Source organism: Poecilia mexicana, unplaced genomic scaffold (genome assembly GCF_051168715.1).
Source record: "Poecilia mexicana isolate PSO_F unplaced genomic scaffold, ASM5116871v1 scaffold_23, whole genome shotgun sequence".
Lineage (NCBI taxonomy): Eukaryota > Metazoa > Chordata > Actinopteri > Cyprinodontiformes > Poeciliidae > Poecilia > Poecilia mexicana.
Genome location: NW_028263392.1, coordinates 2,253,666 through 2,325,754, shown reverse-complemented (window position 1 = coordinate 2,325,754; position 72,089 = coordinate 2,253,666). Strand labels below are relative to the sequence as shown.

Here is a 72,089-nt window from a genome sequence, read left to right as displayed (position 1 = left end):
TGTGTGTTCGTCTATGCAGGCGTGAACTACTGATAAGACCTGACTGTGGGCCAGACTTATCTTTCCATGGGAGTGAATCTGATTTAACCCACAGCTATGAAGTGAACCTGGATGGGAAATTAACACTCTTTGATGAGGGTCAAAAATAAAAACTCTGGTCCACCTAAAACCCTAAGTCTTGTTTCAGTTGATGTGAACTCTGGTGTGAATGCCAAGTGACTTCCTCCAAAAGCAGGAAGTGGACCACAGCACAAGTCATTCTGAGTAAATACAGCCAAAACAAACGCTCAAGTTTTAGCGCTAGCAAGAGAAATGGCTTTAACCAACGACAAAAGACAACCACTAAAATCTGATGTCATTTCATTTTCATTCACATTCCGTGAAACAGGAAGTTGTGCTTAATGTCTTTTTCAGAGGTCGTTGTGTCGTTTCCTTCATTAGTTCTTGGTGCAGCGCCCCCACTGGCGAGGAGGGTACAGGTTTTTCAAATTGGTTTGTTTAACCCAGTGCAGTGAAAGGGAACTGTACCCTTTCACACTGCAAATATTGGAGATTTGGTCCCCAGTTGAACTGAGTCTACCAGACTATCCAGTGTGAAAACACCACAAACAAGTATGAGATCTGGACTATTTACAATCTGTAGTCCAAAATAGTAAATGATGCCTGGTGAGGCAGGAACTGTATCAATCTTCACTAACCTCGTGTTAGTAAACCCATTTCCTGTTGTGAATTTGGGTTAGGCAGTTATGGAACTGATCCAGTTCACTCAAGTCACTTGCCAAAAATAAAACTTGCTCCCACTGTTGGTCCTGACGGCGACAATGAGCTCCTTACAAACCAGTTATTAACAGGAAGCTTCTGATGAAACACTTGAGGGCTTCGATCCAAACTCCTGAGTGCTCTGCCTCCCCCCAAAAACCCGGCAAACTGCTAAGTGCGCCGACGGCCAGAGTGATCTGTCATTACACCCATCAGCTTCAGTTACTACTGCTTGGCTGCTGCATGAAACCTGTGTGTGAGTCTTGGCAAAGCATGTGGTCTCTCATCATGCTGGTGATGACAAACAAGCTGCCAAGGTTTAGCCCATTTCACTTAATAACTGAAGCTGCTACATTGAGCCGAAGTTTGGAAATAAATACTGTTTGCTTTTACAGATGTACAGACTTGTTTCGTGTGTGTGTGTGTGTGTGTTTGATAACCTTCTTGCTGACTTCTATTGCTCTGAGTCGTTCTTTTTCCTGCTGCTCCCATTCCAAGCGCCGGCGGGCCTGACGCACGCAGACATGGACGATCAGAAATGTCGACGTGGTGACAGTTGATGTCCTGATTGGTGGCTGTCGTTCCTCTTACCCTCGCCTCCTTTGTGTCTTTCCAGTTTTCCTCCAAAGCTCCCCGGTCGTCTGGGGAACCTCTGGTCGAGCTTCCTGACGCTCCCAGAAATGCGTAGTCCTCCTCTTTACACAAACCCCTCATTGACTAGAATCAGGCGGACAACTTGCTTCAGAATCAACCAACCAAATATCTCAAATTGTAACTTCAGTGATGCCGATGCCAGGTCTGGCATTAGCCAAAATAAAGTGAAATGTCTTCTGCAAGTTGGACCCCAGACCTTGTTCAAATGAAAGGAATTTGGTGTGAGATATTTTGTGCTGCATTTGTGCAGCAGAATTTTTTTTGTTTGTGCTTCTATCATTTAAAAAAAAAACATCAGTATGTGTGTCCAGAGGTCATCAAAGGTCAACCAGTCAGTCCACATTTACAAAAAAATCAAACAAAACGCAGAGCCAGTCAACTGTGCTACGTTTGGGATGCAACAAAATTTGTTTGTGCTGTTATAAGTTTTAAGATAAAAAAAAATAAAAAAATAAAAATTTTCAGAGGTCACGAGAGATCAAAATGACAGTGGCACAAAACAAACAAAAATGTTTGCTGCACAAACGCAGCACAAATGTTAGACATCAGTTTCGTTTGAAGGAGGTGGGGGAGCAAACTTCAGGTATTTCCTGATTGAACTACTTAATTCAACTGTGACTTTACACGAGCAGCAGGTCAGAATGTTTCAAAAGCAGAGAAGCCACTGTGAAATGCTGCACAGCCACTTGCTATATGAAGTTAATAACGCAGAAGTCAGTCAGTCTTCACATCATAACTAGTTGTTTTTTTTAATAATGGATTTTTATTTGATAGTATTAGTGGTGGAGCATGATTAGAATTTTTAATCAAGTGAATTGCAGCATAAGTAGTTAATTGCAATTTTTTACATCTTATTTTAAAGCTACATACCAACAAAATAAGCAACATCTTCCATTAAAAATTAATAGGAAAGCAATCTCTGCTATTATTGTGCATCCTTCAAAGGGAGGCCACGACAAGTAGCAAACACACTGCTGCACAGGCAGTACAGGATTAAAGCATAATTCATATAAATAAAAGTAGAACTTTACACACCTTAGACATGGGGATACTTTGGAATCGTTTCACGTGAGACATCGTTGCAGGAGATGGTCGTACAGCTCCCTGTTACGCAGACAATTGTGATTCTTAATCTATTTTAAGATGTGGAATTAATTCGAGCAAACCCTGAGCCCAAGGAAAAGATCATCCACTCACCTGTTTGACCAGATAAAGTGACAACCTCAAGGCTTCCTCTCTGATGTTGGGCTGTTGTGGATCCATCTGATCGACCTTATGGAGGTTTTTGACCAATGACCACACACTGCTTCCATTCCAGTCACTTCCACAGCACAGTGGCAAAAGTGACACTTGTTCACTAATAAAAACTCAAGCGGCTAAAAGAGAGCATGGGATCATTATGCTGGCATGTAGCAATATGCTAGCTACGCCTGAAGGCTAATAAGTAGAAGGTTTTGTTCTTCTCAGTTTTGTTTGCAACCCTTGCTGATTTGATCTTTTTAGTAATTTTTTTAAATTACTTTTTATAAAAAGGAATACAAATAATAAAAATTGCAGTGAATTGAGGAAAATAATGCTACATTGATCAGATTCATGTGTCTTTGTAAAAGAAATCACAAGTATATTTTCACTCATCACATCTTAACGGAGGTAACAGGATTTACAGCAGGTTGCTAACGGAGACCATCCGACCAATCAGATTCAAAGTGACAAGAATGGTGACAGCTTGAGAATTGTTTATGTGTAGTATTTCTATTTAATAATGACAAAATGGTTTTGTGGCTGTCTTGAGAAATGACAACATTCTGGTTACTAAGGAAATTTCCTCCCTACTTAGAGGAGACGCTGAGTCTACTTACCTGAAGCACTTACTGGGCGTCAGTTCAAATGAAAAGGTTCTGCTACATTCAGTACACTCACAAAGTAGTTCTTCAAGAAAAAAATCTGGAGGGGATAAAATCATAAAGGGCGAAAAAGCTGCACATCTGAAGATGAGCAACTATAATAAAAGTGTTACATTTTTGTAGATGGTCCATATTCAGGTAACACTGCAGTTGGGTCAATTGGAGGAGTCTGCCCAGCTAACACAGGATAGCATGAGTAGAAGATTAGATGAATGGAGTTAGCTTATGTCATGAAACTCAAAACATGCTGGATATTACTCCCTTGTTGCTTTTAGCTAAGGAGTGCTAAAGAGGCTTAATCATGTTCGGGCCCTGTCCATTTGGTAGGTCACATCCAGCCATGGTGGCTGAATCTGATCCAGTTAAAGTTAAAGAGAGAGCAGGGTCATAACTTTAATACTTTGTTGGCATAACCGCATGGACAGTTCTCTGACCTCAATCTCTCCTTGGCCTGTGCGTGTGTGTGTGTGATTTGTTAGCTAACGTGTTAGTCTGGGCTGATTGTTCCACGATCCTCAAGGTGACGTTACATTTTTAGATTAGGATTTGGACTTAATTTGTTGCTTAGTTTTTGTAAAACTAACAAACATTCAAATATTCAATGCTGCAATGTACTCCTCAAACTGAGTTATGATTAGCTTCAGACATGTTTAGCATGTTGGGTACTTTTACCGATGAACATGCCTCACTGTAAAAACCTTAAAGTAGCAAACCAAAGGTAAATATAGTCAAATACCTAAAGCATGATATAATTAATGTAAGCAATACAACCAGCAAAGAAGCAGATTAGGAAACATTTTCATTGTGCGTAGAGGCTAACAGTATGCTAACAATCTCAGTATGTTTTCATTTGAGAAATACAAGAGCCAAAGCTGAAAGTAAGTCCTTTAAATGTTCTAATAATTATAGGAATTTTGTTTCGTTTCATTTTTTTAAAATTACATAAGAGTTTAACTCTATGAAAAAGAGAGGAAGTTGTTACAATGAGTGATCTAAAAAAGGGAATAATTTGCTACATTCCAGCTAATGCAACATTAGCTAGCTGTTAGCCTGGTGTTCTTTGGATTGAGGTGTTTGGTTAAGGAGACTTTTATAATGCCTCTTGCCTTGAAGTTTGGCCCAATAGAAAGACTAAGAAATGCGAAATGATTATTTTCTTTAATGAAACAAAATCAGGCTACAACAACAGAAACAAAAACAAATCATCTAAAGAGGCTCTATGGCAGGAGTTACCTTTTGAAAACGTTTTTAAAATAAAAAACTTACAAAAAGTTATGCAAACAGAACTGAAAGTACCCTTATATTTATCTGTTCAGTATAAGCTATTTTTTTTAATGCAATTTGTATCATGTTTTTGTGCTGAAATCTGTAAGTAACATGTTACATAGCAGGAGTCCAGCACCTTGTAAAAGGTTGGCAACAAATTAAAAATCTTGCAAAGATTTAGCTGAGAAAAAGGATCAAAAATGTTATAACCACTGTGATTATTAAAGAAATCGATCAGCAATACCTTTTATACAACCATAAATGTCACTTTTTAGTTGTCACTTTTAACACTTACAAATACCTCAACAAACTTGGCTATTATGATACATTTGTACTCAACAGTACAAATTTATAGACATATTATAGTAAAAAATAAGTAATCTGAAATCTCACTCTGTACAGCTACGGAGGAATACAGAGAACCTGCAGAGTTTATCTGATGAACGTTTCATGAGAAACGCATAGATTCATGTACATGCCTGCAAAAATTCCTGCATTTATCTCCAGATGAGATGTGACTGTGCAAAAAAACAACAGCCAAACAGTAATCTATTACTGTTTGGCTGTTGTTGTTTTTTTCAATCTAAAAAAGGGTCATAAAACCAGTCTGGCAGAATTTCTTTCAATGTGCTTGTTGTAATATTGGCCCATTTCCTCAGGAAAATAAACCAGACAGTTCACTTTCAGGTCTTGGCTATAAAAACTTAGCTTATAAAAACTGTTATTTCAGTACTTAGGTACTGAAATAACAATAGTCTAGGCGTTTTGACACAGTAAGACACAATAAATGTATGAAATAAACACAAACAATTTCTCACCAAAATAAAGGAATTTTATTAACAAACAACCTTCCAGGTAAAATACTTTGATATACAAAGGAGCTGAACTAGTAACTCTCAACTAATCTACTAACTAAAGTGAAAAAATAATGGAAATTAATAAACTAACAAAAGTGAAACAGTAAAATTTTTTTATACAAATATAAAAATGATAAATGAGAATAGAACCAATAAAATGATGTAATGATGTCACTGTTTGGGGCAATCTGTCGTTGTTGATAAACCAGATTTTTTTTTAAAGAGGCAGTATTATGTAAAATCTACTTTTTTTCAGCTTTACATCATGTTGTAATGTTACTCCCTCTTCATCTAAAACACATGTTTGAAAAAAATCTTTCAATCTCCCATGGCAACCATTCAACTATGGTAAACGCCTGGGAGGACGTAGCCCCGCCTTTGAGACGGAGCTCCTCCTCTGTTTCCAAGTTTCCATTTCACAGACGTCCCATCCCATAACTCCCCCTTTCCAGAGACACTTCTCAGTTCAACGCTGGTAAAACGTTGCTAAAGGAGAAGCCATGTTGTGATGACTTCCCGAAGGCGGAGTTTCAGAAACGGTAGGAGTTTTTAAAGGGACAAGGCGTCAAGTTACAGTCTTTCATGCCATACTTGATATATGTCGCATTTTTATAACAACTGAAGTTAACATATTACTCAATTGTGCTATAAAATGTCACTATGTGACTGGAAAAAAGGTGAAATTTGCTGTAGGTTTACACCCAAATCTGTATGACATAGAAAAAGGTCAAGTAAGGTTTAGTGTAATTTAATGTGAGGCAGTGAAGATCTGGTTTCAACTGTAGATCCATCTACAAACATCAAATGTACCTTTAGTAAAGAGCTGAATATAATATTTTAACTTTAAAAGTGGAACTGGAAACCAAACTCGGAGGAAAAATAACAATGTGCCTTTGCGAAGCAAAACATAGTTAACGACATCTCTTTTGGTGAGACGAGCGTGAGGCCAGTGTTGTCTTTTTGAGGGAAAGATAGAGTCGACAATAAGGAAGAAAAGATAAACATTGAGTTTTATGACCAAACTGGGGCTTTGAGCAGCAAGAGCCAACGACGGACTATTTCTGGCTCCCAGGTCAAGGTTCTGCTTGAGCAGCGACTAAAATAACATTAAGTCAAATGCTTGTGGGAGCGCGGGTTCTGTTGAGCAGATCTCTCCTCGCCGAGGCCGAGGGCTCAAACGTGTCCCGCTGTCCTGCGCCGCGACCGCGCTGCGGCGTGACCAGTCCTGTCGGAGTTGACACGTAGAAAAATAATCCAAACGATTCTTAGATTTCAACGAGTTCTCTGCAAATCTTTTTAAAAACAAACACACGAAGCCCCAGCGTCCAGAGGTTAAATCATACAACACAGTTCAAGAGAATGGAGGGGAATATCCCTGTAAAAACAATTTGCAGCATGCAAAGTAGGTTTTCAGGGGAATTGGAGATGCTACATAAATCAGAGCTCTGGGAGTTAGTCATTGTAAATGCATAAGGGAATTCCCAGCATACTGTAAAGCTGCTGTGGAATCGGATTTATTGCAGTGCATTTCCGCTGCACGAGGCAGGTTTTGGTCATCATTTCTTATTTAATAATTACATTTGTTTGCTTTTCCTCACTTTTTGTAACATTCTCTCTGTGAGTTGACCGCATCGGTCTCTGACATCATCAGTAGGGCAGGTGTTTAAATGAGCTAATCAACCACAGTTTGTTCAGGCGATCTGCCCTGTGTTTGGGAAATGTTGTTTGGTGTTGAGTCCTGACACATTTGGGGAGTTGCTGTCTGTCAGTTGCTATGGCAATGAGTCTGAGTGTAGCGTAGCTGGCACAGAAAGCGAAGAAAAATAAAAATAAGTTTTTTTCTGCGTTCATTCCTCTTTGCTGTGGCGCTCTGCTCTCTTTACGTAGTTGTTCTACTCCCAGCGTTCTGCTCACGCACAAAGTAAACAGTATCATGCAACATGCCTAAAAAACCCTCTAAGCACTCACACTTATTTTTTTCAAGAGTTTGTCCTGTATTGTTTTTTTAGGACCATATCAAGCTTTAACCTTTTTTTGCTTTAGATCATTGTCCTTTTGCTCGTTGCTTGTGTGTAACCTGGTAAGCTAAAGCTAAAGCTGACATGCCGGCGTGGAAAACAAAAGCTGATGCTGTTTTAGCCTCCGGGGAACTTCAGTGTTGTGAAAGTGAAAACAAGTCAGAAACATTCAGTGGGAAAGACCTGCACACACACGCACACACACGCACACACACACGCATGTTTGTGTTGCTATCTTTGTGGGGACTTTCCATTGACTTCCATTCATTTCTACAGCCTAAACCTTACCTTTACCCTTTTCCTAACCCTAACCATCACATACCTAACCCTAACCAAAACTCAATTCATACCTTAGCCCTAACTCTGACCCCTGACCCAAAAACAGGGTTTCCCCTCGTGGGGACCAGGCTCCGGTCCCCACGAGGAGCGATTGGTCCCCACAACGTAGTATATGTCAGGAAAATTGTCCCCACAAGGTATTACAAACAAACGCACACACACACACACACACACACACACTGCTGCAGCAGCAGCAGAGCAAAAAAACAAAGCCAGCTTTAGCATCTGCTGGAATTCCCGTAAGTCAGCCGCCATAACAGCAAGAGTCTTAGTGCCAACATCCATCCTGTTCATTTCATACGGCGCAGCCACAAATCCAGACATCATCTGGGTATTAGGATTGAACAGGATTTGAGGATTGTCTTTAAAACCAATGGCTTCCAGCAGGAGAGAACTGCATCCATATTTGGCCAGGTTGAGAAGTCTTCAGATTGTCTTTTTTTAAAAATGTCTCAATGAATCATCATGAAGCCTAGCTTGGCCTCTGCAGACCTTTTAAAGTAAACTCCTTACATATTCTGGATGGATGGATGGATAGATAATCACACCTATCACTATCCACTGAAAATCAAGTGGTGGCAGCATCATACTGTGGGAAGCCTGGTTGAGCTACATTTAGAGAAAGATTTAGGGGTTGCACAAAATAATCCTAAAGAAAAAATCAATATGTCTGCGTTTGTTAGAACGACTTTTGTTTGGAATGGCCCAGTTAAAGTCCACACCGAAATCCACTTGAGAAGTGAAGCTGTGGCAACATAAAAAAATAATGTTCAAAACGTAGTTCATTTTGAGCTTTTTGTAAAGAAGAAGGGGCGATAATTTCAGCCCATGGCCCATTTTTCAGATCTTATAAAAAATTGAAATGAAAACCATCTGGAGTTTTCCGTTGCATTGATCACAACGTGAGATAAGAGTTTGCATAATGTATCAATAAAGTAAAGCTGAACTCGTATTAGTGATTTTTGTTTCCATGACCAGGTTGTGATCGCCGACTCAGCGTTCTGCATCAACGTTAATGACGTCACACTCTGAAGGACCTGGACCTGAACTTCATCTCAGACATGGTTCAACAGATGAGACAGAACTAATTCAACATGAAGCTGTGAACTTTGCTCAGATATATTAGAATGAATTCGCTGCTTGTTAAGGATGAGCCGGCGTGTCGCTGTCGCTGCAGAGACCCAGTGGGGGGTTTCGGGGGCAACGCTGCGTTCAGTGTCACATGTTCAGACTGCAGGGCAGCGACCGAACAGCTCAGCACACAGGAACATCTCTTTCCTCTTTTCTGTGACCCAAGTCTTTCTGCTGTCAGACTTTAATGTAGAACTCACTCACTTGCTGCGTTTCCAATACAAATGTAGAAAAAAAAAAACCTTGTCAAAATAACACAGTTTTGCATTTGTGGTGTTCCCATTCAATAAGAAATGCAATTAAAAGAAATCACACGTGGATGAGCGCCGTGCCGCCATCCTCCTACTGCTTCCTGTCGTCTTCTTGGCGCCAGGAGTCACATGCGGTTGTTGATCATGTGACTCGAATGACGTGAAAAAAAAGTGTTTCCATTGCAGTTTTGCAAAATAAACCAATTTCGATACAGCCTTGCTCTAGTGCCAAAACAAGTTTTCTCCAAAACTGCCGCATTTCTGTTAGACAAATTTATTTTTGAAATATCAAATTATGCAATTATATCATAATTTGACATAAATCACAATAAACGATTATGATATGCATGGGACTGAGTAAAAATCAATCCCATGCAAATGTAACATTTCATAGAAAGTTCAGAAAACAATGTTTCTCTTTAAATTATTCAACCTTTTTAGACTCAAGTTGTTTTAAGATTGTTGAAATCTGTTTTGGCCTGAGCCTCCATTATCATTGGATTTATGCTAAATGAGTGTTAGCTACTGCAGTTAAGATATTAGCTGCTGTTATTGGAAATGTTGTACATCACAACACGTTGTTTGAAAGATCTTTCAAATGATACCAAGATCATCTTCATTATTTAAAAATAATACACTTTTGGGATGTTATAAATGCTCAATTCTGGGTTACTTCCACTGCCTTAGTTGACAAGAAAAAAGAAAATTCAACACAAAAACTACCTACGAGACGAGTGGGTCTGAATGTATTCACAACTCTAGTCATCACAAACAGAGCAAAACCAAGAGATGGGGACCAATACGATACCACAGGATTACATAACAGTCCTAGGAAAACATCAGTCATGTTGGTAAGTTTCAGACTGAATGATAAGAAGGACCAAAACAGTCAATGCATTTGAAACAGCAAGACAAGCATAAAAAAGGGAAAAGAAAGGGATTTTGGAAATCACCCATCACATTTAATCGTCTCATCTCAGAGCCACAGGCCATAAATTCCTTCCAAATTATCTCTGAAAAGTTGGAGATATCTTCAGAACAAACAGGTTATTATAAGAGAAACAGAACTTTGCTTTTAATTCTGTCAGGCTCTCAGCATTTCAAATCTAACAGTCGAGCTCTATTCTAGCTAGGCCGACGTCTAATTCATGAAACGTTGACAAATCTCTTAAAGTCGTGTCCTTGTTGCAATCCAAACAGCTCTGACCTCTGACCTGCAACCTGAAGCTGATCAACAGGCTGCAGAATCATCTGAAAATTCCTAAATAGATTTTAGTGTCTTAGAGCTGAGAATTGTTGGCAGAACTCAGCAGAAATGGTCTGGAACCACAAAGCCTCGTTTTTCTGTACACCCCTTCAAATAGAGTTACCAAAAAAAACCACATGACCCTAAAAGCACTCACACAGACGGCCTTACCTCCTTTTTTAACCCTAAAACTTAATTGTTCTTTACTAAACTTGTGTAATTGCCACTATATAAGTTGATTTACCTATATGTATTAAAAAAAAAAACAAGCACCAACACAGGTGTCAATGAAGGAATGAGAGGAATAAACTCTTGAAGTCCAGCTAGTCCTCTTTACACCCACGTCTGCCAAGCCATGTTGCCAAATGCTGGAAGAATCCTATTTCCCGCTTTAATCCATTGTCTTTTCTTATTTGTCAAACATGCAACAGGGATGCGAGTTAAGAGCCTAAGACCCAGGTCAAGCAGCTTTACTACCACATCCAGTGGAGTAAGTAAAAAAAAAAAAAAGCCATGAAATTTGTTGGGAGCGTTTATGTTTTATGTCAGCAGGGAGTTCACAACCAGCGGGCTAATAAAAACTACGGATTTGTGAAGGTAGAGAGGAGTTACAAGAAAAACATTGATATATATATATACACATATAAACATTCTTGGCTACTTCAACCATGACTGTTTACTGTGATTCCCCGATAATGCTGATTGGACCTCCAAGTTGTCACGGAGATTAGACAAGTTGGCGTTGTTGGCAAATTTAGTTGCCACTGTGACACCTAATTGCGCCGCTTACAGGAATCAAAAAGAAAAGCGTTGGTACTTTTTCGTACCGTTCTGTACGTGTTTTTGGACAGAACTACCTTTGCGGTTGAGCGCACAGGAAGCCAGCCCAGTGGAGGTGTTGCTGATATGTTCTCCTCTGTAGCCTGACAAAGTGTTAAGATCCTCTTAGAGTGGAGATTACAGCCGCAAATCCCAGCTCTGCCTGTATGTGCCTCTCCTTAAGACAGCTTTACCCTTCTGCAAAATTCCTGGGTCATTAGAAGTAACACACTCTGCTGCTCCGTCCCAACCGATCCACTCCGTCGTTTCACGTTGTTTCCAGGTCAGACACCTCCACAAAGAGACTGCTGCTTGTTTTTAGCACAACACTTGCAAACAGTCCCTCAGTTTGAATTTTACAGGATTTATATTTGCTTTAATGCCTCTTAACCGTTTACGGGACAAACCACGATCTTCTTGTAGTGGATGACGAGGTCCAGGCAAAATTCCTGTTGAAAGCTTGACCTTTCGTCTGGGAAGTAATAAAACTCATTGAAATGGTTTGTTTCTTGCCCTGGACCTCACTTGTTACTGAACTTCCATCAGATTTTAATAGGGTCAAGTTTGGAACCATTCTAGAAGATTAAGGTTAACGTACATGATCAGGTTTGATGAGTGTTTGGAATCCCTGCTCTGATTGAGCAGCAAGTTCTCCCCGAGAATGAACTGATTCAACGTAAAGTTGAAGAATTTGGAGCTTGTCCTCCTTTGTCATTACTTCATTACAATCTTCCACAGTAGAGCAGTCTATCAGGTAGACCCTTCCTTTACGCTGCTTGACAGTAAAGGATTCTTATAGCCATTGTTCGGCACACCTAGCTGCATTAAAGTTTTCCAATGTTTTTCCAAAGAAATGAGCGCCAATATATTTGATCAGAAAGTGTGATGACTACAAAAACCGTGTGATTCGATTGAAACATTCATCCAAAGATATTTGCTCCTGAAAAGCTTCTGCACCCAGTTCTCGATTTTTCAGTTCACTGAAGTTCTTTGATGTATAGGAATCACATTCAAATATAGGATTGTGTAAATGCATCACTGAGAAGCCAATTATGCTAACCCTACTTGGACGTACAGTTCTGACTGCAACTGTACTATCCATGTTTCCATCAACGTATTTTTATGCGTAGTTTGAAGTATCGCATCAGAAGCGGTTGATGGAAATGGCAAAATTCAAAATAACTTCCTCAACTTCGCAAAAAGGTTTTTATTCTGAATTGAGGTGTTTTTTGTTTTGTTTTGTTTTGTTTTTTTTCCCCCTTTTTTAATAAAGAATTGATGCCCAGAGTGGGAGATGGACACTCCTGCTCACAGGTAGAGTTTTGTGCCTCTAGTAAGACATGAAACTGAAAATTTCAAAGTTCACACCTCCAGCACGGAGGGAAGAACGGTGGCCTAGAGTGACCGGTGAGAGGCGCTCCACGCTGGGATGGGTGTGGTGGAAAGCTCCCATTCACCATGCCTTACCAGGGGCATGAAACTCAGAGAAATTTCTAAGTTCAGCTCAGATATAAATTATCTGAGATGTTTGGTTGGTCCATGCTAGTTTGCAACCTCTCCATCTTGTTTGCTACAGCCACACGTAACGTCAACATCTGACGAAACGCTTTGCATCGTCAGGCTGATTCACTCCAAACCAGTCGATGGAAACACGCTGAATGTGCTTTTTTATTACATTTCACATTTATTTCACTTTTCTTGAAATACACTTTACGATTCCTTGGAGAAATACCTACGATCCTTTACATGTACTCATCATGTAACCTTAACCTCGTGAAACAAGCAGGTTCAGTACGGGTGAAACTAAATTCAGCATTGAACTGATGGAGAGTAGATCATATCTAGCCTATTAAGGGACCCGGTGAAACCAAACGAAGACGGTCACATTTCCGTTCAAAGCTCCAAGCACATTTTTCCTTCTGGTAAAAAGAGATCACCAGTGCTGAAGAGTGACTAATCTGGTGCTTGAGTTTAGATCAAAACTGCCTGCAGGAAACATGTGTTTCTAGTTCACACAGTTCAGTGTCATAATAGCAGAAGGCCCTGACCAAACGCTTACACTCACTCCCTTATGCACTAATAAAACTAAAGTAAGAGCTTGTGTTTGATATGGTGTGTGCAAACATTGTATGTTAAGGCACAGACTTTTACAGATCCTGGACTACAGATGTGGCAAAACATTTTAGCATTCACTATTCACAGTCTGCTGTAAAATTGTCCTCACATTCATTGTTTTGGTTATTTCACATGATTTGATTTATTCGAGCCATAATCTATTTAATAAAATAGGTTGAGTTAGTCAAGCTTTGAACATTTGGTGGAGGAATGAACACTTCTTTTTCCCCTCCCACATGGAACTCTTAATGACTAAAGTAAGAAGAAAAGTGATCAGCCGCAGCGCGCTGTTGGGATTTTATGTGACAGACCAACTCAAAACTGGTGCATAAATGTGATATGGAAGGAAAATTATCCATGATTTTCAGCTTTTGATAGAAATACAAATGTTGCGTGGCATGCATTTATATTCAGGTCCTCTGATTCCATATTTTGCAGACTAGCAGACTGTAGTTGCTTGTCTTTAGAAGTATATATTGTGTTTTTGCTCGCTCTCCCATGTGAAATGATTCAAGCTCAGACTGAATACAGAGCGTCTGGACATCAGTTTTTATGTCTTGCTACAAATTTTCAATACGACTTGGATTTCAAGAATTTTGTAAGACTTGAATCATTTTGTAAAAGCACTGTTTAAGGTTGCTGATTGGCTGAAAGTTGAACCTTTGTCCCATTATCACACCTTTTCTGCCAAATGGGGTTCCCAGAAACATAAAACAAAAGATACAAAGACAAACTTTACACCTCATAAAAGACAGCTGATGTTGTTGGATTAAATATGAAAACATAACACAGCCTCAGAGAATAATAAGTACTGTGTCACCAAGCAACATCAATGGCTTTCCTTAAAGATGACATGTTTTTCTTCTATTTTGATATAACTATATATTTTAGACTTAGACGCACTAGTTAAAAGTTCAAAGACCATAGATTCCAATCTACTGTCTCTGAATTGAAAAGTAAGACCAAAAAGAAAACCACAAATCTACATCGGTTAGCGTAAAGCCCTGTTTACACAACAACGATCCAATGAAAATGTATATTAACTCGTTTAAATGACCATGTTTCAAGTACAATCTTTACTATGTAAACAACACAACAGCAAACGTGGAAATGGTGTAATTCCCTTGCACGCCACTAGCTGGTGCTATATTTTTTGAAACTCAAACCTTTCTATCTGAAAACCGCTAAAAAAGGTCAAAATGGCAGAGAATAAAGTTTGTCTATGGACAGACAACGAAGTTCAACTATTGCTCAGAGTGACTTTGAATGTCTAAAACCACAAAATTTCAAGAATATGTTGACCGGGAATTATGTCTGTCAAAGTACACGAATATATATAAAGATTACTTGGAGCGGGAAAGGACGTGTGGTGCTAATTTTCTTTGAGCTGTGCGAGGAAACCAGCTACTTAGTGCCCTGAATTTGGCTGATTTTGACCCCATCACCGAGGAAACCACCCCTTTGAACTAACACAGTTCACTCCCCTTAAAATGTGCGTGCGTCATTTTGTAATTGTCCACATTCTCTCACAGTACATATTATCCTGTAACTATCCTTAAGTTTGCCATGGAAACGTGGATAGAGTTTGTGTCTTGTGCTAACTTGTTGCCAAGGAAGTTGTTAAAGTGAACTTTAAGACTCAGGTGTTTGGTGACAACCTTATTCCAAATGTCACAAGCGGAGATAAGGTGTTGATGGATTTATAGCACTATTAAATTGATCCATAACAATGGTTTATTTAAAGCTTATTTGTACTGGCATTGTTACAATAAGATGCAGAAAGTTGCATTGTTTCTGCCGTTGTCTCACTAGGCAACGCGTTAAACTCTTGCCAGTTCTCAGATTTTAAATGTCTGAACCAACCACCATTAACGACACAATTACCGACAAGGTCTTGGAAACATTATATATTTGGCCAGTTTTGTGAGGAGAACAACAAAAGCTCACAATAATAAGATAACAACATGTTTAGAAAGCGTTAAAAATCTTTTGTCTAAATACAGTACCAGTAAAAACATTGTGCTTAATCGTACTCATACAGAACAAATGGGTTTCTCTTGAAGGATTAAAGAAAAACAAAAATTTTTCCTTAGAAGAAAGTTTTTATCTGTTATTGTCAAACTTGTCAACAGAAACCTTTGTTCAAATGTCTAAAAAGTCCTAAATCTTGACAAACAGACTAGTTTTAAAGAAACGCAGTCTGAACTGTGAAATATTGCTTTGCCTCTTAGAAACCACAGGGTGAAGAAACAAACATGCTTCATTACGCATATCTTTGAGGAATTTGATAATGACTGATTCATATCGTTGTCAATCGTGTTGCTTCGGCTGCATGACTGAAACAAGACCTTGTGCTTTTCTCCCTGCTCTTGAGCTATTTTCACTGCAGACATGAGACGTTTTGATTACGTTTTTCCAGACATAATTGGTCTAGTCATTATAGAACTTACAGAAACGTATTTCCAATACCTTGTCTTGTTTCTAGCTACAAACCCCTTACTAAAAACATTGTGGCTCATTTATTGTACCTTTGAAATGATCCCAATTCCAACATTCTAATGTTCCTTCTTGTGTTAATGACTGTCCGTAATAGAAAACTAAGCGATAACTATCATTGAGTTGTTAAATCAATGCTACGATCAGGTTGCACCCTCAGGGACCACCTTCCAGTAATTTCTACAAACATTATTGGACTAGGCTTTTACGTTTTTGCACCTAATTAGAGCCGTACTCTTCAATGTGAATCAAAAGCTGACATCGTCGGAACCCTGTACTGCAAAAATACAAAAATGTATCAAGTAATTTTGGTCTAGTTTCTAGTGCAAATGTCTTCATGCACTTCAAATAAGACAAAACTAACTAATAAGAAACTTTTAGCAAGATTTCAGAGCTTGTTTTAAGTAAAAAAAAAAAAAAAAAAACCTTAACATTGATAAAAAGGAAATTTTAGTTCCACTAGCAGATTTTCTTACACTTATGGGAAAAAATATTTTGCTCTAAGTGCAATAATCTGCCAATGGAATGAGTACTTTGTGTTCCACTGCAACCTTCTGTATCTTATTGTAACAATACCAGTACAAATACATTTTAAACAAACTTTTGTTATGGATTAGTTTAAAAGTACTATAAATCCATCTCCACTTGTAACAGTTGGCATAAGGTGGTCGCCATCAATATCTGCACTAGAAATTAGACCAAAAACACTTGGTAAGATTTTTTTGCAGTAAAAGCATCATGAGCTCACATAGTTGTCAGCATGATTAATTGTAGCATTACCCAGTTTGACAAATCAACTTTTCCCCTGATTGATAGAGCGCCGTATTAATCAACACTAATGTGTTTTGTTGAGATTTAATATAGCAAATTAACACATAATTGAGAACTGGAAGGAAAATAATGCATGAGTAACGCCAGCTTCCACTGATAGAGGAGGGTGGATCAATACAAAAATATCAATGATATCGTTGCCAAGTCTACCACTAATACCAAACCTTTTGGACTTTTGAAGCTCATAAATGTCCTGCTAGAAAATCTCAGACCAATCTCAGTTTTTTGGCAGAAATTTACTCTTCCTTTATTTTCTGTTATAATGGCTCTAATACGCCATAATCTTTGACAGCAAAACGAAGAGTCTCACTGGCTGAGCATGTGAGACTTTAATTTGGTCTTAAAATGAGCTGATTGTGCTTCTGTGTTACAATTTAATACACAGGATTGAACACATGCCTGTGTTTACTATGAAATTACCTGAAGGTAAGTAACCACATAAACTCTTTTGGTCTGTGAACTCTAAGATGTGGGATTTAATCCTAACAATGTAAACAAGGTGAGAAAAGAATCTTCCAGTGTGCTTCTGAAGGGAATCCCCTCAGTGCTTGTCTGTCTTCTGCTGCAGAACTCTGTGTAACTTTGTGGTTTCGAATTCACAGTTTTTATGCCCTGGATTGAGCTGGTGGCTGAGAACATCACAGCAGATGATTCACACTATTTTTATTCTCATAAGTTCTCTAAATAAACCCTCATGTGTTACTTCCAGCCAGGCTTGAATCAAACCTCCAAACAAAGAAATAAATATTTCAATCATAACTCCAAATGCAGTTATGTTAGATAAATTAATAATTATATGTCCTGATGAGTGTCATTTGTCAGATTAAAAGTAACGTTTGAAATGAACCTTTACGCAGGCAGGTATTAAAGGTCCTGTGTGTCATTATGTGAAGTCCAGCAGCTGACATCAGCACGTTCAGCACAAAAACTTTTTTTTAAATGTGATTTTTTTTTAGCATATATATTTGAGAGGATAGAGAAGAATTCTCTCAACATGCAAAAAATATAAAAAAAAATCCCAGTGATCTTTCTAGTCTTTATGTGGACCCTTGTCAGTTATCGTTCATTAGACTAAGTATTGTTCAGGATAGTACCTAACCTTTACTTTAAAATAAAAACTCAATCCCACTAAAAAATGTTCAACTGTTAAACGGTGTCATGTCACAAAGAGACAGCTAGTCAGATGGCACAATTAGCTAATTTTAACAAATTAATATTAACTGAAAAAAAAATGTTAATACCCAGGAGATAGAAAACTACCGAATTTTTCAATTTTTCTCAACCAAACCACGGCCATGTTTTCTACAGAATTTACACTGGCATCCAAAATGGCAGAACCATCTTAAATTATTTCTCTCTTTTGGGTAAGCTAGCCTGTTAGCTAACACAGGTAATCTTACAGAGTCCTTTCAGTTTTTGTTTTATGTTCAAGTAGCTAAATTTTTTTAGGTAGGTAGTTCCTAACTCTTACTCTTTTTATTAAAAAAAAATTGTAACTCACATAAAATGATCAGGTGTTAAACGGGCTCACTGCCAACTGCCCCTGAAACGATGTTGTTCAAAATGGACAAACCTGCGAAGTCGCATTTGGGGAAACATAACACGAGTCACTTCGACCAACCATGAAAACTGTGAAATCAAAACAGATTCGGAAGGTAAGCTGTGAAAAGAAGAATAAAGACATTTATTATCCTCTTACATATGTTATCTAATCTTTGGCACTGTAACAATTTGAAATGGGTCTTATTATTATTTTAAATATAAAATTTCCAACTTTGGGATATATGGGCCTTTTATTCAAAGGATGAAACAAATGAAACCACAAGAAGCAAAACTTGACCGCTGGTCGACATCACGGCGAAGACACTGAAAAGATTTCTTGATGCACATCTTGCATTTTGGTTGTCTAGCAACCTCTGATTGTGTCGCTGGCGGGTCGGCGGGATGGGACAGGTCCCTGCTGATGGGTCACCTAACTACGGACTCGTTGCCAAAACGTTTATGGCAACCGTTGCTGCCACGTCCTGCTACTCACACTTCAGTGAAGGCACTTACGAAGTCTCGCTGTGAAGCACCTCTGCAGCCCCTAGCTTCGCATTATAGTCTTAAAGTCAGGTTTAAGCTTCGCTTCTTTTTTTCCTCATTTTCATTTTAAGGAATCTTCTGTCAATAAATAACACAAATATATTCATACATCATATAAAGATAGATAACCATGTATTCACTACATGCATTTCATATAATTTAAATAATTTATATGTACAGTTCTCCGTTGCGCAGTCCTCGCCCTCTCGAGTTGAGTTCTTTCGTTACAGCTTGCAGCACATTGGTTTGAAATCGCATTCAAATCGACCCGGGACTTCTTCAGATGTGTTGTTTGGAGCAGAACGTCGTGGTCCGCTACCACCGCACCTAATCCTGTGGTGCGGTTTGCTGTGGAAGTAAAATCCCAGAAAAAGAAAAGTGGAACTCCACTGGTTCTGGTTCTGAGAAACTGGAATTTTACGTCTTGCGTTTTCTCCTCGACAACGCGCAGACGCAGGAAGTGTTGATGCGTATCCACCTCCAGCCCACCATGCCGCTGTGGTCCTGCGTCAGCGCGCGAACAAACGTCTGCGTCGTCTTGCACTGAGAGCTCCAGTTTTTTTCGTCGATTCCCCTGCACTGCCTTTCTTTGGCTCTGGACGGCTGGTCTTCGCCCCGACAGTTCGTCTCGTAGAAAAACTGCTTGACCTCCCGCTTGTCGAAGGTTTTAACTTTGGCCATGACCGTCACGTTGATTCCTCGTAGATCCATGGCGCTGGTTTTGTCCATCACCCACTTGCTCTCGCTGTCGCAGACAGAATACTCCCCGCGGTAACTCCGGTGTTCGGCCTGCCGCTTCTTCCGTGTTTTGTTTCCCACCGCCGCTCCCTCCGGCCCGCCGCTCACAAAGTCGTCCGCCAGGTACAGGGGAGGCGGCTGGAGCGGCGGCCGGTCGCTCAGCACCACCCGCGGTGAAATGTATCTCTTGTGGTTCCGCAGAAGGTCAGAGTTCACCAGCGTCACCTGCTGCTCCACTGCGCCTTCGCTGCTCCCGCCGCTGCGGCCGCCCGCGCCCCACGGCTCGCCGTCTTCCTGCTCCTTGAACGGTAAGCTTGGCCCCGAAACAGGGAGGATGGGATTGTGGTGCTTGGCATCCCTGCCTCTCCCCTGCTGCCGGTGGCTCCCCGAGGTCCGCTCCCTCGTCAGGTCGGCCTGCAGCAGCTGAATTATGAGGGAGTTCAACGGGTCGGGGCTCGGCGGGTGCTGCTGCTGTCCCTTGTGGCTGCTGTTTATGCTAGATGCTTGAATACCATACAGGTACACAAGGGCCATCACATACAGCAGGATGGACATCACTAGATTCACCTGCAAAATCTGTGAAGACATAAAAAGAGAAGAGATATGAGGTTTGTACCCTTAATATGTCCAAATTGGATTTTCTTTCATTTACAGAGGTACAGTGCCTTGCAGGAGTGTTTGTATCATTTTACAGCTTTACAACTAGCCTGGCCATTGCCTTCCTGTGCTATTGGCTTGATTAAAATCACGCTTCGCAGACAGTCTTGGCTTTCTCCCATTCACTTGAATTCACCTGGTAGAATTTCTACCGAGCCAATTGTTGAACAGAATCTAGTTATTGGTCTAGTTTCTGCTAGACGAGACAAAACTAATTTACAAGTAACTTTTAACCAAGAAATAGGAGGTTGTTTTAAGTTAATAATTACTTAATATTGATGAAAAAGAACTAGGTCTACTGGCAAATTATTTCACTTAAAACATTTATCCCATGTTGGTTGAATTGTTATACCATTGCATGTAATCAAAGTGAGAACCTTTCTTTCCAGTACAGAAATTTGCACTATTTTGTGTTCATCTTTTAAATACTACGAGAAAACATGGAGGGTATGATTACTTTTGTAAGACAGACCTTTTGAAGAAAACGCATCATTTATTTAGCAATGGGTCTGACTTCCTTATTTGACTGTTTTCCAATACGTAGTATTAAATCTAGATCATGAAAAATGGGGCCCAAGAATACCTTTTATGTCATCAAACCGACTTTGTGCGTTTTCATTTTCAAAGCGAGAGAATAACATGAAACGAAAGATTTGCGTGGTTTAATAATTCTCAACATAAGAGGTGATTTCAGCTTCAAAAGCATTTAAAACGGCTGATTTTTAACACAAATCTAAAACACTCGCAGCACGAGGACGTGCCTTCGCCTAAGCATACATGCTTGGGAATTAACATGCGGCGACTTGTGTAACATACCTCACTTCCACGAAACATCCTCAACTGAAAAACATTTTGCCCGCTAGCTCTCTAAAAGAGGTTGTTGACATTGTCTGTTCCAGCATCTTAACCAGTTTAAGTAGCCTCATCTGTCGCTGTTGTTTCCCACAGAACCACGCTTTCAATTCAGCACATTGTTCACAACGGGCAGAACCAGAACAATATACACTGCTACAAGTCAAGTGTCCCTGTTTTTTTTTTTTTTTTATTCCTCTAAGTTAAAGTTTGAGCTGCTTTTGTCAGTTAAATCTTAGTTATCTTCAGCGATGTCGTCAGGTAATTGTTCATTGTTTTTTTTTTTTTGTTTTGCTTTCTTTTATTACTTAATCTCTATAGCTGGAAGGCTGTTTACATGCGTTCTGGTTCTGAGAAAGTTGAGTTTTAGATTTTTGAATTCTAGGAAAGGTGTTGGAAAAGACATGTCTGATTTTTTTTTAATTATTATTATTTCACAACCGCTTTAACCCTGGTTCAAAACGTAAAAAAAAAAAAAAATCTAATGAAACGGAACTGCATTAGCATCTGGAATCATGAGCTCTGAAGTTATTAATCTCCATTAAGACTGGCAAAAAGCTAAAACAAGTGGCGTCCAAGCTTTCTGCCTCAAGGGCCAGAAATGTAAATACATAAAACTTAAAACAAGCTAAATAAACCTCTTTCTTAAAAACAGGAATCTGTAAATACTGTCAAATTAAAAACAGAGTCTTTCATCTCTAGAAAAAACAAGACATTCTTCATTGTTGGGTCCTGTCCAGGTTTTTTAGAAAAACATCCACTAATAAAAAACCTAGTTAACAAAACATCAACACTATGTTCTGTCGACGTTTTCCATTAAAAAAAAATTGTAATTAGTTTGTATCTTTTCCCGTAATATTTTTATTCCGAAGTATACAAACCAAATTTATGCCACACCAAATCTTTTTAACCTGTGGGGAGTACATGAGAAAACCGGTGCAGGTAGAGGAACCTTTTTCACAGAAAGGCTTAGATGTGTCCCGTAAACACAGCTATGTATTGACTAAATTAATTCCTTAATATTGAACCATTCATTTGATTTAGGTGTGTTGGAAAGACCAACACCTGTAGTACACCAGGACTTCAGGAACCCTGGTTCCCAAAACGGTCAACAGACATCTACCATGGAATTTGAACATTTTTTCATTCTAAATTTGGTCTTAAACTCTTAATGCTGCATTGTAGCAAAACATTGGTACATTGGACAGTTTTGTGCTTTAAACTCTTTGGGGATGGATTTAGCAGAAGGCCCCTTCCTGCTCCAGCGTGACTCTGTGCCAGAGCACAAAGCACGACACCTGAAGACACGGGTGAGCATGTATGCTGTTGAAGAACCGACTGGCCTTCAAAGAATTCTGACGTCAAACCAACAAAGCATGTTTGGAATGGATTAGAGCAGACACTGCAGACAAACGTCAGCGTTCGCCCACAGAAATTGTTCCCACGAGAGCAGAAGCTTCTATAGCCACGAATGGGATGTCACTCAACACTTTCAATGTCTAATCTTCAACCTCATTATAAATGTATGTCTACAACAAGGCTGCACGTAGACTTAACATTAGCTGGTGTCTAAAACCATTGAAATCAAATTATTTGGTCAATGGGTTGCAATAGAAAAAGGCATGATAATTGCAGAGGTAGCCAAAATGTTGCCTTGTTCCAGTGTTTGTTACTTTCATGAGGAAATGTGGCAAAGACATGATTTATATAATCATAAGAGGCAAACAGGAACAAGACGAATCACTTAAAGGCCTGGTTAACTGTCAGGAGGTCCCTCACATTTCACCGTCAAGTGATTTCAGAAAGCCTTGTTTACAAGATAAAAGCCGTGTACGCCACACTTAATTGGATAATTGTTCTGGGGAAAATGTATTTTTCATGTGATATTCAGATGGTACCGAGACCTGAAAATAGTCCCAGAACTGGGTGTATCCGGAACACAGGCCTTTGAAATGCCATCAACCGGCCTAACTACAGATGACTGATTAATTTACTGTGAACCATGATGCTAATTTGATTTGTAAGGAAGCACAGACCTTATTGAAGATTATTCCATGGTGTCTCTCCAGCTAAAGCACTGCTTTGATGAAAAGTAAATAGAGCAAAAGCTATATCCTGAGTTCAACGTGCCACAGCTGAAAAAGAGACGTTTTTATCTGACTTCTCTTGTTAGACGAGCCATAAAACGTCCCAAAAAAGGTCAGAAGTTTCACCGTGAAAAATAGCATACTTTTTTCCTTAATTAATAGTTTTCCAGTTTGACAGTTTAACCTGCCTGAGTTACGGTTCTCTGCAGCTCCATCAGTTACCACATTACACAGGTGGACTCTAAGTTTAGAGACTGAGCGATCTGAAGGGACTTGTGTTTCTTAGGTTGACTCTTAGCAAAGGGCGGTGAAATGTTACGGTGGCCCAGAAGGGTCAGCAAAATGCAAAACCCACAACACCACGGTAAAAAAGCCACAATGAAGTTATGCTAAAATGAAATTCACTGTATGCTAAAGCAGATTTTTGGCCAAAATGGAAATTAAGCTAAAATAGAAGTTGTGCTAAAACAGATTTGATTTTAAAATGGTAAAATGAGTTTATACTAAAACTAGAGCAAACTAAAACAGATTTTGTATTAAAAATGTAAGTCATATTAAACAGAATTTAAAATGGGAGAGATCCTACAGAAAAAGTGATGATAAAGTATCAATTCTGTTTCAGCATGGCTGCTGTGGCTTTTGTTGTTGCGCTGAGGCTCTATGGCCACCATAGAGTTCAAACCCATATCTCACTTTTCATTGGCAAAGACAATTCAAAAACATGCAGAAGGTGAAATAAGAAACAACTTTATGATTCTCCCTTTGGAGAGAAATAACAAAATACAACTAAATGTTGGCCTATCGCATTAAAATTCCTATGAAATATATTTAATCTTGTTAAATCATTTCACAGTGTGGACAGTTTTCTGCAGGGGGAGGAGAGGCAGCAGCTGAATGCTGGATTTTTACATTTACTTTCCTCTCACCAATCATTCCTTTGACACAAAACAATACATAAAATAGAATACAGCTGGAATAAATCATCAGTGCCGCTAGCTTGATCCACAAGGAAGGACATATAGCAACCAAACGCATTCAGCCATCTGCTTAGCAGCCTGTTTAAACACCATTTGTCTCCTGACAGAAGCAGCTTAGAAAGGTCCTGGCAGCAGAGACAAAGCAGAAAGGACCCGGCTTGTTCACTACAATGAGAGGCAAGGACCAGCTGCTCAGGTGGAACTGACTCAAAAAGCTTTTCTACATAAGATCTTATGAGTAGGACGTTTGACCTTTGCCTTTTTTTAAGTAGCAGATATAGTCTGAGACCCCTAAATATAATCCAGCCCAACATTCAGCTGGACTGACAGACCAGGAAAAAGAACATCAATGACAGGAACAGCAAAGAGGCTGAGAAAATACAAGAAAACTCCTGGAAGAAAGTCTGTTTAGATTGATGTCAATATGTAGAAATTTTTGAATGCATTTTTTTCCCCTCACACCTCAAAATGAACCACTACCTAGTGTTAGTCACAAACGTCTCATGGAACATCCTAATGTTTGTAGTTATATAGTGATGAAATCTGAAAAGATTCAAGCGATGTGACTGCATCTGCAAGAAACTTTAAACTCAAACTTTATGACTCAGAATGATTCATTTATTTGTTTGACATTCAGAAAGTCAGAGTCAGGCTGCAGCAGTCTAACAGAAGAAGTTGGAGTCTTATAATCAACTGCAATATCAAAATCCAATATGACGACTGTTCATATCAAAGATAATGGAAATTACATCAACAAAGTGTTTATTTGCTCTTCTGGTTCTGGTCTGAGTGCCAACAGACTGACTTTCACAGCTGCAGTGTTACAGCTTGAGGTCACTTGATATGTATAAATGCATGTACATATAAATATAGAAGAAACTAAAAACTACTAATTGATTTGGGTTTTTCGATTAATCAACATGGAGATGGAACAGAATAGGGGGGAGTTTAAAGGGAACGAAAGACTAGAGGAGAGAAGAATAGAGAATACAAGAAAACATTGTAGCAGTCTGCTATACCTGCAGAAAGAGAAGAAAACCCCAGAGAAACCACAGCGACAACCAACATATCAATTACAACAGCAACATCGCTGAAACACACTCTGCCAGTTGATAGAAGAGACGTCTAGTGGCGACCGCAGAATCTTTATCTGAAAACCCCAGGTATTTTGAATTTTGAAATCGCATAGAAACCACATCATTACTGGCTCGTTTTGGTAATAACAGTTCGCCTCATCACAGAGCATGACAATTAGCAAATCTGAACTGACTTACCATCTCATTGTCAGGATGTTATAGATGAGAAACCTTCATATGCCTTAAAAAGTTCTCCAACTATCGTACCATATCTGGTATACGTACAACACACACACTAGATTTTAAGAGAAGAAAAGGATCCACCTCCAGATTAGCATTCTGGGATGTGCTAATCATACAGTGTTATCTGACTAATAGGAAAATATATGAATATGAGCAAGTAAGGACAGTTTACACACACTTCTTAAAACGAGATGGATAATGACTAAAACAAGTTTTATTTGGTTCTGCTAAGTGCTTCAATATGTCTCTTCAGCTCCCTTCCACACTTACAAAGGTGATGCTCCTTACCAACGAACACCTACAGCCAATACAACTCAAAGATCTTCATTGCCATTTTTCAATTTTCAACCATTTTTATTGCTTGGAGAGAGAAAAAAGAGCCACAAATTGTACAGCTTGTTTTTAAACAACTAGATTTTAGAGAAACGACTAAGAAGATTCAGATCAGGACGACGAGCAAAACTGTAATGAGAAAATACCAAACAGTTGACCGCCGTTTGCTGTAGATACGATACTGACCGTATGGAAGTACCTACCATAGAAAAAAACGCATCAATGTAGTTGACTGGAAAATTTTGATTGATTAATAGATGTTGGTGTATCTGTATGTACACAGATTTAAGAAAGAAGAAGAATACTCAACCTCACCAGGAGCCAGCTAGCCATTAAAACTTATGACTGATACATACAGTCATGTTTTCTTTTCTACTCCACTCTTTATCTGGGGATAAAGTTCAGTTTTCTTAAAAATGTACTCAAATGTTTAGAGAGCTGCTAACTGAACTATGAAGAAAATAGTTCCTTGTTGTAGAATAAAAATGCTGAGGCTAGTCAATCAGCGAGTTTAAGCAAAGCTGCACTAAAATGATAAAGGTCCGATTCATGTGTGCACTATTTGATGATTTATTTATTATGTCTAACTAATCTCATTTTGGCAACAAAAATAGCTACATAAATGCAGCTGCAGCGATTTAAATGTTCTTAATGTCACTCAGGGCTGAATCTGCAATTGGTCATTATTCGATTTGTTTAATCATGTCAGCATGTAGATGAATTACCACTGAGCCTGAAAGACAAGGCAGAAAACACACCCAACGCTCCATCACAAGACCGACAACAAAACACACATCTGAGGTCAACACTGAACCGTTTCAGATGAGTTCCTCCGTTTTTAGAGGTCTTTTGTTGCAGAGGGCTAATATTAATGCTCATAAAACGGTAAGATTTTAGCCAGGGTTATAATAGTTTCGGGGTTTTCATTATAGTGACTTTTTATCAAATTCAGTTAGTTTTAATTTGATTTTTTAGCATGTGTTTGCTGGTTTTTATGAGGCATTATTAGTCAAATATGGTTTAGTTTTTACTAGTTATAGTACCAGTTTTAGTTTTTTCATACTTTAGTTCATTTTTAGGTGCAGAATTCCAAAATGTCAAAGTGTTGCATTGTGATACTGGGTACATTGAGTAAGGAATACATTTTCAAAAATTGTATTCAGTTATTGTTGGAATTTTCTCCCAGCTTTTACAGATTAGCATAATTACTGCCAGGAGGAGTTTGCCAACAGCTGACGCAAACCGCTGACGCAAATGTCAATTTCACATTCATATGCTACATATAATACATTCATAAACACAAAAACAAAGAATACTATATTATATATAATATTATATTATATATAATAATATATTATATATATATTAAGTATGTTTTAATTATTTTTTATAAACGCACAATATAGTTAAAGTTAGTATAGTTTCTCCCAACTAATTACAGTTTTTTATTGTTTCAGTTTTCGTTAGTTTCAGTTAACTATAATAACTTTGACGTCAACTTTGTGGCACTCACAGGACGTAAAACCCAAACTTAAAGCACAAGGCCATTGATTAGAAGAACTCCAGTCTTTAGATTTCAAATTACATTTCCCTCCCCTCACACCTCCAACATGCCTCACTCGTTTCCCCTAGCAACTCTCAGAACTGTCTCACTTGTAGTTAGCTCTTTAAATGGAGGTGAGACTTAATGCTGACGCCAGGATTTCTAACTGCATCCAAAGCTTTGCTATGGTCATTTAATGGTAAGGCCTCAACTAACCCCTACACACACACCGGGGCTGCATACACACTCACACACACACCTGTGAGAGGAAGGGCAGATTTCTAAGAAGAGCATGTGGTGCTGCAGCAACATTGTCTCAGGGATGTAATAGGTTAGAGGCTAATGTTGTAGCTTCACACCATGTGAGCTTTTAACACCTAATTGATAGGATTGATGCAGATAATCACCCTTAAGGTGACAACGTGTCAGCAGGAACACTCAGGTTCCCTGAGTTGCTGCAGCGGCTTCGTTACCGCGCTGCCTTGGCTAATGAGAGGTGACATAACTCGGGTTCCCCGGTTTATGTAAATCAAACATTGATATGGTGAGGTGTTTAGCATGTGCCAACACGTTCTGTGCAGAACGCCAGTGGAGCGTGCCATAAAATAAACACAAAATTACCTCGAAGCGCTGTTGGACGATGTGGATCACAAGTTAATGACACTTTCTCAGCTAGCTGTGAGTTCATGTGCAACGCATCTTGAGAGCGACGATGTTTTATCCTTGAGCTGTTTTCAGTGTTTCAAATTCACACTACTGGTTGAAACCTCTATCTTGTAAGCATGCTGGTCGCATTTATTCACTGTCCTGTTAGGTTTTAAAGGGGCAGCATTAAGTGTTGTCCAGGCACATACTGCCATTTTATAGCACAATCAATCAAGTAACTATGCTAACTTCAGTTGCTATAAAAATGCTACAACTTAAAAGAAATTTGATTTTGCCTTGAAATTGGGCTTTGTCTCTTTAAGAAGCTCCTGCTCTTTTTGAAACTCCGCCTTCAGGAAATCATCACAACATGGCTCCTCTATTAACCCTTTTGATGAGGGAATAACATTGTAACATGATGAATAGCTAAGAAAAGGTAGATTTTACATAATTGTGCTCCTTTACTGCATACCTGGCATTTTCTGGTTCTGTAAAATGCTAATGTTTATTTGCAAAGCTTTAAACTTCTCACATAACACTGTTCGGTCCTTTTGCTCAAAACTATGGCAGAACATTAATCAGAGTAACAACCAAGATCTCCATGGTAACTCTGGAGGAGCTGCAGAGACTAACAATTCAGATGGAGGAATCCATCAACCAAGCAGCTTGAAGCAGGTCGCACAACTTTCACTTCTGCAGTTCAATTAAACCAGTTAAACTCTAAATGTCCAGTCTTGTGGTTTCATTCAGCAAACGTTGGGGTTTTTCTTTCCAACTAAATTATCAACGCACTGAGAAATATGTTTGCAAGTTCCTGCGGTTGCTGTTGTAGATACGAAATTTACCGGATCCTGTAGCGCCAGTGGCAACACAAGTCGCATCATGTCATCAATCTATGTGTGTGTGTGATTCTGGGATGCTTGTGTGTAGCTCTTAAATGTTTGCTGAATCCTACAGAATGAATCACCACTCCTCCAGAGAAGCCAGTGTGTCTTTCACATGCTCTCTACCTGTAGCAGAAGTGCAGGTGTTTGTTTGCACTAGTGCAGTAAAAGATTCATATCTTTTTTTTCTTTTCTTGCAATATAATCTACTTTTGTTTTTTTTCCTCACTTCAATGCCAGCGCAAGTAAAAGTGAGCGAAGGGAAGGATCCTCTTCTGTGATTGGCTCTGTCTGCCTGTGCAGTATCTGTGTTTCCAGTACAAAAAAATAAAATGTGAGGTTTTATTTTAAGCTGGCATGTTTTCATTACGCAAATTTATTTTCGTAGTTTCAATTTGTGCAATGTTAAGAGTTAATGGAAACACAGCTAGATGCATACGTTTAACGTGATGTTTCAGTGTGATGTATGCAGCATCAGCTGCAAAGCAAGAACTGAGCACCCAAAAGCCTGTAACACATGCATAACCCAGTTTGTATGGAATAGGTTCTACAAGTGAGCCAATGTGATGCACTGCATTTATAACAAAAAACATCCAGTCACAGCCAGATCAGAGCATTAACCTCCTGAACGGAGGAAATGGAAAATGAAGCCTCTCCTGGTTACCTCACCGTTTCCCCAAACAGTGTTCCCTGTTTTCACTGATTCTCCCAGGAGACCCATGGCAGACGGTTATCAACCGTGTGAGAGTCTAACATGACAAACACCGATGACGATGTCCAACCTGACCAAACAAAATTATATCTCAACACAATAAGTGCTGGGATACATAACGGTTCACCAAAATTGACCCCATAATTTCAACATTTTGCTTCAGAAAAGTTAAAGTTTATAATGACAGGTGCTTCTTCTTTTTTTTTTTCTCAACATTTATGTTTGCGCTACAGTTTAAGTAAAGTTGAACGTCCTTTCAAAGTTTGAATATGTCTGAACATGCCTACTTTCTGCAGCAGCGCCTTCAATCAGACGAAGCCCAACCTGCTGCTTCAGCTGTTGCTGCTTAAAGATGGATTACTTCTGTTCTCAGTGGATTCACTTCTACTGATTTACGTTGGAATTGGAGTGAGGCGAAATACAGCTGAAGAATGTAAATGTGAAGCAACCACTGAAAGTCCAGAAGGTTGTGATCCATATGCTGGTAAGCTAAAGCTCTGGGAGGATGGAAATCCTTGACCCATACCTTGGACTACGACTGACCAGAAGAAACATCTTGTTCAGAGAAACAAGTTTTGTAGTTGGACTCGTTGACAAGTCAGATAAATAAGCCGGTAAACACAATCAGTCACTTCTTTCAGATCATCTGCCCAATCATTAAGAGTGACATTATCCTGTTAAAGATGCAAAAGTTGATATCTTCAAATGTGTGTAATCTGTATCTGCTCAGCAAAAAACATGCCAATGTATCACATGTTCTAAGAATAAGTTCTTCTGATGCCACGGTGATGTTGGTAGTGGCTCAAAAAGATTTCAAATCTGGTTAAAAGCAATCTGAATAAGTTTTTATTCAATTTTTAAAGAGTTTATGTAGAATCTATTTGAGTTCTGTAAAGGCTTAGAATTAGCTAAGCGTCAGCTAAAAATGCTAATTCTTAGAAAATTAGAATTAACTAAAAATGTGCATTGTTAGCAGCTAACAGCTAGCTTCAACAAAACAAAAGAGCTTTTTCTGTTTTCTCTATTTCAAAATCTAAAATATTTACTGTTACAAATCAATGCTTATTCTTTTAAGCACACTTAGATATTTATAAAGCTTTATTTTTAGCTTTTGGAAGCAGCGCTAAGTTCTTTGCATGAATTTCATATAAAATATGCATAACAACCTCAGTCTCTGGGTGAATCAAACCTGAAACAAGTTGTTCCACATTCATGTTGTCCTTCAAGCAGTTTGTAATATAAAACCTTCTATTCGCTAAAACAAAATGTTCCCATAAATTTGGGTATAATCGTTCCTCAATCTCGTAAACCCAATAAAACATGCATCGTCTCGTCCAGTGAAGAAGATGTCATTACCAAATAGATCATTACCATTATTATTTTTTCACGAAACACCGACAACCGACTATCAAGAACGTTGTATACCATGTTAGAACAGCTACTGTGGAAGCATAACCAAACAAAAATATTGTCACAAACAAAAATAAAGTCACAAACTATAGCTGATTCCAAAAAAAAAAAAAAAATCCTACTTACTTCTGATTGCCCCAGTAAAATGTGGATCTTATCATGAAAGAAATATTTTATTGGCAGCAACGGGAGCAAGTTGGCACACGTAGGTCTAATTTACACGGTGGCGGATCACAGCCGACTGGCATAAATCTGGCAAAGAGGCAACATCATCAGTGCCAATAGTAGTTAATTCACCACAGGCTGCTGGAGGAATATCACAGAATCGCTGTAAAAATACTGTAAATCACGCCTCGGGACTTTCCTAAAAGGAGGATTTTCTTTGGCAACAAAAAGAATCGGAGTCTTCAAAATATAAAATAATAATAACACCTCCATGCTTGCTTGTTCTTACTGTTGAATCATAATGCTGGAAGAAGGTTTGCTTGTAGTTTACTTTCTCTGTGTGAAGTATGGATATACTGTATAGCCCTCAGAAAGTTGTGGTATTATATAACTATTAGGTTATATATCTTCAGGCAGTGAAGTGCTGACAGGACAGTTTAATTACAATGTTCATGTAAAGTTTGCAACTTGCAGAAAAAATAACAGAATTTTCAGCATCCGGGTCATTTTACTGGTGATTTTTCTGAGTCATTTGTTGAAATGTTGTATGTATCATCCATCAATTAAAGCATCCGACTAGTTAAAGGTCCACCATGCTAACCAACAAGCCACAAAACTAACCAAACAAACTGGACAACCAATAAAATTCTTAACCAACTAGTCAACCAACCATCAGATAACCAATTAACCAGCAATCCTCAACTCCTACTTTTTTTTTTTTTTTTGTCAAAGACAATTAGGCCAAGTGTGTTTCAGTGTTTTCACTGGTTGTATATTTGAAACTCAAAGGTCAGTTTCTGGTTCCTTTGATTACACCTAATCTCACCTGAACTAGATGCACTTATCACAATAAAACAAGTTTTAATGTGTTAAGATAAAGAGATGAATAATTGCTAATCTCTTGATAATGGCATTAAAGAATAATTTGAATGTTTCCGGAAGGAAGTGTGGAAGAGGATTAAAGGATTTTGAGATGTTGGGATTGAACGGATTGTGACCAACACATCACTGTTTAACCTCTGAGCTAAAGGCGGCCAGCTTGGTCAGCTTCTCCAGATGCAGCTTTGAATTAAGAACCAGCTGTTTATTAAACTCAGTAAATGGAGAGTATGGCAGCGGTAAATATCAAGACAAAACTTTACCTTTCCCTCTAGTCATAGACTGATTGACTTGCAGTTTTTTTTCCAGAACAAATCTGCTTCTGTTGGATTTTACCATCCATTATTTAACTTATTTTTTGTCACGTTCAAGCTTGACTTAACCAAGTATCTCAGCTTTTGGTTGTTCATCCTAAACATGTAAAGGGAGTCGCCCCCAAACAAATTAGCGATGGATGACTGCATTCAGAGCAGAAGCAGGTCTAAACCAGCAATTCTACCAAGGAACTATATTTTATTAAGATTCTGTCTTAGTTGACTCATCACCACTTAGTGCTAAAAAAAAAGAGGCAAATCAATGAAATTTAAATTCAAAATGTTGCATCTCTAACTGTATGTCACTTCATACAGGGAACATGGAAGCCACGTTTCCAAATGCTACCAAAGTCACAAGTTTACTCCTGATGCCTATGGAGTCAATATTTTAATGTCCTTCTTTTATTTTATTTAGAAACCCCAAAATACACTTAAATTATTGGCCTCAACAGTATTAAAACAGATTATTTGTTGATCTGAAAGTCTGGGTTCTTGCAACAATTACGATGAAGCAGATGAACTTTTGGAAGACGTTTTGTTTGAACATAATAGAAAAAAGTTATGTTCTGAATCACCAACAATTCCTATCAAAATCAGAACGTGAACATGCTAATGCTAGTCTTCAGCTTCTGGAAACTACTGTAAAACGTCATCGTAAGTAAGGAAAAGTTGAATCTACTGAAAATCCAAGCTGTATTAGGAGGACACAGCTTTAAACAACCCCCCCCCCCCAAAAAAAAAAAAAAAAACAATCAGAACCTAAATAGATTTCAACAACTTCCTAATTGTTGTGAGAACCCAGGTGTTCAGAGTTATCAAGGAGTTCTATCAAAATGGAAGCTTGACATTCCGACAACAGCCAACAAAATCATCAGCAGTGAGATGTTTATTTAAAGAAAACTGTAACATGTACGAGTCAAGTCTGATGTATCTGTGAGGACAAATTTTAAAGCTGTGCATGTTTTTGGTGAAGTATTCTTAGAACATCTAAGGTAGGTAAGTTAAGATAACACATCGTTTAGCTTACTTAGGCTTAAGTTTAGCTTAACTTCCTTAGCTAAGCTTTATAGGTAGGACTACACTCAAGAGAGTATTAAGTGACTTAGATCAGTATTAGGAACAAAAAAATAATTATCTGAAGCTGTTGGAAATCTTTCCGTATTAAAACGGATTAGATTTATGTAACAGACTGAGCAAACCTGAACTGTACTGAATGTTACTAAAATAAATCAGATTGAATTGAAAATGTGATTTGAATTATTTAAATGAGTAATTCAGTTAAATATTTTGAATCTCCAGGTTTTATTTACAATACTAACTCAAATCTATTTTATCTTTATTTGCGTATTTCCAAATGCTAAGCTGATCTGTGATTTCAATAGAAACGACAGTCTCTTATGAACTTAAAAATAACACAGGTGAATGACTGATAGGAACTCTTACAGACGAGTCCGGCTGCCTGTCAGAAAACCTTGGTAGGAAGCTGAAGGTTTATCCACCAGGATCCCTGCGGTTAAATGTCTCTTGATGAGGCTGGATTGGTGGTCAAAGTCACATACGCTTCGATTTGGAGTCAGTTACATGTTACAAAGCTTTGCTGATGAGAAATAAGTTAGTAGCCATCATAGCACACATAAAGAGCCGATGGTAGAAATGGCTGGTCTTACCCAACTGAGGCAATATTGTAAAAGTGTCACATTTCAAACTTTTGAACCCAAAATAGATATTAGACCAGTAATGAAACCCATGTGTGTTCTGTACAGCCCTAGTCAATATTAATTATCATCAAACAATAACATTATACAGACACTCAGCTTTGACCCTCTCGTTGGGGGAGGTCTCCACTGGAAGTTGTTGCATCAGGAAAACCACAGCTGTACCATTCCGAGGCCGTGAGAGGGATGATGGCGTTGCCACGGAGAACCCGGTTACAACCCCCACCTGCCCAACCCGTCCACCCGCCCACCCCCGGTCGGGATCGTTTAGCGACAGACTTAGCGCTGTGAAGCAGCGTGCCAAACCCAGCAAATCCTCCAGAGGGATTTTCACCCTGCAGTGTCTGAGCCCGGTCCCTGCTGTCCGATTGACTCCAGATGTTTCTGCACATATAAGCCACATCCAGGTCAGTCTGCAGCGTGATCTCCAGCCAAGCATATGCCCCCACAAATACTAATTCTTCCAACACAGACGGAGTATTAAAAAAAAATTAAAAAATGAATAAAATCCCTGTGAAACACTGTATGAGTCAGAAGTGATAACCCTAATCATCTATCTACATGTGCAATTTAAAAATTGCAGTACCACCGATGGTCCCATGTCATTTGGAAGTTATTTACAAGTAGCCACATTTATATATTACTGGAAAATGTCAATTTTTTTTCATCAGTACAGAAAACTGGTCTGCAGCAGAACAACCTGGCCAAACAAACACTCCTGCAAATAAGAATATGCCAAACAACTCAAAACCACTCATAACCTTCTTATTTCTCGGTCTGTGTGCCAGCTATGCTACATGCACACACACACACAGAGAGAGACTCGTTGCTATAGCAACCGACTGACAGCAACGCCACTAATGTATCAGAATTCAACACCAAAAAACACGCAAACATTTCCCACACAAAGAATGGGCTCAATGTTTGTTGTGTGATTTTTAATAAGTGATGTTTGAACACAGCAGTGGCTGATTGGCTCATTTAAAACACCTGCTCTATTGATTTCTAGTCAGAGAAATCAAATCATATAGCACATCGCAGCACCAAGGCAGTTAATTGTGCTTTACATAACAAAAATACTCAATTACAAAGTTATGAAAAAAAAAAACAGCATACAGTCAACATTTGAACAAGCATTATACTTTGATGAGAGCCATCACCAAAATCATACACATCAATTATGGTGGTCAATGTTTCATTTACTATGGTTGCCTTGTGAACTAAAACACCAAATTCTGCAGCACATCTACATCATAAGGTTGTCAAAGTCAAGCTAGCGTGACTGACCGACCTCCCTCTCCCTCGTCATTTTTTTATTAATACTTTTTACTGACCTGTGAAATGTGATACCCTTGAACCTTGTTATATAGTTATAGTGTTGACCGTAGTAAAACATTGCCTTCCTTTTTCATATCACACACATTTAAGATTTAGTGTGTTATGTTGACAACTTCACAGCTAAAACCAACGATGGTCACTGGTGGGATCTTGTGTGTGTGATGTCACGTTGCAACGTGTCCATAACAGAAACGAAATCTGAAAGAAGGCAAAATGGATACAGTATAGCATATTTATTATTACAATTACATAACTATAATATTTGTTTTTAAAATACTAGACTTTAGCAAAAATATAGCTGGAGCACCAACATAATTTACTATTACTTTTTAAAATAAACATACCAGATGCACAGAATATTATCTTTTTTCAGCAGATCTGCTTGTGTGTGTGCCAACAGTGACGGATGATAAGTTGCTCATATTTCCACACCTTAACTGTTGATGTTTTAGTGATTTGAAATATTTACAAACAGATGAAGTCTCATTTGAAAGCCAGGGAAAGGCCTTCTTTTACTCAGCTGGTTGCCAACATGTGGGGGAGGGGAAGCGTAGCTCTCCACTGTGCTACATGCAGCTAAAAGAAAACCCCAGAAAGTCCATTACATTCCCCAGTATGTCTTTAAAAAAAGACTGAGATATGTTTTTGAAATGTCAACTTTTTTAAACATTGATATATCTTGATACCTGTAACTGCCACATGCCTTCTTTCGTCCGTATGGTCGGCGTAGTTGGGAGTTTACGTGTATGTATACAAGACCCACAGAGGGTCTACCAGCACAGACATTCTACATTGTAACTGTACATTGTTTTTGTCCTATGCCGTACAGTCTATTACTTCCTATTTCTATTATTTTATTTTTTTTTAACTTTTCTAAGAGTCTGAATGTTTCCATAAATCTGTCAGTGCACCATGACTAAAATGCTAGCTGCGCTAACCCTAAAGCACCAATCATAAACATTGACTCTACAAGCGCTAGACCGCCAAACCAACACAGTATGAAGCAGAAGCTAATGCTAAAGGGCTAACTTCAATAAAAAAATATATTTACCCTTGAAAAACTACAAATCTCGAGTAAAAATGAATTTTGAGATAATGTTCTATCATGCCCCTATATATTGTATTCATATTATTAAATTATTAAATGTTATTTCCTCAAGTAATGGAGGGGAAAAGAAGAGAGAGAACCTGAGAGGAAACGGAACTGCTGCATAAACGGCCTTCTTTTACTTCAAAATAAGAGCATGAATACACGCACAGTACTTGAAGAATTTGAGAAGTCGATGTCAAAAACGTTGACACAGATGTCAAACTTTATTCAACTGATAGTTTACAAAACAGCCAAGTAAATCAGCACATCAGAAAAATGTAACTAGAGGAAACTAAGTGCACTAAATATTTTCAAAGCTAGCAAAAGTGTTAGCACTAAACAAAAAATGAGTTCTGCTATTGGCACATTAGCAGGCATGTGCCTCTCACTTTATTCTATTCAGTTCTATTCTAATCACAGTTCATGTGTTTTTGAATATTGGACACCATTATTTCACAGGGTGTCCAAAACATCAGCCATCTGTATGAATCAATTTTTCATAAACATGAGACCGTAATGAGACTCGCACTGATGTGAAATGTAAGTTTTCCCATCAAAGCCTCAATAAAAATTGAGGCTTTGATGATCAAATTTTTCATTGGCAAAATTTGATCTCTGGATCTGTAATTGATAACACGTTTGATCTGAGCGAATCCGATGCCCCTGAACGTACACAGACGAGGCCGCTAAGGCGTGAAGCTCACCCTGCCACCTCCACCTCTCACCACCCCGTCTTTGAACCCCAGAGGGTGTCAGGGTGAGTGCAGGGAAGGGCAGAATTCCAGTCATAACAGTGAATTACCCTCTGAATGTTTCGCAGCCCTGAGCCAGGTGACTCATCGGCATTCACGGCTGATTATCTCCTCAAAAAAAAAAAAAAAACGGGTTTGTGCCCGTGCATGTGTTGACGCAGAAAGAAAGTGGCTTTGTTGCGGTGAGCGTTTTTGACGGGGGGGGGTTGTGAATCCACAGCTTATGCAAAGGAACGTTTCTGAGAAGGTGTAGGTCAAAGTGTAACGCGTGTGGACGGAATGTTCATCCGTCCACACACACACCTACGGGTACATTTCCTTCACGTATGTCAAAACTCACACCTTGTAGCGCAAGTAAGAGTGGTCTGACTTCTAAAAGGCGGGAGAAGATGAATTTCCTGTTGACTCTAAACGCTGCAAACCGTAACGAGACTCATACTGATTCAGTTACAGTGTCATTTTTAACCAGAGACGATGACAAACACGGCACCGAAGTTACAGAAGCGGACAGTTTAATGGAACTGCATCAACTCATATTCTGTTGCTTTCAAACATTAGATTGTGCAACTGTGGATTCATGGGAACGTCTGTCTTGGCCAGACCTTGGACTTTATAGCTGCTTCCTGTCCATCAGCAGGTTCACCCATTAGCAGAAACCAATGCTAAGTTAGAACAAATGAGCACATATTCATACTGTAAATGTTTCAGACAAGACTAATGGGTGTCGGGCAGATTTTTTCTCTCCTAGTGATTCATAATGTGACCTTGTAAATCACATTTTTGCTTTGGAAAAGTCTGAAGCTGCCAGTGGATTTGAATGATTTCCCCTTTCAGGATTTAAAGAAAACCCAAATACAGTTTCCTAATAAGAAACATAAAGTGGCAGCATTAAGAAAACATACTGCTCTACGCATAATGTTTACAAAAGTCCACCATGTTCAGTTGAAGTCACTTTTAATGCAGTATAAGATACTCTGACATTGAACATTTTATGTCTGTCTCAGTTTTACAAAAAATCTTTCTATTTGGTAAATAACATAATAATAATATAATGTTTTAATAGATAATTCTTAATACTTTCTTTAAAATCTAACAGCCATAAAGAAAAAGGAGATTCCAGCCTACCAGAATTATTCCAAGCCTGGATCAATGACTCAGACTCAGGTTTGTGTTCAACAATAAAAATTAGACTGGGTCATTATGAAACAGTTCCGTGGCCAAAACCACTGCTGACGAACGGGGTGGGAGTATCATGCTGTGTGCGTGTTTTTCTGCAGGAGGAGCGTCCATTTCACAAAGTAGTAGGAGTCATGACAAAAAACAAACTCAAACATATCAAAATATTGTAGCATCTCAAAGCATCTGGAATGTAAAGCTTTGGTTCAAATGGGTCTTCTACCCCTAAAACATACAGCCAAATGAACGACAAGCAGGTTTTAGACAACAAAGTCGATGTTTCTGGGAGTCGGGGTGAGAAGCTGGCTCAGTTAAAGCAGCTCTGTCTTGAGGAATGAGACATAATTCCAGCAAACTACAGGAAGAAAAAAAAAGACGCAAGGAAAGGAAACGCAAAACGTCTGAGCTGGATGATACGTTTTAAAGGCAATTCTGTCAAATATACAGAAGTGTGTAAACTTCTGAGTTTAAGGAAACTTAAAGAAAGTTCTCTACAGTTTCTGTATTACTCTTTCATTATTCTGGTAATTAACAAATAATAATCCTACCTGAACCAGGAAACGTTTATTCTGACTGAGCGTTGGACAGCGAGAAAAAAGAGGTTGTTTTTTTTTCACTGTTGAGAGGATAGGAAAATATCGGATATCGACATTGACCCAAATGTTCACATCGATTCATCCATACGTTTTGTGACCCTTTACTTTGCACAAAAATATTAATTTACTAATGATAACAGGCATAACGATTTATAACCTGTAGTGTTATTTAGATTTTGAGTAACACACTAGATGTCAATTATTGTGCACAACGTTGTATTTTTATCAACACTCAGATTATATTTAACTGGTTAATTCGTCAGATTATCTGTTGGGGTAGCTAGCCTGCAGCCTGCTGCTTTACAGTAATGCCAATTGAAGAGGAATGATTGTAGTAGTCACTGTAGTACATAAACTGGCCAGTAGGTGTCACATCATATTGTCAATCTGTGATGTACATGTATCCTATATGCTTTGAAAATCACCTGAAAACTTTAGTATTAAATGAAATTAACACTCTGCACTGTTTTTTTTATGTAACAGGTGATCAGCAAATGGCAAAGCTATAATCTGAAAAGCAATATTGTGATGTAATGATAGGTGGTGAAGATCGTCTCTATATTAAAACACAGAAAAGCTCTTTCTTGTACAAGTCAATTCTCAAATCAGTTTTGGGAAAAGTTTGGTACCACATCTGTGTAGAAACGCAGATGTTGTGCGTTCCATCTACAAACTGCGTCATTCTGAAACCTTGAACCTCAGTCAGTTATTCAGGTTAGATAATATCATCATTGTACAGAACGCCGCATCATCCCTCGTACAAGTTAAATCATTTTCTGGTCTTTTATGCTCCTTGGATTAAGTCTGTTATTCTGGGAAGAAACACTCCCAGCTTCAGGTTTGTGTTCATTAGCAGTGACAGTTGCTTTTAAGTGGCCAAGTGAAGCAAAACTATGAATACAAAATCCATCTGTCACAGAACCAGACATGCTGGTTAGCTAATAGCCCAAGAGAGTTTAGTCACTTTTTTTTCTTTTTTTCTTTTTTTTTTACGCCGATTTGTCAGGAAAATTCGGAGTCGGTCAGAGATGATCGGAGGATGGATGGAACTAAAAACAGGGAAGACAGAAGGAAAACCTGTTAGAGGTTGAAGAAGAATTGAGCCTGGGGCAGATATTCACTTCCAGCCGCGAAACAACCCCAAACATTCCTGCTGATGTTGTCTGAACTTGAGCTGTTCTGCAGAGAGACCTGGGGAAAATTAAATTCAGGATCTAGATTTGAAAAGCCGGTAGCAACACAAACAGAACTGTTGCTGAAATTTCAGTAAAAGGTGAAGGGATTACTTGACGTAGGTCTAATTAAAACACACCAAAGTTTGGAAAGTTCCTGGGCAAAATGCGAACCCCCTAAAATTACCCCCCAAAAAACTTCAGGGGTATGAATAGATTTGCAACTACTTTCTGTTCTAATAGCATCTGGATCCTCGACTGTCACTTTCCAACTGTCTCTTCTGAAGCTCCGGATCTGGAATTCCCACTTTGTCAGCGCTGCCAAGTTGGACACAGATCCCCGTTTCTTAAAGAGTTTTTTTTTTCCCAAGCACACAGTTTACATGTGCAACAGAGAGAATCAGGAATAGGTTACTACCCCTCGACAGCGTGAAAGCGATCATCATAACAGAGCACAGCGCGGGAGAAAACATATTTCAGAGCTGTCACACTTCAGAGACGGCGATCTCAGAAGTGAAAGCAGCTGCGGGATTGTTTGTGTGGCGATGCGAGCTGGGAGTCTGTTCGCACTCAAGCTGAGAGTGATTGCCACAGTTCGGTCTATTGGATAAGCAAACACGGTGGTTATTGGTTTAGTCCTTGGGTGAAAGAGAGGAAGTAACAGAAAAGCGAAGGCCCTTAATCCACGTTTTTCTTCTCCAAACAGGCCAGACAGACGCAGTATGGCTGGTTGGGGGAACGTTTCCGCCCGGGTTTCTTTAGGTACAAAGGAGAGGAGGCCTGTGTTACCTTGATGTGGTTCTCTTTGTACTCTACATCTGACAGAGAGCATCATGACTGACACCCTACACACCTACGCTGATCAGTGGTAAGGGTCTCCCCTTCTCGCTGGCCTTTTTTTGAAATGGATCTTCTGCTTCTTTTGATGTTTCTCAACCCCAATGATTTGCAGTCACATCTAGACAAATCTTAGATTACATCCCACAATCCCTCCTTCAGCCCCCTGCCCCCAACCCCTTGTGGCCCTTTCCAGCCGAGCCTCCTGGTGGGAACGCAAACAAACACGGAGCTCAGGAGCAAGTTTGACGATTGGGGAATGTCCTATCTGCAAACTCGGTAAGATGGGGTAAATGGATTGCCAGCAAAGGTTGTGCGAGGTAGAAGAGGGACAGAGCAGTAATAGTTTACCAAACAAAATCAGACAAAGAGATCAGGGGAGCTAATCCAGCATCAAGCCTAATACAATCACTGAAGCAGGAATAGACTGCAGGGCTCAGCAGAGGCTTTGGCTCGTGTGTGTGTGGAGCGTTCCACCATCCTGGACGCACACACACCACTCACAAAACTCACAAATGGCTGTAAAACTAAAAAACATCATTATGTTTGACTTGAATTATGATAAACGAATTCTTGATTGATATATATTGATACTTATTGAGAAAACTGACCATACTTTAGGATTTTTTTGCATCGTTACAAGCTGTTGATATTGACAATATTACTCTAAACTAAAGAAGTTTATCTGTGGCTCATTGTCATAAGCAGGAAACGTCTCGTCTATCACAACAGTAAGTCTACTTTACTCATTAATACTGAAGGTTTTTCTACACCAAGATGACAGTCAGAAATGTGGAATGTGTTGAACTTCATCTGTCATCCATCTCATGTCATTTGGTTTCATCTCTGTGATTGGTTCAGTCACGAAGGAGCTCTGTGGCTGCCTGTTCAGTGAATAACTGCTCAAGAATCAAGCAATGCGAGCAACACGCCCTAAATTTGCATGCTACACAAAGTTTCTTCCTGTTTATCTTTCTGAACTAAGTAATACTTTCCCCAACAACATGATCCGACAGAGTGACGTCTTCTGGTACGCCGCGTTGTAAGACCGATTCCTGCAGAGAGAAATCTGCTCTGGTGTTAGGTAGATGCTCTGACATTGGGAGACCCAGCAGGGTCTGTGGCCGCTGATGGTCCTGACTAATTCGCATAGCAGATCTGGGACGAGGCCACACTCCACCACCGACTAAGGAGGATTGTGGTCTTACGCACAACTCAATCTGTATTCTCTTGTGATTGTGATCTTGCTAATCTCAAGAAAATCCTGCTGTCTCTCGTGCCAACTTGCAATAGGGGTTAATGGAGGCAGAGCGGGTTACTGCCCCCACCTCCTCCACCGCCCCTGAGGCAAACAAGCAAGTTGGGCAAGATCCATAAAATCAAACGGAACATTACGTAGGCAAATCTGAAGACGCACACGTTTGGCATATTACTGTTAAATTCTGTTCAAGAGCAAACGAGTCAACTGCATGATGTGTCACAGCAGTAGAGACGACACACTGTTTACAATCCTCCCTCAAGCAAAGTATGTACCACACTTCCTCAAACAAGACAGCAACCTAGATTGACAATACACTGACATTTTTATACAAGACATTATTGAAGCCTGTCTGTGAATTTGTCAGTAATTCATGGAGCTATAAAGAGTGCAAAAAATATATAATAAAATGGTGGTCCAGCTTTGCATGCCATGCTTGTAAAACTAGTCTAGGTCATTCATATGAATTTGCTTATCTATCAAATCTTTGTTTCCCCTTTCAAAAAGGGACAATGAACAACACATAATATGCCAGAGTTAGCCTTGAAGGCTAGCTTTCATCTGTAGGCCCTCAAGGTAAATTCAATATAAAGATAAATATACATTCTTACAAAATAAGAAAATAAAAAATGATAAATAAAAAGCATTTTTATATAAAAAGAACACAATAAGTTACAAATTCAAAAATAATAAAAAGCCATAAAGCACAAAAGTTTACCACGACACAAACAATACATAAAAAAATTAAGTTAAAATCACATGATTGCATGTGACCTGATTTGCACGCTGCGCTGAAACAGCTGGCAGCGTCAGACAGAGCTGCTTTCAGAGTTCATCTCATGTTAGCTGAATTATCAACAAGTCCTATCAAAATGCAAAGAAGCCATGCTAGTGTGATACACCATAAAGTGGGAGAATTTAATTATCACTTGGTGATAGTCCAGAAAATCTGTTTAAGGAAATATACGCCACCACACAGAAATTAATAGTATTGCAACTAATTACATATATGGGTTTAAAAAAAAAAAAAAAAAAAAAAGGGTAACGAAGGTTCGGGCAACGTCTCACCAGGAGACCAGAATTGAGGAGCCCCGCCCCTCGCTCTTCAGACAGAGTTTGGGGAAGAAGACGGCGGTTGTCCTTTCCTTCTCTCACTGACTGTTCGTCATTACAGGTTAGTAGTGTGAAGCTGGTGAGGGCTGCCCCCCCTTTAAAAATGTGGAGTAACAATGTATATTTGGATATGATTTGTAATTTGATGGATAGATGTGCTGAAACATTGAAAATAAATAAAGAAAAAAAGGATTTGTTAGGATCGCAGTTAGCTACATTTTAGCTACAACGGTCGCATAACGGCCGTTCTGAAGATCGCTACATGTATCTTTTTTAGCTCCGTTCCACTCCCCGATTAAACATTGGTACCCTGAGATACATTGTGTTGTTTTATCTGTTAAAAAGGAGTTATTATTATTATTATTATTATTATTACTATAGACGTTACTTTTTCTCCCTTGCTATGTAATCAATTAAACTGTAGTTTATTCAGTCGGACAGTAGTTATTGAAAACCCATTAGAGCGAGCTTAAGGTTTTGTCCATTATTCCATCTCCCTCTTGCAGTATTCAACATAATTAATCCTCTTATTTGAGAAATGTTTTTTTTAATGTATATCGCTGCACTCTGGATTGATTGGTGAGAGTTGATACCTTTTTACGCAGGTGAAGGCTGTGTGTGTTTTTTTTGTAGCAGAAGAAAGGACACAGGAATGTGATTGTTCTAGGAAATGTTAATAATTTCATAATTTCAATAATTTGTAATAAAGACAGAGTTTGGGGAAGAAGACGGCGGTTGTCCTTTCCTTCTCTCACTGACTGTTCGTCATTACAGGCTCTCCAAGATCAAGGGAAAGCAGAAAGTCTTCAGAAGAAGAAAAAAAAACGGAAAAACAAAACAAAACATCATTTGTTATATTTGTCACTATAAGTAGAGACGTGTAACACTAGCATTAGCCTAGCACTTAAAAATACTACTCCTCGTGAACACATTGTCGGCAGGAGCAAGATGACGTGGACACAAACTGAGCATCAGAACGAAAACAATCCTGATGATCAAATCCCAGCTTTTTTACAGTTAACATAAAAACATCCATATTTGAATTTGCGCAAACACAGTAATCTCCTCTCTCAATTATTGTGATTTGCTCGCATGTATAAAAGCTAACATTGAGATCATGCTGCATCCACATGATCCCTTATTCAATTTACGACAAACCTAAATGTTATCATCTTTTTTCTTATTAGCCTCTCTCTGTACATAAAACAAAACGCAGTGTATTCACTAATCGGGCCAAAGATGAACATGATTCAGTTGTGGATCTTAATGATTTCTCTTACATCGTCCTGCTGTCACTCATGTGAGATTCAACCAGGAGGCTCAACTAAGCGGAGTGAACTTGGTGGAGCTGGAGAGGCAGTTAGGAGAAAAAAAAAATTGGCACCAGTGTGGAAAATTACAACAGCAGAGCTTGTATTGTACAGTAGTAGAAAACCCCCCAATGGGCATTCATTTCAGCTTTTAGCAATTAATGAATCACTGGAGAACAGTGCTCACTGCACCAGTCTGCACAGTAACTTCAAACGTTGCAGTGAAATCTAATCCAAGACGGCGTTGAAGGATAAGAAGACTGCATGCGACTGTGCATTGCTCCACCCTAAAAGGTTTCAGTGAAACAAACACATTACAAACACTAATCCATATCACATGGCCGCAGACGCAGCTCCTTATTTGGTCTTTGCCAAACGAGGGACAAACGAGAAAGTCAAAATAGGATCGGCTTGCTTTCTGGTTCTCCAAATACCTCAAAAAGTAAATCCAATAACTGAACCGCTTAACTAAGACACAGGAATTTAAAAAAAATTGGTGTGCAAGCTTCTTTCGTTAGTGCGTTTTTACACAGGATAAAGCAATTAGACAGCAAATATTTCCCGCTAAGCTGTGAAGTGTAAAGCCAAAAACAAGACTCTACTTGTTTCACAAGAGTCTTTATGAGGATTTATGATTAGATTGAACTGCATGAAAACACAATGCAGTTATTATCTCGGGTCATCACAGGTGTAAAAACCAGTGAATTTCAGGATACAAGCTGCCTTTCCATTGATCATAAAAGATGCGCAAACTGGAATTATGGTGCTAGTTTGTACATAAGCAGAGAGAAATTGAAATGTAGCTTCAGCTGTGTTTTTTCCCCATATTTTAATACGCCTCTATAGCATTTCCACATCAAGGTGTTCAAAACCTCATTTTCAAATTTAAGTCACTCTGTTGTAATTCCCTGAATGTATCAACACAGATCCTCTGTGGTTTATTGTTCTATAATGAACAATCAACAGATCTGAAGGACATTAAGTCAATCAGCAGCACCAGCTTTTCAAAAAGTAAAGCTAAAAATGACTCCTAACACATTTAAAAGTCCTATATCTTTTCAGAGGCTAAATGTTTCATTTTAGCCAGACATTTTCACAGATAAGTTAGATTTATGGTTGATCTCGACATTAAAATGGCGTAGAATGCGTAAATTAAATGAGAGCTACGTCCTACACTTCCAGTTCAATTTAGCTTACTTCCATTGCAGGAAGTCGCATCGTTTCCAACATTCAGCCGAGTTCTTGACTTCTTGTCGTGAACTTCTCAAAATTGATTCTGTTGTGGGGGGGTTGGCGGCAAAAAAAACACAACATGTCATCATAATGGCTTCCCCAAACTTTTGCTTGGGGAAAAAAAATAACAAAAAAAAACTATAAAACAGTTATTGCTGGAAAATTTGGAAAATATTGGTTGAAACCAACGATGGACCTGTGGGTATACATTCCTTCAGTGTTACGGATTTAACTAGTAACACTGTTACATACATTAGATAACAGACTTTCTGTGTGGGACGGACTGCGTCCCATAAATCTCACTTCCTGTTCTTCCTCCGTCATCAGAACGATGTTAAAACTCGACATGAAGACATGAAACCCACCTCAGAGTCTCTCACCGTGACAGTCTGAGCTCCCGCGGTTCTTTTTGTCTACGATGTTTTTGTAAAACAAACATTAAAAAATTCACTTGAAGCCCACTGCACTGAACTGCTGATAATGTGGAGAAACAGTAGCGTTTTGTCCCAATTCACCAAAATATAAACCGACTATGGTAAAGAATACTGAATCTAACAAACAAACAGAGAAATTAAATGAACCCATTTTGTGCTCCAAACAGCTCAACCCTAACCCTGAAAGATTCTTTTTGGGGTTTTTTGTTTCGCTTTTTGATTATCAAACTAATTTTAAAACCAAAGGACAACTTGAGTAAATACAAAAAGCTGTTTTCAAATGATTATTTATATTATTAAAGTACAACATTATCCCTAACTGATGAAGTAGACCTGAGTAAGTCACGAATGACATGTTTTTGACCCATTGTATTTTTGAAGAAAGCAGAATTTTCCCAGCCTCTCTGAGACATGATTACTGCCAGACCTGCAGGTTTAAGAAAAGGTCGAGAAAAGCGACGCATCATGTGCAAACCGAGAGAAATTCAAGAAAAGAGGTTCTGAGGCTCTACTGTGAAACAACAGAGCGTTTCCTTTACAAACGTCAGCAAAACTTTGTCAATGTTCTGCTAATGTTGAAAAAAAAAAACACCATTTCACAATTGGTGTGTTTTCATTACATAAGTAATGGAATTAAAATCAGGTGTGAGTAAGTTTGTTTCTGTGATAAGTTATTAAAAACATGCTGCACCATCATCCTCCAACCACTTCCTGTCGTCGTCTTCTTCATGGTTTGTGCCAGTGGCAGCGTAGTTATTGATAATCAGACGTGTATGATGGAAAAAAGTGTTTCCATTGTGGCTTTGCGAAATACACAAAAGAACCATCCCAAAATCCGAGGTTGTGGTAAAGCAAACCAGTTAAAACAGGCTCTGGTAGCAGACCTCTCTGGTGGAAAAGCTCTAAAATTAACAAATGTAGATTTTCTCCTTTTCTGCCCAAAGATTTCTGGGAAAATATTCTGTGGATTCATATAAGAGAAACTTTGTGAAATGTTCATGTCATTAGATCTGATTTCAAACTAACACAGATCTTTGGAAAAACACCATACTGACAGTCAGACACGGCAGTGGCAGTGGGATGGTGTGGGGGAGCTTTACTGCTTCATGACATCACTTCCTGTGACCGCTGGAGCCATGATTTCTGCTCTAACAGAAGATCCTGAAGGAGAAAAAGCCTGACCATCACTTCATGACCATACGCTCAAGGAAAAAGAAAAAAAGCTTTGAGGCAGCAGTAATCCAGAACACACCAACAGATTAATCTCTAAATGGCTCAAAAAGCTAAATAATGGTTTTGCAGAAGCCTAGTCAAAGTCCAGGCTGGATAAAATCAAGTGGAGTTAGCTTAAATAGGGCCTTCTATGTGGCTGAATAAAACAATTCTACAAAGAAAAGTGGGTCATAATTTCTCTAAAGGTGTAAAAGACTGACTGATCCATGATGAAGCTGTAACACATCAGCATCAGGTGAAGGGAGTGGTTTTAATTTTACATAGAAATAAGTTAGTTTGGATAACATTTTTCACTTGATAAAAGCACAGCTTGGAAATTACAGTCCATCCTTGAAATTCAAATTTGTTTCGCTAAAAAATTTAAGTGAGACAAAAACAAACAAAAAAAAAACAGCGGGAAGTACATAGCAACATAACTATCTAATTTAATGTTAAGTGACATCGTCGTGGTGATCAAAACCTACGACGACATATTATCAGAAACATTTTCCAATTTCAAAGTTTTTTCTAAAAAATTTCTGAGATGAATCTCAAAGTTTCTGAGTTATTTTGCGCAAATTTGTGACTTCTCAAACAAAGACATTTCTAATTTTTTTCTAGAAAATTCATGAGACTAACCTAAAAACGTCAGTGTTTTTTGGCAGAAATGTACTCCTCCTTTCTTTCCATCTACATCAGTCCAAACATGCCGTTGTAAAGACCAGACGTTTGACCACAAAACTAAAATCAGCCGGTCAACCCACCACACCAGTCTTCTGTTCTGTTTCCCTCCAGGTAGAGATTCAAACTAGGATTAGTATCATGTTAGCGTTAAGGTCAAACCAAATGTGCGGACAAGTGTAGCGGATTGGATTTGTGCGGGTTGAGCTTCAGAATGCGTCTAAAAGCAGCAGGTTTCGCCTGCGGGTCATCTGAACATCTGCCGGCTCAGATATCAAAGGTGGGTCCATCAGTCTAACGTATGTCACTCCGAGGTGTCTCCTTCTGAGGAGATAATGAGGTGAGACTTCCTGGTGGGCTGCATGCAGTCTGTTAGCACGGTGGTTTGGCTCAAAGGAAACTGAAATACTTTAGATATAGCATGTCAGGTGTTGCCGCGGTGAGGGGTCAGCTGGGTGAGTCGGCAGCAGGTTGGAGGACAAAATGGGAAACTTTTGGCCTCAAACAGCACCCTTCTTATTGGGTCGTTTTTAGATAGGCTAAAAACATGGCATATCTACGGTGGCCCTGAAGTGCAAACCACATCAACAAATCACTCAACACTAGTTCAAATTAAAAAATACAAGATATTAAAAAACACATTAGCTAAGATCAAGAACAAATTAGGGAAACACAACATCCTTCATTTGTAGTTGTTGCTCAACTACAAATTAAATGAAATTGTAGTTGTTGTTTATGAACATCTATAAATTAGAAAACCACAGTGTTGGCACATCATCACAAAGGATTTCATCCAATCAGCGATCTCTTTGGTTTCCCACTGGGACCTGCCGCTTAAATTTTGTTAATGTTGTCGTGTTTTCGAACATGTAGTTGTGTTTTTCAGTTTTATCGTGTGCAGTGATTTGTTGATGTAGTTTGAACTTCAGGGCCACCGTACATGTCAGCTGATTTAGATTTTTCTATTTTTTTTTTTTTTACTATTTGCAGATTAAAAGTCGTAGTTATGATTGCTTTATGGTCAATGGACTGAATTTCTACAGATCCATTCTAGTCATACAGACTGACTACTCAAAGCGCTTTACAGTAGTGCTGTGCTCACACACCAGAAAGGCAATATGGGGTCAACTGCCTTGCCCAAGGCCACACCAACATGTGACAGGAGAAAGCTGGAAATGAACCTACAACTTTCCGATTGCAAGAGGACAATTAAGCCACAGTCGACAACTGCCTAAACATGAGCAATTCAGTTTTTTCAGTAGGGATTCATCCCTTAACAAATCTAATTCTCAATAAGATTATACATATCCTCATAACCTGCATTTGCATGGGGTGATAAATTGGGTTATGTTGGAATTTAGGCCAGGAATTGGCTGTATCAGGGTCAAGTACTTTATGCAGAGGTCAAGAGTACAACAGAGAGAGGTTGGATGTAAACGGAGTCGGAAAACCAGGGAAGGTAAAGATCCGGATGGTGGGTTTAAGGAATCATATGTTCCCCGTCTGTTGTGTCACTGGGAAAGTAAGAAAAAGACAAACAGGGAGACTTTTGATTGTTGCAGTGCTGATTATTCCATCCCGGCTGCACTGAGCTGCATCCGATCACACTTCCACTGATCCACCTCATCCACATCCTCGCAGTATGTTTTGCTCTAACTAGTCATAAGAATGTGCAGCACATAAACACTCTGCTAAATGTGTAAACCATCCCAGAGCAGCCAGGACTGTCAGACTGCAAAGCATACAGTAGAGGAGGAAGAGCAAACAGTAGAGGAAGTGTCGAGAACACGCCGGGAATTTCACCTCCGACTTCCGTAACACTTAGGAAAGCGTAAAAGATCGGGTCAGAAAACCTTAAAGCTTCGTCATGATTCAGGCTCTTGACCTAATATCACTTTAACACAAATCTTTGTATTGTTTTAAAATACTCGAGTCCCACTTGACTTTATTATTAAGAGCCGTTGGCGTTCTGAAAAGCAAAGGCAGCTGACAAGAAACAGGGCCGAGTGTTTTCAGAAGAGGAGAGATGGGTGCAGCCCTGCTGCTCTGCAGGAAGGTTTCCTCACAGTTTGCTTAGACTTTGACACTCAACATTTGTCTTTTTTTTTTTTTTTTTTTTTTTGCCAAACAGGATTTTGGCAAAAATCTTGTATTGTTTTCAATGAAAAGGTCATTTTTACAAGCTACAACCGACGGCGATCATCATAGTAACACTCATATACTTCCACGGAAATAATTTAATCTAAAAGTGGAAGCTGTGTAAGGGTTTATAAATACATGAGCCACTATCTATGAAAGTTAAACTGACGTTACATAATAAACATCTTCGGTTTTGAACTTGTTTGACTAGGTGTTAGCATGAATGCTAAACAGCTGAGGTAGATCTTTACCTTCTTCAGTACAGGCAATAACACAAGGAAGCATTTTCAGAGCACTATTTTGGTATTTCTGTTCGATCAAATAAGTAACATTTTCATCGTTTTCAACCTGCTACTATAATGATCCCTCCAGTTTTTCATGATTCCAAGCTTTTTTGGAGTGAATTCATGATTGTCAGTTTATTGCAAATTTTCTTAGCAAAAACAGTCAAAATGTTGAGTTTACGTGACTGCCAACTCCCACCTGCAGGTGGCAGTGTTTCTTACTTTTCTCACACTTTTGCCCTGGCCTGACTTGATGTCCAGCTACTGTCCACGATCAATATGAAGAGCAAAATGTAGGTTCTTCAAAATATAAAATAAAAATGTTTGTCCAGTCTGTCTGATTGTAATGTTTCTTCTCATCATTTTTCTTTGTATAGATTTTTGGAAGGGGTTTAAATTAAGAAAAAATATAGCAAAGATTTGTACGGTAGTGCCAAAAAATTAGTGACTTTTTCAATTACAACAGCCCACACGTGGCTTCACCTCAACAGTTCACGCACCCGTCTTCTTCCAACACAATTCATTTTGTTCCTTCATTTTCATACCTGTACATTTATAACCCTGTCTTCAAGTCGTGGTGTATTAGAAAACAAATTGATGGACGGATGAATTCTCATTTCATTCAGTCGTTCTAAACTGAATCATTCCCTCGTCTGTCTGTCTGTTCTGACCAGAGTGAGCTGGACCTGATCCTCCAGCTATATCCCTCAAGTCAAACCTCAGTGACCATTACTCACTTGTATCATGTCCATCAGGCTAACCCTGTTTGAAGCTGGGACTTCAGAGCGCTCGCCCCAATTATCTTCTTAAGCCGCTGCTTAAAGGGGACTTCCCCACCGAATGAGGTCAAAATTCTTTGAAAGAGACCCGATTTTCCTGTCATGATCACCTATCAACTTAAACTGCTTCGCCTTGTTTTCAGACTTTTTCCTTGCAAATTTCTGGAAGCGGGGTCGTGACATCATGCAAGTAAACGTCACTCATTAGTGGAGATGAACAGCGAGCGGAATGCGTCGCCCGCTGGCCCGGTCGGACATGGAGCGGGCTTCCATCACATGCGAAAATTTCCACAGCAACTTAATCAAAGATAAAGCTTCAAAGCCCGACCACACGGTAATAAATACGTCCATCACTGTACGTGCAAAGTTCAGAGTCTGACATCGGTCCTTCTGAGAACGAGTTTGCACTGCTCTTGATCTTTGACCTTTTACTTCCTGGCACAATCAGTTTGAAAGTTACACCTTTTTTTTTTTCCTCTGTTTTTTGACTGAAGGATTTACAGCATTATAGTGCCTTGCTAAAGTATTCACACCCTAAAACCACAAACGCCTGCACATTTCATTCAGACTGCGCAATTGTGAAGCGGAAAGAGAATTATATATATATATATATTATCATTTAAAGAAAACCTAAAAAGTGTGGCATGCTTTTGTATTCAGCCCCCTTTACTCTGATGCCTCAATTTAAAACAGAACTAGTGAAGTAGGCAGTCTTCTTGATGACACACAGGAGTGGCTGCATCATGCTGTGGGAATCATTTTCTTGAATTTGATTAGTAGTAAGTGAACCATTAATCAATATTTGATGTATATTTGCTTGATGGTTTTAATTATATCTGACAAACTGCAGTGTTTATTACTTGTTTCATACTTGATGTTTTTATGATGCAAAGCACTTTGAACTGCTTTGTTGCTGAAATGTGACATGTGACATATGCCTGACTTGACTTTTCCTGCTAAAGAAGAGAAAGCCCACAGCATGATACAGCCACTGCCATGTGTGTTTTTATCACCCATCGTCAAACACAGGTGTTTATTCAGAGGAGCCTGAATATAAGTACATGCTGCAGTTTTCAGGTTCTCATTTAATCAAAATGTGAGCATGTTCTCACTAGCTGTTTCCATCGACCACACAGTTAAACAACTTAACATTTTGAAAATAAATTTGCTTAATGAAAACACGGCAATTTACAAAACAACTTTTTCAAGAAAAAGTTTGGGCGCTTGGATGAGGTGTTTAGTTTTAGTTTTAATTTCTTTTTGGGGTATCGAAATTCATTTACAACTGCAACGGAAACGCTCGAGTCACATGACCAACAACCGGACGTCACAGGCGCAAACCACGAAGAAGAAGAGAACAGGAAGTAGTTGGAGAATGATGGCGCAGCATATATATTTTTAATTACCTGTCGCGGGAACAAACTTATTAATGCAAACGCCACTTATGTTTACATTACTTATGCGAAACTTTTATTTTTTGTTACATTCGCGGAATTTTGACGAAGTTTAGCGCACATTTGTAACGGAAACGCAGCTACTTCCTTCGCTCCGTGTTTCTCTCTATTACATAAAATGTCAACAATACACACTAATGTTTGCGTTACTCTTCAAACACCTCCCATTAGCTCCACCCTCGTCGTATTGACTCCCCATTTTGTTTTCCTTCCATCTGTTTATCTAAGTGACTCCCTCAGTGCTGCAGGTAAACTCGCAGCTGGAGCCTCTCTCTCTCTCTCTCTCTCTCTCTCTCTCTCTCTCTCTCTCTCTCTCCCTCCAGACGGAAGCCATTACCGGATTCAAGTGTTCATAAAGTTACATTATTGTTTTTCTTCCACTCCATTCGAGGCCTCTGCAGCAGCAGGAAGGCTCCCGACAAAAAAGGGCCCACAGCGCCCACTCAACCGCACATACTGCAGATTGGGGAGGAAACTTAGAGGAAAGAAAAAAACTGTTCAACTTTCACTTATTTTAGTCCGTTTGGGTCATGTCCCACTTGTTTCAACTCGTTAAACTCCCCCAGAGAACGTTCAGTCTGACCATTTCTGAGCGGGACTCTTCTGCATTCACCAAACAATTATGCACGCATGCAGTAGGAGGCGGCGCGGCTGAGGAGGGGGACAAATAACCCCCCATTGAAGACATAGCCCGCCTTTGTTTTGGGACTCATCTGTTACAGATCAGCTTTCACACCTACAAACCGGCGCACGGGGGCCCCGCAATTAGCGCGTGGGGAGCCTGAAAGGCGCAAGCTGAACCGCTGTGGTGCGCACTCCCTGCAGCACCTGCCTTTCCGACTGCTTAAGACTTTTAAGAACTAATGGAGTTGCTGACATTCATGTGCATGTCAGTGTGTGTGTTTCGGTGTGTGTGCGTGTGTGTTTGGAAATACCCATCCCTTTTGTCTACCTGCACACAGCCAGAGAGGCGAGTAAAATGAGTGCGCCCCCGCTGCGCTGCCTTCAGGGAGCGCACGGTGCGCGTCTCACGTTCTGCTCCGTTTTCCTACTGGAATTCAGCAGTGACCTGCAGAAATGAGCGGGTTTGCCCATTTCTGAAGGAACTAAAATGTAAAATGTGACTTTAGAGCGAAATATACAGTCTCTGAAACCTTTTCAGCCTAAAAGGGAAAAAAACTCCAAATCTGGCTAAAACGCAAAGAGCGCGTCTTTGGAAACTTTGGAAACGGAGCTGCTGGAGGATTAGGTTCACTTTCTCTGTTTCTATTGGATCAAATTTCTGTCTTGAAAGTAAGAAAAAAAAAGAAGAAGAACTTTGTGCCCAGGAAAAAGCACCACAATTGTGGTGGGGGGGAAAGGGGGGAAGAAAAAGTGCTCCTACCGTAATAAAGGTAACCATAGCATCGGCGGGTTAGTATCCAACACAGTCGACATGAAGGTGATTAATTCTCACACAGAAGCTTTTGGCGAAAACTTCCCACTTTCTGAGGACTGCCGCCTGTCAGTGCGCCACACTGGATCTGTGCAGGAGAGGAGAGGCTCAGGGTGTGCGCAACTCTCTCTCTCTCTCTCTCTCTCTCTCTTTCTCTCTCTCTCTCTCTTTCTCTCTCTCTCTCTCTCTCTCTTTAAAGGACAGATGGCTGTTGGCGCAGGAGAGTCTCGCTTGCATGCAGCTCTGGACGTTGTGTCACTGGAGAGCCTGCTGACATGAATTAGGACACCGAATTAGAAACGTGTGTTTGGAGTGAGGGCGTGCGTATCAGATGAAACCAAAAGTCACGCACGCACGTGACCTTTTTCTTTTTGTATCGCAAAAGGTGAAAAGTTCAAAGTTTCGAGAAACAACAACAAAACACAACACACACCTATCGCCAACGAGCTCTTCCCGAGCGACTGACTGCAGGGGCGATCAGAGACTGTTGGAGGCCCCAAGCTGTGACTTATGGGAGCCCACCTGCAGAGACTTACAAAAAGTAGTGCAGTACACACACGCGCACACACACACACACACACACACACACACACACACACACACACACACACACACAATAACATTTTGCACCACTTTGTGTTGGTTCGTCACATAAGGTTGGATCAGAACTGATCTACCACATGTATCTAGGACTGTTTGCTTTTCTTGCTGCTTTATGGATTCATGATGGATGTGTTTGTTTATTGTCACACAGACTCGCTTTATTGTTTCTGAACGTAGAGAACATCTGGTGTTCCTTTTTCCATCATGTCTGAGAAATACATGCATGCTCCCTTTCCACCCTGCTATGTGGTTAACAAAAGTTTTTTTTTTTTTGTAAATGTACTGTAATGCCCTTGAAATTCCTCTGCAGATGCACAATGCGTATTACTAATTCATGATGCAGGATGTTAGGCATTCATGTTGCTTGTGATGGGGATACTTGACAATGTTTTCTTTTTAAACCATTTCAGGAAAATAACAAAAGCAGAACAACACAAATACATCTTTAACTCCTCTGGTAACTTTGGGATCAGTAGAAAATATTTAGTTAATTGCAGCTTTCTGCTTCTGTCACTAGATGTCACTGTGTCAAATACATGAAGCTTTTAAAGGGTCAGTATTATGTTTTTCAGGCATATAGTGCGATTTTATGACACAAACAAGTAATTATTTTGACCTCAGTTATTGTAAAAATGGACATTAACATATTTTTTAAACATGCATGAAAGAATCAAAGCACCACTCCAGATTCATTTTTGATTATGTAAAACTAAAACAAGTCTATTATATATAGTACTTCCCCTTTAAATGAGGGTTTCAAACTTTAACTATAAGCTCTACATCTGCTTACACTCATAGACACTTTTACTTGACACACTTTTTTTCCCTGAGAATTATTGCCACTCTATTTCTTTTCCCTGCGTATGACTAAGCATTAGTCATACATCACAAGAGGTCCCTTAATGCAGCATTGTAAATGTTTTATCATTACAATGCTAACATTTTTAGCTAGCAGGTCCTGGAGGCTCCCCCACAAGACATGACAACCGCGTTATTACCCCGAACCGAATGGGAAGTCATTAAATATGTAGGAGGAGGGGAAGTTTTAGTGGGAAGGAGCTTGGAAAGGAGATGAATATCTAAAAAAATGAACAGACGATGGAAGAACATGCTGAAAAGGGAAGATGGGAGTGCTAGTGCTCATAATTCTGTTAGAAATTAAACTGCAAACTTCAGGAGACAAGAATTTGGAATACATCGAATCCATGCAATGTAATGTTCATCCATCAAAAGCAGAGAGAGTTAAGGAGACAGAACTGCATCAAACTCTGGTACCATCAGTGATGTAATGTCCATTCATGTGTCTGTGGACAAACCAGGTCTAAACCAAAGCTTTTCACACATTTACAGGTAGTGACATAAGGAGTAAAGTACTATCAGGATTATTGTAATTAAAAATAATATGTAATCAATAGCTGGACCCAAACTCCTACATTGAAGTCTGAGGCTCCAGTGGTAAAAGGGGGGGCATTTTTTTTTTTACTGTTCATGAATATAAAGCATGACCTGTCGTCCCTACTGATTTTCCCTTTACTTTGCCTTCTACTCTTTGTTGTAGATTCATATTTTCTTTTCAAATCCTTGTTAAATTTCCCCATCCCCAAATATGATTTATATACACTACATAATTAATGAGGTGAAGTGTAGATTTGCTGCCAGTGGCTGAAACCAGGAGCGAAACCAGCTCAGCTGCCTCCCAGACATGTAGACAAATATACAGCGGAAGTAGGGAGCAGTGTGGTCTGTGTGTGTGCATGTGTGTGTGTGTGTGCGTGCGTGCGTGTGTGTGTGTGTGTACCAGTGAACACACTACCTATGGCTCTGACAGCGAGGAACGTGTTTAACAGTTCAGAGCAAACACAGACCTCCCATTGAGGGGATGTGTTTGTGTTGACACGAGCTCATAATGGACCACTGGTCTTTAGGAAGCGGTGTGAGGACCGTCGGCCTTCGTCTGACAGTGGGTGGGTGCAATTATTTTTCCTTTCGGGGTGTTTGTATGAAGAAGTGAAGAATAACAGTTTTCATCAGCCAAAAGGTCCTTGATAATGAGCTTACAATTTATGTCACTACAAAAGTAAAAACACATGAACACATGTAGCACACACTTGTTGACACTCCTGCTTTTAAGACCTTGTGTGAACCTGTTTTGCTAATTGGACGGTTTCAAGACTTCTGTGATGTGTCGTAAGCTTGCTATAAAAATGAAATATAAATGTTAAATATGACTTAAAAGAAATAATTTAACGTATTGACGTTAGGCCTCTGTCTCTTTAAAAACACCTGTTCTTTCTGAAGCTCCACCTTCAGGAAGTCATCACAACGTCACTCTTCTATTGACCCCTTAAAAATGCTTTAACCAGCATTTCACTGAGAAGTAGCTCCTGTAGTAAGCTCAGCTGATGCTCAGTTCCACCAGGTGTTTTGCTAATTGCTGCTGGCTAGTCTTTAGGAGCCGAGTGGTGGAGAGCTGCTCTGTGAGGCAGAAGCTTGGAAACTCAGAGCTCAGAGGAGGAGCTAGGTCCACCCAGGAGCTTTGCACAACTGAATGGTTGCCATGGAGATTAAAGGATTTCTCAAACATGCATGAAAAAAATCAAAGTAACACTCCACATCTGTTTTTGATGAGGGAATAAAATTCTAACATGATAGAAACCTCAAAGTCAATTTTACATAATACTGGCCCTTTAAATGAATTTATTAGAGAGAATGTATCAGCTTTATAAAAAGATAAGTTATATGTCTTATACAGATTAAAAACACTTGTTTATGTAGTTTGCCAGTTAGTATTTAGCATGACATAGTTTAAGGGCCACCCGAGCCTCCAGGTTTCCATGGCAGCTACTCCTTATATCCAATCTCCTGCTTTCTCTCAGTCACAGCAACAGTTCTTCCCTGACTTTAGCCAAGTACATTTAGTTGTGAAATGTAATCAAGCCTCAGTGAAAGGGGTTCAGGGGGAGGAGTGTGTGTTATTGGAGAGCAGCGCACCGTGCAGCAGCTTTCTTTTCCTAAGCAAAGCCCTTCATCCCGTCTTCCTCTTGTTGTGGCTCTTGTCCGTCGGCCATCCTATCTATCCATCGAAGTGGGTTTGCTTTAACTTGGCTAATAGGCTGCAGATGCTGATCCGCATGGAATATCTACCATATCTCAGTAAACACTAATATTTTCCACAGCACCTCCATGACAGCGAGACCCAGAACGGCCAGAGAACAAACAGACTCAACATAATAATAGCATTTAAACTGCAAACAAAACAAAAAAAGAGCCAGTTGTGAACATCTAAACCAAACACTCTGGCTTTTTTTGGAAAGCCATAAAAATGTTATCAGAGAAATTAATTAGGATGAAAAATCTACCAGCTCAAAGTTGTTTTTTTCTGCGGGTGATCCAAGTTCATCATGTTTTTCATTCCCACAGAGTTTTTCTGGCAGCAGAACCCGCCGCTTATTTACTTCCAGCGTTCGAATATGAAAGAATGTTCAGCTGGCAGCGGTATTTACTAATGTTTATTGATATTAAACATGAGGCGATCACGTTGTTTCCTAACAAGTAAGATAGCTACAGGATATTACTGACACATGAACCGTTTTTTTTTTTTTAATTTATAGCTTCTTTTCCCACCATTCAGTCAGCTTTTGATTTAATTTTGGCATCTACCTTTAAGGAGTCTTGTTACATAACATGTCCCTTAATATTTGAATCTGAAATGTTCTTTAAAAATCAGATTGTAAGGACTTCTCTTACCTTGTTTATGTGATCACACAAGTTTTATTCTATTTTAGTTCTAAACCCTGTATTCAACTTTCCAAAACTGGATTTTTCTTCTGGAGAAGACACTCTTCTCTTAACCTGCTACTGGGTCTTAAGCTGAAAAAACAAAACAAAAAAAAAACTAGAAATATCCTAAAGAAAACTGAAGGTTTTGAGGTCAAAACTGACTTCAAGATTTTATTCATCTGGACCACATCTTTAGTTTTAGCAACTGGCTAGCAGAATGCTGCCGCCACCATGTTTGACAGGGACAGTAAGCAGTGGTGGACACACCTCCTGCTAACCTGCTAATAAAGGAGCTAATATTTCGCTTAGCGCTTTAGCATTTTTGCTAACTCTGAAAACATTAGCACAACCTGAGTTCATTTTTCCAGATACATTTCACTGTTATTCATGCTGTTATTTTGAAATGGGTGAAGACTACTTAACCAGCAGCCCTGTTTCCTCTCATTATGTTCCCCCTCCTAAGAGAAACTTTATTGATAAAACAGCAAGTACAGAACAACTGAAGGAATTAGGGTTACAGAAGAATACAACACTGACATGAGCAAACAACCACGGGAACAAGGCGCTGGTTTTTATCTGGCTACTCTGGGACGGTTCAAACCAGAAAATAGGTTTAGGAACCAACATTTAGAAAGTTGAGAATCTTAAATGAATGTGTTAGTAATATGAATATTAATAACAGCTACTAGAAGCCTTGACTGCTGATATCAAGATGAGGCTGGCAGCAGGTGGTAAACCCCCGTACCCTAAAGTTGGGACAAACCGTTATCTTTGTGTAGTTTATTCAGTTTGATGTTCACCCATGGTTGGGTTTATAAATATCAAAGGATGACATTTTCCCACAATCATCCCTTTTCCCCGGAGAAGCTGTGGGTATCTGAAGGGGTATCCGAAAAGAAAAACAATCCTCATAGCAAGTTCTAGATCTCTCAAGGGACGTGTCCAGGAAAGCATCGTAATCAGACACCTGAACCACTTCAGCTGATTATACCTTAAGCCCCCCATGGATAACGAATCTCCTCACCTATCTCTAGTGCCGAGCCCATCCACCTAATGGGGGAAGATAATCTCAGATACTTGTAGCTAAATCTTGTTCTTTCGTTCATGATCAGCGTAACCTTAACTGATTGTTTGGAAGATGGGAGGACCACAACAGATCTAGTTCTCCTTCACCAAAATAGACCAGTCGTTACTGTGGATAAGCTAGGATAGTTTGTTTGATAGATGGACATACAAAAAAAAAACTGTGATCAAGACTCTCAATCTCTTGATCCCAAACCCAATGGAGTGCTCCACCTTAGCAAGCATATGCCATGGTACAAATAGGACAGTAGCCACTAGAGACCTGAGCCTCTCATCTGTCTAATAAAACAATGGAAGCATCCATCTTCATCTTCCAAAGTGAAGTGATTTGCTTTGAATGACAATTTCTAGAGTATAGACACCACTTTGTAGTAAAAAGCATAATTATATTTATGGTTTCCACATTACTGTCATGTCTTTTCCTTCCCCTTTTTGAATGAATTACCGTGAGGCTTCTTCTCTTGTTACCTCATCGCTTGTAACAGGTTATTGAGTAAATGTGTGTGGCTGGGATCCTTGGCCTGAAGCTGAGTGAGAATGGCGAGTAGAGGGGAAGGGATGGAGAGGGGGTAATGTAAAGCAGAAGAAAACAGAGAAAGCCATGAAGACACTAGTAAGTTTGTTTGGTGAGGGGTTACATACAATACACGGACAAAAGGGACCTAGAAAGGGAAAAAACATGTGATGATGGATTGCCAAGAACAAACAGAGGAACGGAGAAACGGGTGAGGCAAGGAGCAGCAGAACAGACTTTACGGCTATCTGGATCAGATTTCCTCCTGCTTTTTAAAAGTTCTTTGTTTTATGTCGTTCTCTCCCACACACATCCATAAAAATACAACCAAAAAAAAAAAAGAAAATTCCCTCCCTAACAATGACTAGAAACATGGGAGTACTACGAACATGAATTTATAGAAAGGAAACCAATGATGAAGACTTGAAAATAGTTTGGTGGTTGTAAGAAACACACACAACCAATGAACAATTAAAACAACAAAAACTGGTAATTAAAACCAATTTTGAAAAACAAGCAGCTGTGGGAACAGTACTTCCCTTGTGGCCTTGCAATTCCTCAGCTCTGCATTTCTCCAACGGACGTCTGTAACGCCCACCAATCGCCCATCTAAACTGCTTCATTAGCTGTACTACGACTCTACCTCACATCCAGTCAACTACTGCAGAGATCTGACAATAACTTCATCAGCTATTCTTTTTATGTCCATAAAAGATTTTGGGTAGACATTCACAAATCAATAAAGAACAGCTAAGTTTAATTCATGTAATTAAAATATGCCGAGAACACCTCCCTGAGTATCCCCTCACACGTCCCAGGTTTTATGATTTACAGCATAATGTGCAATGCAAATGTACATCACTTTTCCAATTTGCTTTGTATTAAAATATTGGTTCAATTGGACACACACAACCAGAGATCATAAATGTAAAAGAACAAAATTTGCAAAAAAAAAACCCGACATAGTTTCAACATTAAGGTTTGTGAGGCTAAAGATTCTTCCAGAACCACAAACGTTTGTATTTTCCCTCACGACGTTTAGCTCTTCTTCTCTATAATTAATGTTGTCAGCTTAATTTAGCCATTTACAATAAACAGAGAGGACAAAGTGGGAAAAATGTGGAAAAACACACATAAAAACGGCTTCATTCTTCTTGTGGTTTCACACAAATGGATAACATGACAATGGCTTCTGCTTTTAATTATCTCTGCATATGCATTACTGGAGACAATCTCAGTGCTGTGAGATATCGACATCAGATCCTGCAAACAGCGACAATCCCATGACTTAGCTCAAATGTCCAAGTTGTCCATGCTCACCCGTACAGTGTAGTTTATCAGAATTCGGGGCGTGGTCGATGTGTTGTGGTCTTTTCTCTCCCACACATTATGTAGGTCATTGTGTGTTATATGAATAAGTTGTTACATTTTAAATATGTCTTATTTCTTCAAACATAAATCATCTAATCAAATTCAGAACACTAAACAATACAATAAGCAGCATCGGCAAGTTTATTTATGACCCACAAACGCCTTATTCTTACAGATGTGGCACCATTTCAAGGATACATGGCTGGTACATGAGTTTCTGAGTGTGACGAACAAAGGTGGCATAAATATCCCGTATTGCTTCCTCCAGTTCTTACTTTCGTTCCCTGGTCTACTGTTGTGTCCCCCCCACACACACAACAGGTTTGTTTGTTCGTATTTCCACCCCTGTCTTACGTTCGTTCTCCTGCCTCCTCCCCCTTCTTGCAATACGCTGTCCATCCGTCCATCCCCCCAGCACTCAACGGTATGCTAGACCCCCCAACCCTCTTCGCCCCCTCGCACTTCTAGTGGTACACTAGCCAACCCTCAACGTCTCTCCTTTGCCCTCTCCTTCTTCGCTTCCCCCCTCACCCCACCTAACGATACATTAGCCCCCCACAGTCCACCCCCCACTTTCTCTCCTTCTTCTTCGAACCTCTTTTAACTATACTCTAGTCCCCCCCAGTCTGCCACCGTTCCCTCGGCCCCCCATTCTGACTCTTCGGTAGGCTCTACCCTCCTCGCTCTGACTGTAACAGCGGATGACTAAAAGTTCCCGGTATTCTCAGATCCAAAATTTGTAAGCACTCTAAAGGCCATAATCATCCACTCACGTGAGTTGTGAAGTTCTGCTGAAGAAACGCATCCAGTTTTGACACTTCTGACAACGTGTCTCTCTGTTGGTGAGAAAAAATCCTGTAAACACCGTTAGGCATGAGGACTCGGAGGCTGGTCCTGACTGGGAGGCAGGTCATGACTCGGAGGTCTGTCCTGACCAAGAGGCAGATCCTGACCAGGAGACAGGTCCTGACCAGGAGGCAGGTACTGACCAAGAGGCAGGTACTGACCAAGAGGCAGGTACTGACCAAGAGGCACGTCCTGACCCGGAGACAGGTCCTGACCAGGAGCAGGTCCTGACCAGGAGGCAGGTACTGACCAAGAGGCACGTCCTGACCCGGAGGCAGGTCCTGACCAGGAGCAGGTCCTGACCAGGAGGCAGGTACTGACCAAGAGGCACGTCCTGACCCGGAGACAGGTCCTGACCAGGAGGAGGTCCTGACCCGGAGGCAGATCCTGACCAGGAGACAGGTCCTGACCCGGAGGGAAGTCCTGACCCGGAGGCAGATCCTGACCAGGAGGTGGGTCCTGACTCCTCCGAGAATAATCGAGAACCTGTGTGTTCACCAGTTGGACTCTCACATCTAGCGTAGCATCACAGTAGTGTGATGACAAATGTGACACAATACTGTCTCATGTTTTGTAGTAGAGACATTTTTCTGTCCTCCAGTCAATGAACTGTGTTGTGTGGCACTAGTAGCTCCACCTTAACCATTTAGTACCATTGTTTTTTGGACCTACACTAAATGAGTTTATTCAGGACTTCAGTTCCAGATAAAAAAATCTAAATAATATGTATATATATTTATATATATTCAGAATAGTGAAGTGTTTCACAAATAGCCAGTTGGTACCAGTCAGCTGTATGGGCCACTTTTACATTGGGAACAGTCAAAATAGCCTACAAAACTGTACCAACCCATGCTTCTCAGTGGAAAGAGGCATTAGAAGTCCTACCATGGTACCCGGAGGAGGGATGATAGAAGTGAATAATGAGGCCAGGAAGTGTAGGGCGAAGATGGATGAGAGTAATGAGGTGGAGGACAAGAGATGAAGACTGTAGTGACACCCAATGGATAAATAGGTGGGTGGTATTGAAAGCAAAATGAAAGGTGTTATGTTTTATGCAAGAGAGTCCAGTGCAGCTGCAGATGGTTTCTATAGACACAGAAAGGTAGTATAAAGATTTTAATACTGTAAAAAATGCACTAATTGTGAGGAATTATTATGAGAAACTTAATAAATTTTGAATACATCACAAAATCAAGCATGTAACCTGAAGTGGGCATAAGGGAAAAGAGTCTTTAGAATTAAAAAAAATTGGAAATGAAAGATTGGTTGATCATCAGACTCTTAGTGTCTCAGTGATTTTTACCTTTGGTGTCACTCTGCCTCCTGGAGCTCCTAATTTTAGACAGCTGTTTCTTCTCCCGGCGGCCGTAACTTCCTGTTTGTCTGGTGGGAACTGCGTGGACGCACACACGGACAGACAATGGTGTTACAACTATTTTCATCAAGTTTTAATAAAGCATAGAAAAAAGTGAGCAAACAGAAACAACTGCATTTTTGGGCTGTTTATATGTATTTATAAGTTTAAAAAAATATTATTAAATATTTGTTGTGATATTTGTTTAAATCTATATTTGTCTAAATAAGTATTAAATATTGTAAAACTGACATTTATGTAATTATTTAAACGTGTTTTTTTTTTCATTGAGTTTTGGCATTTTTGAACTTCCGTAGAGCCAATTATTTTAAAGTTATTTCAATTTGTATTGCAGTTACATAAAAATGGAAGTGCTGATAAAGTGACTGTAACTTTTTCAGACATGGATACTGATATATTCCAGTATTTAGTTAAGACTTAAGGCTACTGTGGACACCCAGTAGACCCGACTGTTCAGGGACCACAGCTGTCCACGAATTGCTAAAATTCAGAAATACTAGATGCTCTTTAAAGGTGCATGTAACTGCGTGTTTCAATAGTGCAAACACCAAATATACCTTAATATGAGCACCAACAAAGAAGTTAACTTCTGGACTTGTTTGGCTAATGCTTTTCCTCATCTCTCCTCTCACTGGTACAGCCAATCACCGGCAAGGAAGACAAATGGTGCTCCTGGATTGCTTGCTTTGAAAATGCAATGCAAGCAGTGTGCTAAGTAGCATTGCGCCTTGGTACTTCGGTGGTTCAAGTTGCATTTTCTTTTGAATATTTCAGATATGCTCTACAAAAAAATTTGCAAACAGCCAAATTTTCCACGAACAATTTGGAGTTACGTTCTGTGAGAAAAAAAAATCCACAAATAGGTGAATCTGCTAATTCTGAACCGTGAATAGTGGGGATTCACCGTACCTGGGAAAAATGTGAAGACATGCCTTATTTTCGAGGCTTGCGTCTCGATTGCAACTGGTTGACACAAAGCTACCGACAGGACCCGGCAAACCTCCACAAGACGTACCTTTTTGGCCTTGCGGTGCTTTTTGTGTAATAATACCACTACCAGCCACTCTTTACCTGTCAGCTTTAACATATTTACATATACACAGGGGAAACTATACACTATATAGCCTCTGTTGTAAGGGCAAGCGCAATAGCATGGATCACTTCCTTAAAGCGTGAGATTGTGTAGGAGAACAGAAAGGGGAAGGAGAAGCAGGGGAAGACAGGTAGAGGCAGAGGGACGTAAAAAGGACGGGGAGTAATTCAAAGCCGCAGCTTTAGTTTACCAGCCGTGGCAGCCAGACGGCAGGAGAGCCGCTGCATTAGATCACTCAGCCAGATAGGAGGAAAGGAGATGTGTTTTTTTTATATGTAATCTGCATTTGTGTGAGCGTACAAGAGCGCTGGAGAGTTGACGGGTTAGATTGCCCAGAGAGATAACTTGGCAGTTCCCATATGGGAGCAGGACGGTAACAGGTAACATTAGAATAAGTGGTCCTCGTGGAGTAAATAAAGGCCTCTCTTCTAGAAAGGGGAAGTGGGATTGGGAAGACAATTGGAACGTTTATAGAGCTGGGAAAGGCCTTCTGGTTTCAGGGAGTCGGCCATCAAAGAGGTAACACGTACTGAAGTGAAATATTTGCAGTTTGGGATGTCACAAGTTATCAAAGACATTTGGTTTAGTTTCTTCTGAACTTGCCGAGACCAAATGCAGCCGAAGAGTCGGACTCTTTTCAAGAGAATCGTTACAGCTTTCCACAATCCTCAGTTCCAGGAAGTCCCAGGAAATCTCTGTTTTATAGCTTCACTGGTGTATTCAAGAGTAGATATTTGTCTCCCAGCTGAAGCAATAAAATCCACTTTTTAACGGCATGGATAATAACTACACACGCGCACACACACACACACGCATGCACACACGCACACCCACACATACATATATATATATATATATATATATATATATATATATATATATATGGAAGCTGCTATAAAGCACATTTTCAGGATTTCCTGAGTCCATTCAGCTAAGATAGAGAGACAACAACACACTGTACAGATGCATCCTGTTTAAATTCACACGGCTGAACACGTGAAAAAGTGTTTGCTTTTCTATCACTTAAAGCTCCAGTATGTAACTTGAATGCTAAGGCTAGTTACATGGCCACTGATGATGGCGGATAAATGGTTTTTCCTGTAACAGTAAGTTTTCTCTCTGCTCTTAGCATATTTAGCAGCACATTCATAATGTTCTGGCTCTGACTGATTGTTTTTGTTCTGGATCGATTCATTTCTTAGCAAGAGCAGCAGGAGGAGGAGGTGGAGGAGATCTTCCTCTTCACAGATTGTCTCATATTATACTGTCACAAAATGGTCACAAATATTTAACAAATATGTAAATAGCATTTTTTGGTAAAAGTTTCATATTGCAGCTTTAAATGTTCCAGATAAAATCCACAAAAAAACTATCTACTTTGTAAAAACTCACAGCCTCCTTACTAAAACGTCATATAATCAAGAATAACATTAAAAGGAAGGAACCCGTTTGAAAACGTGGAGTAGGCTACTCAACCATGACTTCTTCGTCCTTTACACCAGTAGGAATCTTAACACTATCTTGGTAAAAACCAGTCTATACTTCGCTTCATTCAGAGGGTCTGGACCCTTTTCTACTGAGAAACGACAGCTTACTGGAGGCGTGGACTCTGTTGAAGTTTGAAATGATTGAATCTGATTTTATCCAATCACTGACGTTTGGCTGTGACTTATGTAGTACGCCAGCTCCATCACGAAGGAAGCTATGCTATGAACCTTACCGAAAATCAGGTTCTCCACTGTGAAGAGAGAAGTGCAGAGCCGAACGATGTCTTTGCCAGAAATAAAATGTTCGAATCATTCCTCTTGTTCCGAATCTCAATATTTTGAAGCATGGCTAACACAAACCAAATAGCTTTGTTCACTTCGTTCGTTGCCAAACTACAACCCTATATAGGTGGACTACAGTTCTAGAACAGCACAGACAATTCATGTCATCATTAACAACAATCCTTCTGTTCACTGATTGGCCCGGTTGAAATTCAACAGGAGAAATCCCAGACGGCGCACATGATGAGAATCTAAACCGTGTAAGATGGCCAGGCAACCTTACAGCTAGCTTACAGTTAGCCTGGCCATCTCCAGGCTAGCTGTAGGCTAGGTGTTTTGTAAGCTAGTACTAACCCCACAAACCCCCATTTAAAAAATTCAGAAATGTGGGAAACTCTAAAAGTAATGATAATAATTTACAGCTTCACTCTTTCAATTTCCTTTAAACTGGTCAATTCTGTAGCTCAGTCCCTAATATTATTGTTTAAAAACGAAAGTTTTAATGTGGCTGAGCCAAAGTTGGAAGCACAGAGTTCAACATGTGTCGTACATCTAGGTAAGCTGAGCCCTAAACCATTAATTGGTCCTTCTGTTCAATGCAGACATGAACTACATCATGTCACAGGGGGGAGATTAATTCGCTTCCGTATAAATACTAACTGTTCTAATTAAGAGGCAGGCCATGGAGTGCTTGGTGAGAACGGGGGAAGCATACAATAGAGAGGAAAAGGGTGTTGCCTGCAGAGAATTAAATGGGAATTTAGAGTGACAAAACAGTTGGTAATCAACAGTGGAGGTAAATGCAGGCAGGAAGGGTGTAATAAACGAGGACAAATGCTGTGTCCTCTGGGACTCACAGGGAGGGATTTATCACCTATTCAACCAACCGCACACTTTGCTTTATTTCTACATTAGGCTTCAGTCATTCACTGGTTTTTGCTGCTTATGGTCAGGCTCATAACACGAGAAAAAAAAAAAAAGGATTTCCTTTGCTATTTTAGAAAACCATCATCACAACCTCACTTCTACAATAAACAAATTAGACACGCCAGTGAGATAAATGTAGCACAAAAATGTTTCAGAGAACGTTTGGAAGTACAAACTTCTGCTGCTTTAGTTAGTTTTTGAGGGAATGTGAGGTTTATACAAGTGCATCAATTAATAAATAGTAGAGAAGTATGAAGGTAGTGATTTGAACTCCAGGTCCTTTTGAAAATGTACGGGTGGTTCTCAGTAAATCATGGGAAAAATAATTTATTTAAGAAATTGATATCAAAAAGTGAGCTCATCAAATAATCTTCCTATTTATTGGAGTTTTATCTTTTTAAAAGAATTGCTGAATAAATTACAGTTTATATATATATATATATATATATTATTTTTTATTTTTTATTTGTTTTTATTACGGTGTAAAAAACTGGAATTATTTTTAAACTGATACATTTTTTCTAGTAAATGTTGTGCCTCTTAGCTACTTTGCCAATAATCAAACATAAAAACTAAAGCAAAATCACGGTCTATTAGGAGAATAAATGTCATTTAGTTAAGAGGCAATATGGCCTTTAACTTTTTAGCTTTATATGCAAATCAAAAGTCTTGGACAAAATTAATTTTTGTAATGAAAAGAAAAAATGATAAATGGTCATTGTCAGTGTTTTCCATGTGCAGCTATAACAACTTTTCCTTCCTGGTTTAGAAAACGTGAACTGGGATAAAACTGGTTGAAAGTCATGGGAATGGAACCAGGTTGACCCACATCAGTAAATCTGCCTGTACTTCTTCTGATTTGCGTCTCTGGGCATGACTTTGTTGTTTATTTTTTTTACTTATTTTGTGAAAATCACATGGATAAATTACAAAATTACAGATAACTTATGCCTTAAAAGAAAAAGGAAAATCCCCAAGGAGCCATAAAGGCTTTGAGTTCAGTTCCCTACGAAGTTAATTAAAAGTGTCACGGTAAAAGTTTCTAAAAATTTACAAAGATTAATGACTCAACTCGGAAACATGTCGAAACTAAATCAACTTTGCTACTACAATATTATGAACATATATTATGAACAACAAGAAGAAAATCTGACTTAAGCCAATGCAGAAGGAATTATTGTCCAGACTGACCTGAAAGATGTTTAAATGCGATCTTTGGGGAAAAAAACTGTTTTTGTTTTGAACTTTGCTTTGTCAGGCATAAAATGATGTTATGCTGAAAAGCAAATAGCTACTATAAACTAAGAGATTAATATCAAAACTCTATTTCAATATAATATACCCACAAGAGCACAACCACATCTCCAACGCACATCATGTGTGTCACAAAAAACCAGAACAAACCTAAACCACACAAATGCAGGCCACAAAAACACCATAAATAATAAAAATTACTTAAAGGAACATCTCAAGCTATGCACAGTGCGTACAGCTGCAGGCGCTGCTGTCATTATTAACAAACGAGCAGCGTACTCCCTCAAAGGACAGTTCTTGGTGACTGTCGTGTGTGGGTTATGTCTGTAAAACTTCCACATTTTAAAACAAATAGACAAACTTAGACAGAAGAAATGCAAACACTTCATTTCATGTCTTAGAAAATTATATATAGTCTAATTAAATCTTAGTATAGTATTTGCTTCTTTTTGTTTGGTTTGTTCTGCTTTTGCTCGACCTTGGGAAAAGTACTTTACGAGTCTTTACTGGAACCAGCGTGATTCAGGGCTGCCAGTCATCGTTTCCCTCACTGCCAAAAACACCAAAGCACAAGTCACTTGAAGAAAAGCAGCACCTGTTTAGAGATTTTATCACACAAATATCAAGTGCACCTGTAAGAAAAAGGGGGTGGGGGGAAACTGCCCTGTGCCAGAATAAATGCATGTCTGGTGACAGAAACACCACACCTGACCGTTCACCAAACACAGACTCTGCAGTACACAAAACACTCGGCCTCAACAATGTATCAGAAGTTGCAGATGGGTTTGTGAAGAAATGTTAATGGACTGATGAGACGAGATGGATCCGTAGCATTCACAGTTCTCAGCACAGCATGGAAAAGTTTGTGTTTGGGGCTTAACTCTTCAGTCTGCTTCTGGCGCTTACTCAGCTGTCTTTATTGAAGTTGGCACTGACAGAATTCAGTAGTGGGGAGGTGTTTTATTTGGCTTTGCACAACGTGTGATTCATCCTTGTGGTCACACCTTTGATCTGCAGAAAGACTCTGCACTATTTACCACATGTGATCCGGAGCTTTTATCAGAGAGTGACGCATTAGATATAGACATGCGAACGCCAAAACCAGAATCAGCTGAAGGTAGTTACTCTAAAGGCGACAGAACTTTTCTGATAGAGCTAATAAATGAGTTACCGTGTCAGTGGGTCTTAGATTTTATTCTCTAATTACTGGGGGTGTAATGAGATCTTGTGGCAGGAGATTTCACGATATTAAAATGCCACCAGATTTCTGGTCCAGTTGAAGTCTTCCTCCTGTTCCAGGCTGTTTGAGACAAAACTCTAAGCTACAATTACAAGCCCTGGATAAACACACTTTTTACACACCTTATATCTATGTTTGAGACTAAAATTTTAGAACTACTTCCTTTTACACAGTGAAGTAGTTCTCAAATGGATGTTTTCATCCATATAAGTCATGCTGCCATGGATTTATTTGGACATGGCAAAACAACGTTGCCCCATGAGCTCCCAGCATACTGTACATTCACACCACTGCTAAAGAAACAAGGCAGTTCTGATTAAATACCAGCTTAATTTCAATGTAAAGCTGTGCAGTTGGCTTAGAAGGCTGGATGGTTGAAACTGAAAGTGAAACTAAAGGAATCACCTGCTGATTATTATCAGTCCACCAGTCATGTTCAGTCGGCTTTAACCAAACTCTAGTTGGTTTGCCAAGAACGTCCAGTTCGTTTGGTGAGGTGAGAACTAACTCTCACCAAAACAGCAAACTGTAAACCTCGGTCTCAGTTTGATTAAAGTGAATGCTGGACGCATATATGGATGCAAGTGGACAGGAGAGCGCTCCAAAAGCAGGAAGTGGATTACATCAAAGGGCATTCTGGGTCAATAGGAAGAAAAGAAATGCGCCAGTCTAGCACCAGCAGGAGAAATGACTTGTCGTCTTTTTTCAAAGACAAAAGAGAAATCATAGAAATCCACTCCATTTTCATTAACATTTTGTGAAGGAGGAAGTTGCGCTCAGTGTCTTCTTCAGAGGTTTTTGTGTCGTTTCCTTCATTAGGTGTTGGTGCGGCGCCACCACAGGCGAGGAGGGGAACAGGTTTTTCAAAGGGTTTTGATTTGTTTACTACATTGCAGTGTGAAAGAGAACCGCATCAGCTGAAAATGAAACAAATGTTGTAATTTTGGTCGCCAATAGAAACAAGTCTACTGGACTATCAGGTTTTAATATTAACACCTAAGCAATAATAATATGCATTTTACATTTACACATATCATATAACTTCTTGAACAACTTAAGCTACAATCAATCATAGGCTCTATAGGCTTGATTTCGGGTGTACTGTACACCCGAAATCATGGAGCTCCTGGAGCTCCATGATTTACCAAAATGTGTAGCATTACCATTTTGCGTGTTCACCTCTAGTCCTTCTTTGGATCAGTGTTAACGACTGTTGACCAGAGCAGACATCCCACAAGACCTTCAGTTTTGGAGGTGCTTTGACCAAACCATCCAGTCATCACAAATAGGCACTTGGCTAATTTGCTTGAATCCGAACTCTACCCATAACGCATGGTGCCCCACTAACGGGTTCTACAATGAAAACCTAATCAGTGGTTTTCAGTCCGGACTAAACCTGGACCGGTGTAGTCCGCCTTACTACAGATTATCTGGAACATCATTCGAGATCTTCAAAGCCTTTCCTCTTTTTCTGAAAACAAAAAATGAAGGTTTGCTTAAACCTTACTAAATTCCCACAAATTACTTCCCTACACTGTTCCCACTGACTACAGCATCAGTATCTTCTTTGACTGTCACCTGGCAAACAGATGCCTACATTTCTATTTTTTTCTATCCCTTTTTATTGTTACCTCCAACCTCTAATCAGATGTTCCTTTAGTTAAAGGACAAAGGCATACTTTCAACATGTTTGCAAATGAACGACACACCTGCATAAGGCGGACAAGTCTTTGCAGAGCATTCTGAGTCCTCTTGCATGAATGAATTCTGCATACAAAGTTGACGTTTTGATCTTCAAACTGAGGACTTGTACGGCAAATATTGCAAAATGTCAGCCAGTAAGAGTCAGTAACCAGCAGAGAAGAGGGATCGATTCATTTCAGGAGATACATTAATACCAGATCTCTGCCTGTGGCCTGCTTTCTGCTCTCTGTGTG

General features: G+C 39.5%; 2 protein-coding genes across 2 annotated transcripts in view; both read right to left on the bottom strand.

Annotated features, from left to right (window-relative positions):
• The window catches only part of LOC106910094 (uncharacterized), a 6,628-nt gene extending 3,853 nt beyond the window's left edge, over positions 1-2,775 (bottom strand). Inside the window, exons 1-3 of the mRNA XM_014976673.2 lie at positions 2,449-2,775; positions 1,351-1,476; positions 1,200-1,268 (exon numbers count right to left, since the gene is read on the bottom strand). Coding sequence (XP_014832159.1) covers positions 1,200-1,268; positions 1,351-1,476; positions 2,449-2,490 — 237 coding nt within the window. The 5' untranslated portion in view covers positions 2,491-2,775. The remainder of the gene's footprint in view (positions 1-1,199; positions 1,269-1,350; positions 1,477-2,448) is intronic.
• Positions 2,776-15,251: 12,476 nt separating this feature from the next.
• ntf3 (neurotrophin 3) lies at positions 15,252-54,552 on the bottom strand. The gene is made up of 2 exons (XM_014976696.2): positions 54,244-54,552; positions 15,252-20,085 (listed from the first exon to the last, which is right to left on the bottom strand). The coding sequence occupies exons 1-2, from the start codon at positions 54,259-54,261 to the stop codon at positions 19,189-19,191; spliced, it is 915 nt and encodes a 304-aa protein (XP_014832182.1). The 5' UTR covers positions 54,262-54,552; the 3' UTR covers positions 15,252-19,188.
• Between the last annotated feature and the right edge of the window lie 17,537 nt (positions 54,553-72,089).